The following is a 69,887-nucleotide window of genomic DNA, read 5'->3' on the forward strand; positions in this document are numbered from 1 at the left end:
ATTTTGTTTTAGTACAACATTTAGCTTATTATTTCAAATGACTGAAATTTGTGGAAAAATAAAAGAAATGCTTAAAAAATGTACACTTTAAAAAGAAAAACTCAGTTTTTTGGGGGGTTATATTTCTTTTGTTTAGTCTGGTTTTATATGCTTTTTCTCTCTATTCTTCATTTTTTTTACTTAAAAAATATAAAACACCCAAAAGGGTTGGGCTTTTGATTTTGTATTAAAAAACAACAAAAACATTTTCATCAGTTTAAACAAAATGTTTAAAAAGTGTTATATGGATGTCTTTGGAACCACATGACACACGCACAAATTGAAAATAAATAAACAATAAATCAATTCAATTTGCTGTAAGTTGAAAAAACAGGGATTTCACATAACATCACATCTAAACATCGAAGCTGATTTGTTTTTTTGTTTTTTTTTGTTGTTTTTTTTTTTTGTTGTTTTTTGTACTATCATAGAGTAATTGTTTTCTCAGGTTTGTCCTGCGTGTCCTGAACGCGGCACGACAACGCCCTCTCCCTGTGTGAACTGCAGGTTACAAGAATCCTATTGGCTAGTCCAGACGTCTACTCGCGGTTCGCTGTATTCCAGTAATCCCAACCCACTCGGGAGTCACTGGGCACGGTCCAACAGCACGGCAGGGACAGGGGCTGGATCGAGAAGATATCGTGGCTCTTTAATTATTTATCACGTCATTAAGGAGCAGGATTAATTGAATATATATCCGAAACATCAACGAAAACCAGTTCTCGTCACATCAGAGGTAATTTCGCTGTTATTTGTGTTCGGACGTCCTGCTAGCGATAGTTCGTTTAGGGCAGCTACTCCAGCTAACAGTGTTTTCCAAATATCGGTGGCCTGTCTGCGTGTGTGTGGTGGGTGGCTTCTAAGTGACTTTACAATGACTGTCGGCTGACTTTATCCCCTGTTATTATCATTAAAACTATTGTTAAGAAGTCAAGGGAAATGAAAAACCGTTCATATTTAGTTACCGTGTAGTTTAATATAATTACAGTGTGTGCGTTTTTAAAGATGCGTTTGCTGTTGCGGTATTCCCCATGCTTCTCACTTGCTAATGCTAATGATGCAAACTGTCCGTCCTGTGATGGTGCAGTTGGGCTGGTCTGTTAAACTGAATCAGCCACAAATTCACATAATAGTTTAAAAACGAATAAATGGATGACGGTTACAGCTTTTGATTGTTTTGCTGTGTATTTGGGACCCACAAATTTGAACTGTGTATGGTGATAATGTATATTTTGTAATTATGGGATTATGGTTTACAGATTGAGAAGTCAGTTTCTTAATCAGGTAGTCAGTGTGTTGCAGTATGGATTGGGCATTTGCCGCCTCTATCTTGTGTCTCTTGGTATAAAACAGGTCCATGTTCATTTTTAAACTAAACTGTGAACAGATAAAAAAACATGCACAGACAGGTAAAGAGATCCCCTATCTGGGAACATACAGCATGTTCTTACAAAACCCTGGGTGGGTATTTTATCATACTCTATCATACCCTACCCAGTAGCTGCTTAATATTACAGGCAACAGTTCCTACCATTTGTAACACCTAAAAGCAGGGATACAGGCAGCGCACAGTTAAGGTGCCAGTGAATCAGCAGGCGATCCTTCTTAAGTGTTAAAGTATCTGCACATGACAAGTGAGGCAAATGATCCCTTGTTGCATTTTATTTATTTATATCTATTTGTTCAAACCTAACAGAAAGCTGTCACCCTGTTATTTTCAACGTCTTCATCTTTTCAGTAGTAGTAATAAGAGTTATCTTCTGTATCCTCTTCGTACATTACTTTTATTAAATTCTGATGGATTTAATAAAAATAGATACATTATTGCATCATGTAGTCTAGTAGTTTTATGACTCAACATGGGACATACAAGCAGCAGACACCATAACAATCTGGAAAAATATGTTTCACCTACCCCTAACTGGGAGGACAATAGGTCCCCTGTTGGTATGTTTGCTTTGCAAATGGTCACTTGGTTGTTTCCGCTAGAAGCTAACCTACTGCTAGTTTGCATAGTTCTCTTTTTGGCTTGCTTGATTTAAGCTGTAGACAGTGTGTGTTTATTTGGCTTAAGTCAGAAGCTAGGAAGCAAAAATGTAAAAACAAATTATATGAAGTGAGCTGTACTCACTTCCAGTTGTTTTTTTAGATTAGCATTTTCATCCATAAAGAACTACAGGGAATAGGGAAGGAAGGAAGGAAATGCCTTGTGGTTGACATCCAAAAGCTACACACACACACACACACACACACACATACACACATACACAGAGGACTCAATGTCTTCTTTCCACTGAGGTCAGAGCACCGACAGTTCACACGGACATTCATTTGGTAACTTTCCCCGTTTTCACTTATTCTCCAACAAGCATCCGGTCTTCCCCTCTTCCCATTTAAATGTCGAACATAAGTAGCTGAAGCTTTAGCTCGTGTTTCAAAATGTCACCTCAGCTACATAGAGCCACTCAGTGCTTACTTCTTTGGTCACAGTGGTCACTGTATGACAGAGTAATGGCAGCTTTGCTGAGCGTAGGCTGAGAACAGGCAGACAACTGTTTCCCTGGATTTGGCAAAGGAAAATCTTATCAAAGGTTTTGATTGCCTTTTGTTCAAATAGTATGCATCTGTATGTACATATGAGCAGACATAAAAATGATAAGCTCATGCAATATAGTCCGCTACCTGGGGCAAAATGCTTACTGACAAAACATTGCAGCATATAAAAGGTTTATCAAACAAAGTTACATCTATTTAGGTAGGTGTGGTATTTTTCTAAGCTTTTTGTAATGTTTTGCTTGAGTAGTTGCTTTTTAGCTTAAAGCAGTGGTGGTTTGGTGTAATTTTGGCTTTGGCTCTCATTCATTTTTATTTTCGTCCTGGTCTCAGTTCTAGTGGGAACAACGATCCCTTTATATGATCTTTAAACGTCAGGATGTCTTTTGGTACATTTACAGGAGACAGATTAATAACTGTTACTCTTACTGTGAAAAGCATTTCTCATGTTCTGTTGGTGTGGGGAAAATATTGTTGGAATCTGGAAACTTGTAACTATAATAGTCTTATTATTACTTTGTGTCATATGAAATAAAAACAAGGTTTAATTATTAACTCCCCTGGGCAAAGGACAAGTGCACTAGCCAAGACGCATACAAACAAACCCTTGGGAGAAAACAAGCACCTAACTTTGCGTCTGTCAGTAACTGTTTGTATTATTTGTGACTTGTGAACTCCCTGAAGCACTAGACATGGGAAATGGGTGTTTGAAGTACACTTGGATATTTTCCATGGCTTTCCCCTAAACGTGGCTTTACACAGCTGCACAGTGTGGTGGTGTGGATAGAGGCGCAGGCTCAAATACAATGGCTTGTGTTTCACTGATTGTTCATTTCTTTGGTCCCGCTGTATTAAAAAGCAATGACAGCTCTGCTGACTGCAGGCTGGAACAGACGCAAAGATTGCCTCCACATTTGGCTAAAGATAATACTATCAGTCACAGGGCCTCATTGCTCTTTCCAGTCTGTATTTGTAAGGTCATTTGTGCAAATGAACAAGGGCAGAAATCACACAACCACAAAGTATCTCCCATTGCCTGAGGCAGATTAAAGTGTAATTCATCATAATATTTATGTATATAGACAATAAGAATTTTGTAATATTTTGAGGTGTTTCTGTCCAAGCACAGGTAATTCTGTCTCTGTCTTCTTTTTCAGTTTAGTTTTCAGTTTTTGTTCAGTTTTATTTTGTCTCCTGGCCTTGCTTGTAGCATCAATAAGAATCACATAGCAATAACAGTTTATCTTCATACTTTTCTCAGTTCTTGTGTTTTAGTTTGACACTAGAGTTAAAAGAGTCAGTTATGGTGGCCCTGAAAGATCAAACACACTGCAACTTAGAAAAACACCAGCAAATAGAAAATTGCTGCAAAATACACAAAAAAAAAGAATGGAAATTAGCCCAAAACATACTAATTCTGCTGTGAGGGAGAAAATGATGCAAGTTAATTTGTGTTTTATTTGCATGGTTTGCTATGACTGTTAGCTTATCTCCCCAAAAACACTTCCTTTGTGTTTTGTGAGGCTTTTTATGAGCTTTTCTATGTTTTTTTTCTCTTTCTGTTGTGTTTTAATCAGTTCTGTTTTGCTTGCTTTTGCAGCACTTTTCTTTTTTTGTGTGTTTTGCTACGTTGCAGTGCTTTTGACCTATCAAGGCCACTACAGTTAGTAGTATCAGTTAGTAATCGCCAAGTTCTAATAGGTCTCTGTGGACAAACATTTGTCATTTACTATAATCACAGATCACTTACAATCTACAGCTCGTCAGACGCCGCATGTAAATTCCCAGATGGGCTCTCATGTATACATAGATGTACTGATTCTTGCCATGGACATGCCAGTAACTGTGTTTATGGCGCAGTCCCTAAAGTACCAGTAACTGGAGTACATCTCTCCTGTACTTTGGATTCTTAGAAATGTTAGCTTCATTTGACAGTCAGTCCTGCCTGTGGTGTTTTGCGTGGGAGTATACCTGGACAATCTTCATGGCTTTTCAGAGCCTCTTTACGCAGCTGCATATACAGCCGGGAGCAAACTGTGGTGTGGAAAGAGGTGGCAAGCTTGAAGTCACGGTGTTGTCTTTGAGGTGAGTCTGCGCTTTCCTAAAATAGGGTTACTGCAGGCATACATATGAGGTTTAGGCTTAGTTTTTAAGTAACAACATCCTTGTGGTTTTTGTTGTTTGTGGTCACATTCATCACTGCTCCAAAGACAAGAGCCAGAGCTCAGCAGAGAGGTATTGATTTGTGTGCTGATGTGCATTTTTAGCTATCAGTTTCTTGGATGAGATTTCCCAGAATGTACAGACACCCCCCCAATGCCCTCACTTCCCATCAGTGCAGCCTGTTTAAAAAGAGAAATTGCTGTTGTTTTTGTCTTGTACCCTGAGGCTCAAAGAATTGTGTTGGGGCTTGTAAAACATTTCAACGTGGTGTGAAAATTTGGAAAAATAATCCTCAAAGAAAGGAGAATGCCCTCTCACGTGGGAAACCACAAAACATGGAATAAAACTGTTGTTTTGGTGCAAGCACAAAAATGTGTAATAGACTGACTCCACTCAGCTGTATTTATATTGAACAGTTCCTCTGAATTTCATGTGAAGTGCACTTTAATGGCAGGAAAAAAACAGAAGATTTTTGAACTGCTATAGCCAGCTCTGCAGAAAGTCCCATTAAATAAATCACATTAATACTGCTGGGTTTAGTGTGCTTTTTGAATGCAGAAGAAGCAGCTGCTTAGAAAGGAAAATGCAGTTGCTATGCATGCAGAAAGAGCTAGATCGATGACCGCGAGGTTTATTTATTCACGTGTCATGTCTAAATCACAGCCAACAAACAAACATGAAGATATCTGTAACTACTTTAGGAGTCAAAAGAAAAAAACTGATCTTTAAATCCACTGACTGCTGGTCTACTGTGTAGATTGATGTTTCAGTTAATGACTGCCATAGCCTATAGCTTTAACAAAGAACTGTAGTGTTAAGAAACAAACACAAGGCTTTCAAGATTTGAAGCAGATTATAAATTTGTTCTAATTTATTCCCTCTGCCAGGATAAATAGAATCTTTTTCTTATCTTATGTTGAATCTGTCCTTGACACAAAAGAGTTATGAAATCCAGTAGCTCTCGTACTCTTGTGGTATTTGCAAAGTTTGCAGTGGGCCACGTCATGAATTAATGAAACAGCCATCTAAAAATATATCCGCATGATGCTGCACGGTCATACTCAATGTCACTATGGAGTACTGATAGGATCACTTATTTGGCAACGAGGCTTAAGGTTTTAGCAGGAATTGTTTGCTCATCTATTTGAAACATGTCACGTTATTGCTGCAAAGGGCTTGGTTGTTTTTCAGAGGCGTGTTTTTGTCAAGCTAAAGAGACGTTTGAGGCCTGCCCCAGCCTGTCTCGAGGGAAACCAGATGAACTGCAAATGTCAGTGATGGTTCAAAACACAAGAACTGAGATTTATATGCGTACACAACCACATGCAGGTTCATCGGGGTTAAGACTCGATTATTCCGTCCCTGTGCACTGCGACACATTTTGTGTTAAATTATCTAACTTTAGAAGAAAATCAGGCACCCAATGTACACCATACATGAGTCACGACTTAAAGTTTATGTTTGCAAGTATTTTTATGTATTTAATCATATTTTAAAGAGGGTGCAAAAAATATTTTTGTTCTCACATGTTGTGAAATGATAAATGCCTGTCTCATTCTTCTTAAGCTGCTTCTGCCAGACAAACTGGCAGTTTTATCTAGCAGAATGAATAAGCTGTTTGCTGTAGAGCTATCTAGAATACCAATTTATGTACTTGCATATTTGATAGCAATCTACAATAAGCTTTGGTCAGTGGGTGGAAAGATTCATGTCTGATTAGCTGAGAAAAAGAAAATCGTCACTCAAAGACAAATTTAGAAGCAGCAGAATGTGTCGTACTCTGCAGCGCAGGCCTGTGTCTGCTCTGAGCCTGGTAGAGTGCAATGGGGATGTGAACATCACTCTTGATGACAGCACCGCTGTCAATTTTTCAATAGGGACTAGGAACGCTTGCCAGATCTATTAACAAAGCTACTAAGTTGGCAACAGTCCTGTAAGTTACAGGGAGGTCAGGGGTCAAACTGAAATGTAATGTATTACACAATTTAACAAAAAAATAAAAAAGTAGAATTCAAAATCCCAAAAAGTTGCAGAGTATTTGAGTGCAGCTGTGGTTTACCATAACAGCTGTGAACGATTTGTGTGGTTTTAGAGGGCAGCCAAACAGACGGTGAGCAGGCCGAGGTGGTACAGATTTTTGACTGGCAGTACCTGTGGAAGGAGTTTTGTTGACATTAGAATTGAATACACTCTGACATTCCATTTAGTGAAAATAAATGGTTGGCTTGATATTTCCCTGAAAAAGATAGCTCTGCGTTGTTGTACAAGTTATCTTCAGCTCGATCTACACTGCTGCCAGCTGCCTTTACATGCAAGTGTGTCTACTCAGCTTACATTACTTTCAATTAACCCAAAGTCCTGGTAGGAATAGTTAAATGTGTTCATCTATCATAGACTATATATAAAAGTTGGACATAGGTTGGAGTCTGTCTGTTTGTATAGAGATGAATGGAAAAATGACCCGTTGGCTCATTTTATCCATGATCTCAGTAAATACCTCCCCAGTGGTTTTATAGTCTCAGCCCGTAGTTTAAAGTTTTATTTAATACAACCTAAAGATCATTTATTAAATTGTTAGAATAAAAAAGGGGATAAAGTAGGGCGTACTTTAGGGTGGACCTGCTTTCTGATTCATAACTCACTTTGTGTGAGCACACATTGGCCCACAGTGGCTAAGTCGTAATGCCCACAAAGCTCAGCTCAAAGCCTCAAGACAGGACTAACTGGTAATGTTGCCATAGCTACATCAATCTTTTATATTGCACAATGATTTTAGTCAGTGGCTTTAATCTGTAGGGTCAAGCAATGCAAGATTATATGTAGAGCACCTGTTAAATGCACAAAAAGTTCCAGCTGCATGGCATACATGTTCTTGTCTTGTCTGACCCACAGCTGTGGGGCTGTATGGTGCTGTGGATAACGTGTGCAAAAGATCCTCATTTCGAAACCGGGAGGAGACACAGAGTCAGCCTTGGGGCGTTCAAAGCTAGTGTACTGGTAGTGCCGGTTCCAAGCCTGGGTAAGTGGGAGGTTTGTGTCAGGAAGGGCGTCAGGCATAAAGTCTGTGCCAAATCAAACATGCAGATACGTCCGGCAGCCAAAAGAACCTGCAATGCTGGTGCCACAGTTGTCTTTGTATCTAGTTTGCCTGTATCTTTCTGATTGTTCATAAGTCCGGTTGATAGGAGCAGTGTTAAATCAAAACCCTCCAAAACGGCTTAGAAAAAATAAAAAACTAGGACCTTTAAGAGGAGGACAAGTACAGGATAATCCAAATACCAGGAACAGGAGGATTTTCATAACCAGTGTGTGTGATGTGTGTGCTTAAACAGCTGCCACGGCGAAGTTTTTGGGTTTTTTTTTTTTTTTTCTCCTTACGGTTGACTTTTCTTGGCAGTTGTACATCTGGCTTTGGCAAGAAGTAACATAAGAATGGCAGCTTGCAGTGAGGTATTGCAAAAATTGAAGTCAGTTCAACACATTGGTCCCCAGGGAACCCAGCAGTGTCAGAAACAAACCTAAAGAACATTTCTTAAAAACACTGCATGCCAGAATATTTTCATGGAAAAAACATTATGTTTACATGACTTCAACCCGGACAGCTTCACAGTGTCCCCAAGTAACTCTCGGTCATTAGCATTATTTTTTTTCACAGCCAGGCTGTTATTTTCTTTTTTTAATAATATCTATGTTTTAACATGATACATGATACATTTATCGTTGTTTTGAACTCTGTCCTTCTGGGTTTTTCCACAGGCCTTCCTCTGTATAGGTTTTGCCTCTCAGGATGTTTTAACACGGTAGTGTAGTGAAGAGGACCATCACTTCATCAGGATCTGTAAGCGGACGCTTGGCCAGTAGATAAAAATGGCTCACTTAAGTCTCACTCCCACCTCAAAGCTTATTAGCAGTGGCTTTGTCTGGCTCCTGTGGATTGTCCTGGGGTTTTCGACTTCACACACTCATGCAGATACTGGTAAGAACTGAAACACGTGAAGGAAACCTTAACTTTAATAAATCGGATATTCTGCTCTGCTGAACTCATCTAATGTTGAAGGTTTCTTTAATTCTAAGAAGCCATTTAGAGTTAAACTGTGTGTCCTATAATCACTAAACCCTAATGGGATTTTTTTCCCCCCCCAGGCCTTACAGTACCTCAGCGGGTGACGCTGTCTCCTAACTGGTACACACAGGAACTCTCCATATCCTGGTTGGGAGGAGGCGCGACGACCTTTGACCTCATCATTCTAAGAACTGAATTCAATGAAACTGTCTTCTATGTAAGAGCACTTCATTTTCTACGAACTTGTTTTGTCATGGAATTTTAAAGCAATTGTAGTAATTATGAGTGTAGGAAGATTTGCTGTACTGGTAACATTGTTTTGAAAATCATCTTTGGTATTGTATAGTATTTTTTTTTTTTTTCAAAAGGGAATCGTCATCTTGTGCTGCATATTTTCCTGTAGTGATTGCTTTGATTTTACGTGAACTTTAGGTTTTGTGTGCACTAAGTAGGTGATTTCTTCTCTATGACGGTCGCAATATTTCACCAGTTACTTGTTTGAACTGTGCATTCTGTGTATGTTCTGTAGGAGACAGTCTCTCCGACAGTGAATAAGGTGAGTGGTCTGCACCAGTGGACGTGGACTTCAGTTAACCCCCTGGAGTGTACCTCCCTGTCAGTCAAAATCCGCTCAAGAGATGGGCACACTACAAGTGAATGGAGTCAGACTGAGACACTTCAAGGTCAGTGGCACGGATGTATATTATAGACCATCAGTAATTAGTTAAAACCTAAGTAATATTAATAATAATAATAATAATACATTTTATTTAAATAGCGCCTTTCAAAGCACCCAAGGACACTGTACAACAGATAAAAACTGGAAATATACACAATGATAAAAATAGAAGATAAAAGTTAAAACATACAGAAATTTAAGAATAGGCAATTTTAAACAGATGAGTTTTGAGGGTGGACTTAAAAAGAGAGAATGAACTAATATTTCTGAGGTCCGGGGGTAGGGAATTCCAAAGTTGTGATCAGACGAGCAGAGGGAACAGAGAGAGAAAGAGAAGATGAAGATCTAAGTACCCAGTTAGTATCCTGTTGGCATGTTCTCATTAAGGCCTCATTCTTTTAAAATGTATACCTCCTAAAATATTTGCCTTGTGCATATCAGTGTCTTTTTACACCTTACTACTCTCTTAACTCAATTTTTTTTTATTCTTTCTCGATCTGTTTTCTATTTCAGGAAATGATCACCCCAATAGTGAGCAGAGAGTTAAGGTATTTCCCCAGGACAAAGTTTTACCTGTGGGGGCCAACATCACCTTCTGTTGCATTTTGGATGAAGGGCTGGTCTTAGATAAGCTAAAGTACGACGGGAACACCACGAGCGTGACACGACTGAGCAGGCGGACCTATTCCACTACAGTGTTTAATCTGGTGGCCTCTCGCCAGTCAGGGAGCAACATGCTTTGTTTGCCAGAAGACAAGGAAAAACTGTATGGAGCCGTTGTGTTTGTTGGATGTAAGATAAACACGTTTGAAATATGTTTAGATCTAATCTGGGTTAATGTTTTGGGCATGGCAGAAAAATACATTCATTTATATCTTTTAATATTTACGACTCTAAAAATGTGACTGAGATTTTTTTTTTTTTTTTTTTTGCCCACATCCCCAGATCCACCACTGCCCATTGATTTTAAATGTGAGACTCATGACTTAAGATCAGCTGTGTGCCAGTGGGGTAAAGGACGAGACACTCACTTGTATGGCAGTCAACGAGGAACTCGCTACTTTGTGAACAACAGGTACGCAGTCTCACTCACAAAAGGGAACAGTAGAACTGTACAATCACTCATTCACAGAAAACATCTGCAGGTTCTAGAATACATGGACATTACAGGGAACCTTTACCTGTATTTTTCAAACAATCCTACATCCGTCCAAACCTGTCCAAACCGCATGTTGGATGTTTCTTTTTTGCCACCTAAAGCTTTTTATCCAGTGTGAGCACAAAAATGATTTGTCCAGTAGGTCACAGAAGCAAAAGGGTCCAACTGCAGTGCCTTAAACCTCTCTCCTCAGGCAAGAATAACGTATATAAAATGTACACGTGTGCTGCTCATCAACTGGCATTACCTGCATGATTATAGGCAGAACTTTTTCAGTGAAGAGCTGCGATGATGCTCTCCACAGTACCGTGCCAGCAGTTTTCTTCCAGATAAAAATGCTATGAACCCAGGATGGAAAGAAAACAGAAGATTGTTTTACAAAATTAGATGTGAAAGCCCTTTCAGCTTTTATGTCCAAGACTTTGCTTTTAGCCATCATCGGGTCACACTTAGTTTGTATTTGAACAATGTGTTTATATTATTTATGACAGTTCCTCTGCCTTTCTCTAAAAATCCTTTTTTTTTTTTTGTATGGAAAAAAAAAACTACTGGGAGAGGAAGACGAGAAATATAAAACACTTAGGCAAAGAGACCACTTGCCCCTGTGAGTCCATGTGATAGCAGATTGGCACACTTCCAAGCCTTTTACAGGAATAGCTTGAACGCTGGCCAAAATGTTTTTCATTCTGTGCCTTTTCTATATGTTAGAAAGACAATTTGAAGTGATTACATTTTATTGTGAATTGCTATACTTACAGCAAATCTAATTTTTTGTGCCTTTTTTTTTTTTTTTTTAGGGACTGCAGTGAGGTCAACCAAGATGTGGGACAGAAAGAAGCAACCTGTACTTTAGACACATGGGAGGGTAACTGGACACTGGTAGCTAAGAATCTTCTCGGTCAGTACAGCCTCACGGACACTGCTGAACTCAGTCACAGAGGTAGGTGGCTCAACTTTAGCTTCTCTCCATCACTGCACATACTCTTCTGGTAAAACAGACATATAGAAATCAAAAATATATAAAAAATACTTTTTTCCTTTTCTGATGTTGTTGAATCTTTCTTCCTCCTCAGTGTGTCCAGTGGCGCCAGATCTGCTGAGCGTCGTTGCCGATGCCTGGAATGCCTCTTTGTCGTGGCATTGGAAGTACGACAGTTATTCTTCCTTGGCACTTGTCTGCCAGGTTGAGATCACTGCAACAGAGGACGAAAAACTAATAAAGGTGAGAAGTCTGCGCTTGTGTATGTTGTGCAATATGTCAGACATCATCACTTTGATTCTTCTAGGACTGCATCCTACCACATTGCCCTCAAGAAATGCGAGGTCATGTAGGATGTTCTCTCATTCGTGCTTATAAAATCGAATGTCTGTTTCCAGCGTGTTTTCTCTGGTGTGGGTCTGAGGTCTGTGTTTCTGTCGGACCTGTATCCTGATGAGCACTACAGTGTTAAAGTCCGCTGCGGTGCCCAGCAGAATTTCTGGAAGTGGGGAAACTGGAGCAAACTGTCTTCCTTCAAAACTAAAACCTATGGTAAATTATTTATTTGTGGTGTTGCTTATTTTGGCAGAATTAGGGATGCAAGTGTTTATTATTTCCTAATTTTATCAATCAGTAATTTTTTAGTGATTAATTGTTGGGTGTCTGCCTGAATTAATTCAACTTTAAGGAAATCTAGGAAGTAAATTTGTTGCTAAATACTGGATATTTGAAGTCCTCATTTCTATAGGACTAGAGTCTCTGAAATGTAACATAACGTTTGTATGTTTTTGACTTTTCTCAGTTCCCGATACCCCAGATGCTTGGATATGGTTGAACACAGATAACACCGGGAAGGTTATTTGGAAGGTAATGTGTCTTTTTTTTTTGTTTTTTTTTTTTCATCTTTGACTTGAGCTGTTTTAGATTTACATGGTCATTTTAGACAATTTGCTTTATGCATGTATAATTGGAAAAAGCACAGATTCATCATGTTGACTACAGCTATAATGCACAGACAAGTAACATGTGCATTTTCATTCGTTATCCTGTTTCTTTGACACAGGTCACTGTTTAACGTACCATGAAATGTACCCCAATAAGAAGAAAGCGATTTAATATAATTTCTTTCCTGATCTCCTTTAGCCTCTAACACGAAGACAGAGCCACGGTAAACTGACACAATATGAAGTTTTCCTTTGGAGTCCTGAAGAAAATCGAGCACTTGCGCCGGCTGTAACCTTGCCACCGAATAATTGGTCCATGCCAGTCAACCTCACAGAAATCGCTTTCTTCAGCAATAACGGCAGCGTCGTAGCAAAAGTAACTGCAAGGAATGATGCGGGATCTTCTCCACCTGCAAGAGTACATTTGACAAGTATGTGAAAGTGGAGGGAGAGTGTGTGTGTGAGATGTTTATCTTATATTTCAACAGCACACTTGACCTAATGTGACATTGCTGGCAGCTTCTAAGGAGAACTTTCTGGTGTTTTAGCGTCTGCTTTCACTCGTATAACATGCGTCGTTGTTGAAACCCTAAAGTAGCACTCTGTTGTGTAGAAACAGTGAATAGATGTGGCTTCTACATTGCTAAGCTTGTTTTCATCCTTCCAGGTGTGGAACCCCTTGCTGCGCCCAGGATAGTTTATACAGACCAAGGTTTTCCCCTGTTCTGGGAAAACAATGCCAATGCCACCTGTGGATATGTGGTAGAGTGGCTTGATGCCTTCTGCCCACAAGACTGCCCTGTAGAGTGGATTAAGTTGCCTGCTGGAACCACTAATGTTTCCATTGAGTCAGGTATGCAACAACTGTCAGCCTGTGAAAACGGAGCATTGATTTCAGTGGATTTTAGCACTGTGCTGTATGTGTTTTGATTGTTGGTACAAACTTTGTTGTCTTTCTGTTAGTATTATTCTTGACTGTGTATAGTAATTTCAGGTCTTTTCAGACACGGAATAGATAATATTGCTGTTTTCTAGTTTTCAGAGATGAGCCATTTTTATACTAACGTTCCTCATAGCTCCATTCAAAACAGCCAATAGCATTGATAGGAGGCAAAATTACTGACAGTATTACTACAGTGTTACTACAGTATTATGTGTTGTATTATTATGTGTTGGCAATTATTAAAATCTAACTGTATGTAATTGCTCACCTGATTGAAGTGAATTACACATCAAGTGTTTGCTTGCAATCAATCTTGTCTCTGTGTCTCTTGCAGGATAATTTGTTAAACTTACTGCTCTTGTGCTAGATACACAACTCTCAAACTTTGTTACTGATGGATTCGGGAAGCTGCAACTATGTGATGAATTGTTAACTTGCTAATCTGACCTGTCACTGGTACTGTGACTGAAAGCATGTATCTCGTGGCAAAGGTTTGTTTAGGCATTCTCCAAAACACTGATATGTTTTAATGAGCTGGGAAACTCAAGATGTTGGAGGGACACCCGTGCAGTTGCAGTCTTGTGACTGCAAGTAGTCACTCTTGTGCTAAAAATGTTTGCGTAAAATGTGCTTGGCTCGAGGTTTATGGAAAAGTGGTCAGAGCGTGCATTCTGATATGGAGAGGTCACATTCAGATTAACAGGAGAGAGTACGCGTCAGAAAGAGGTTTAAGATATTAAGATGATTTTCAGCTTACAACAACCTCAGTGACCTCAAATAACTCCACTGAAAGGGGCTGTCGAATTTTAAATTGTGTTGCATAACGCACAATAATCTGTTTCTCTGTCATCAGCTACGTTCCAGCCAGGTGTGAGATACAACTTGTCCTTGTACAGCTGCTCCTCAGATGCCAGGGAACTGTTGAAGCGCTGGCAGGGATACACGCAGGAGCTGGGTAGGGATACCGCTGCACACTGAAAGCTTATCTTTAAAAAACAAGCAAACAAGCAAATAAACAAAAAAAATGGCGCTGTGTGTTTTAATCGCGGACAACTTTTCTCCTTCTCGCCATGCTCCTCCAACCTTTTCCCACCTTTTGTGGTTTCCACAGTCCCTTCTGTTGCTTTGACTCTGTCAGCCAGTCAGCAGAACGCTGATATTCTTCTCACCTGGAAAGAGATTCCACTGGTGAACAGAAGAGGCTTCCTCCTGGGCTACAATATTTACAACAGCACTGGTTACCAGTTCAAACTACTAGGTATATTTATGATTCTCCTCCTGTTTAACCAATAAAACTGTTACAGTACGATACTTTAAAAGGACAAAGATCATGAATAATTATGATTTTGCAGTTCATCACAATGTGTGCATTTTGCTTCTGGTTAATACTTTTCTTCTTCTTTTCTCTCCTTACTCGTTCATTACCCTTTGAACAGAGAATGTGTCTGATCCAGAAACGATGAGCTACACAGCAAAGGATTTCGCAAAGGGTTTCATTAAGGGGACCTTCAAATTTACTGTCAAGGCCTACACTGCAGCAGGGGAGAACACAGGCACCACTGCCACTGTAACAATAGAGCCCTACAGTACGTAAATATCTAGTTTTATTTATTATGTCAGTCTGTCAGCATTATTAAAGATTCTCATGTATGATGCATGCATCTATGTGTGTATGTATATATGTATCGATAGCGTAATTTGTACTTAGATGTAGGTAAATTGGTAGTGTAGCATTTCTAATACTCTTTGTCCTATCCTGACAGCTGATTGGCTCATCTTGGAGATCTTGACTTCTTTGGGGCTTGTAACTTTATTGCTGGCCATCGTCACTTTCACTTGCTACAAGAAAAGGAAGTGGTAAGACTGTTGTGCTGCTATTTTTGCTAGTCTTTCTCTCTTGTTTGCATGTATGCAAGAGATGATTTTATAATTCAAGGCAGCAATGCAGAGCATCTTTTTTTTTTTTTTTTTTTTATTATTATTCAGGCACTTGATATTCTAAATGTTAAAATTAAAATTCTGCTCCTACCAGGGTAAAGAAGGCATTCTATCCAGATATTCCAGAGCCCAAGCTTCCCAGTGATTGGCCCAGGACACGGGTACAGTATTAGCTTAATCCAGTATGATCCTTAGAAACTTCCTTGTGCTTCCTTTGTGATTACAAAAGCTCATTCCCTGTTTTTTATGTGTTATTTTTTTATGCTGTCTTGTGAAACTATATTTAACTGACTCTGTCTCTTTCAGGGTCCATTGGACGTGAAGCCATCTCCCCACAGCATGGTGTGTGTTGTAGAAACACCTGAGTATGATTGTATTAAAGATATGCTTGTTGCCATTCCTGAGGAAGATGAGGATGATGCAGGGCAGGGAATAGGAGATGAGTCAGTTGACACAGATGAACCAACGTCATTACGCTACTATAACCAAATGGTAGATGAGCGTCCCATAAGGCCACGTTTCCCAGACTCGTCTGCTTCTTCTATATCGTCTATGAGTTCAGCTCACACCGATGTGACATACACAGGGATCCAGACCTCAGGGTCTTCTTTGGTCCTCCAGCTGGATCCACAGGGTTCTTCCGAGTGCCACCAACCCCAGCTTGATCGGTTGGTCAGCTATGGAGGAGGAGGCTATCGACCTCAGATGCAACCTAGAGCCCCAAGTGATGACATGGATCTGCCTTCACCCGAGTCTTTCCTAGAGCCACAGGCTGCCTGTTCTGGCGGCTACAAGCCCCAGGGCTCCTGGCAGTTGGACTCCCCCGTGGATGCTGCAGAAATGGGCAGCCTGGCACCTTCACTGGGATCCCCTACCTCTGTTGCTTCCACTCAATTCCTTCTCCCGGATGGAGAGGAGAATACAGGGGAGAAACGACAGCTGTCGTCTTCAGCAGCATCCTGGCTCACAAACCTGCTGTCATCAACAAAACCATGAGATCATCTCTCTCTCAGTACTAGTCGCCAGGTCAGGGGGTTTAATGTGAAACTATTTTCATCATTACTGTTACCAGTGTCATGTATCGCAAGGCTAAGCCACATAGTCTAGCTAAGTATCCCTTCTGATGTAGCACTACATGATTGTTGCATTTCGACAGCAGCAGTTAATAAGTCATTTTCTGACGTTTATGCCAAACACGTAGAAATGTGTCTTGTTATTTTCTCGTCCTTGGATTATGAATATAAATCTGTATATTTATAAATCAAAACATTTCTATCATGGCAGCAAAACTCCTCAAATGATTTGTTCATACCTCTCCTCTTTCTACCATACTATATATGCACCCTCTGGAGACCCGGTGTCTGATCTGTGACTTTGTGTGATGGGCATTTCCAAATGGCATTTCCTGTGTTTAGTGTGCTTACCTTTCTTTCTTCCTTTCTTTCTTTTGGTGATGTAAGCTTTACTCACTTCTCACTACAGAGAAAAACTGAATGCAGCACAGCTTCAAACTTTATAATGGCACCTGAAAATACTTTATAAGTACCTTTTAGGAAAGGAGCAGTTTTAATTGTTCATGTCTTCTGCTGTTCCACCATTGGTTTAATCTTACCTGCTTTGAGACAGCTACAGGACTGAAGCTCAAGTCCTCTCACATGTGATTTACAGTTCACAAATAACTGTTGAAACAGGGGGATATCAGTGGAACTATGCACTTATTGATGAGAATCATCTTTAGTTTACACAGATGTGGGTGTGGTGCTTTGTATTATGGTCTGGAAATATATGGGTGATAAACCCATCGGATATACACTGTTATAAGCTAAAAACATGAATACAAAGTGATGTATTATAATGAACAAACACACGAATATGTAATGTTTTCTTGCCTTCTGTTTTGCCTTCATTACTAGTAGAGTTTGTTTTTTGTTTTTTGTTTTTTTTGGGGGGGGGGGTTTGCCGCGAAACGGATTTCACGGTCAGGCTGATACTTGTATTATCCTCCGAGATGATGATTGATATTATACATTTTCAACTGATGCGAGTTAGTTGGGTGGGTAATCAACGTTTTCAAAATTCAACGCTTCCAATGCTTTGCACCATCAAATTTCACACATTGTTAACAGCAACATTTATGAGTAATAAGGCAATGTCTTACGCTAGTGTGATTCAGAATTGACTGAAAGTGCACTGTATTTCAGTATCTGGATCCCACCCACACTTTAGTTTAATGTACAGGAGATGTCATTTGTCATCAGTTTTAGTGAGTGCTATGGCTTCTCGGTGTGTCGGTGTGGATTGCGAAGATTTCTTTGGTTTCTTTAGAGAGTTCTGCACAAGAACTTAATATCATTTTGGTAGGCTGTGTTTATGTGTTTACTGTCTTTTGGTCTGCAGTACATTTAAACAAATGTTTTATAATAATATATATATATGCCGCCTTTTAAATTCTATGGTTAGATAAAGGGACCAAAGGAGAGAAATGATAGATAATGACTAGAAATGCTCATTGAATACAAATGAGTATAGAAAGCTTATAATTTGACACAATAAGCAAGATGTATTGTTTTCTTTTCTTCTTTTAGAGTCAGGCCAGGGCTTGCCCGCACGGCAGATGTGGTCTGTTGTTTCTCAGTGCCTCCAGCCAACAAGCTTTAAGCAAACCTACTGTGACGTGAATCATGACGTAAACGAACTTTAACTCTGTCTTCACAGACGAACTGATAACAGGCAGGCAGTCAGTCCTCTTTGACTACTGAGAAAATTGTATCCCCCCTTTCTTTCTCTCAGAAAACTGCTCTGAATTTTGATTTATGAGGCGACAGCTTGCATCAGTACTGAATAAGCCACTTTCAGTATAGGAGATCATAATCTTCCAAGATTATTTTAAAGAGGGGATGTAACTGAGTATTTAAACATGGCTGCATATTCTGTTCCTTCGAAGCTTGCTTTTTTTTTTTTTTTTTTTAAACAAGCAGTGCTTCGAAGGTTATAAGTTACAGTGTGTTACAGGATTTATGTTGATTTTGATCAACAGACTGGCACCTTTTTATTGTCCTGGAAATCTTATTATTAATGCAACAAACTGTACATAAGTGTGATTTTCTGTTTTCCCCTTACTTTCTTGCAATACAAAATCTCCTGATGTTTTATATAAAATGGCATTATATTCCCTCTACTATTTAGTTAATGAGAGGAAAATTCAGAGTCAGATTTGAAATATATATTTGTTGTATATAAAGTGAATAAGAATTGTGATCCTGTTTTTTTTTTTTTTTTTTTTTTTTTTTTTTTAGCTTACTCCGCTTTGCATTGCTATCTTTCCATAGGAGATTCGCTTTGCCAGACAAAGTGTATGTAAGGCTAGAGATCGCTTCATTGCAGCTGCAGACGAGCAATTTTTCTTTAAAGTTTCCGCTGTTTTCTGAGGTTCATCTTCATTTTTAATGAGTGTTTACACTGTAGAATTTTTGAATATGTGCTTTGTATACCAGTGTAAACTTGCTGCTTTACACATCTTCCTCGTTGGCCTCGGATGTCTTTGTGAAATTGATGCATGCTATCTAAAATATCACAACAAAACAGTGGCTTGTAAACTTCTCGTTTATGTTGCCATATGGCTTGGAAACTAACACTTAGTGTTCTGCATGACAACAGGATTGAAAGTATTGTGCATTTAAAAAAAAAAGTACCTTATTTCAGGAAATTGTTCTTAAATTCGTGATATCTAGCAGATTATTTTATCCGTTCATTTTATTGAATGAAAACACTACATTTTGTCCGAGTGGAAAAAATAAATGTTAACACTACTAACACAAAATGGTATACTATTTGTTTCAATGCAATAAAATGACTTGTCTGGCTGTTAGTTTGTCGGCGTGGTTCTTTTTTTCCATATTTTTTTTAATAAACATTTTAACCATAATCAACGTGCCCAGTGTGCTATTATTAAGTCCCCATTACAAATTATTATTTTACTTTAATGTCTGATGATGGTTGTGTAGCTAAAAATACTTTTGTCCCTTTAGTATTAAGTAGCACAGGTTCTGGATCGGTTAGCAGTTATTAATTCTAGTTTTTAATTACACTTGCTTGTGAAATAAAAACTGATCCAGGGTAAGCTATACTGAGGCATTCTAATAACGCCAGCGGTAATGTTGATAGGGCGCCATGGCAACGGTGTACCAGTGGGATATGCTCCGCTGTTTTTTCTGACGTTATCCTGGGGCTAAAATGTCATAGTCTTAGTAGCGTTAGGTGGTGTGTTGTCTGAGCATAAATGTAAGAGCTGAAAAAGTACGATGTCGGATATATTGTGCCGGTGGCTGAACCAGGAGCTCCAGCTGTCAAAGGCTGTAGGTAAGTTTGTCCAACGAACTAGCTGCTAGCTTAATGAAGCTAAAGTTCGGTATAGATGTTGTTATTAGCTCCTGGACGCTAAAAAGACAAAGGGCTAGTCCATCTATAAAGTCAACAATCCAAGGGATATTATTTCAAAGTTAATACACAATACTCATCAACACGTTAACTCATTAAGCCAATAGTTTGTCTGGACTGCTCAAAATATATTATACCAGTCTTTGTTTGGGTAAACGACTAAATGTTCATCTCTACAGAGCCAAAGACCATTGCCAAAGATTTCGCCAGTGGTTACCTAATGGGGGAAGTTTTGCATAAATATCAGCTGCAAAACGATTTCAATATGTTTATGAAGAAAGAGTAAGTTGCCCCTTTTTCTGTCTCTTAGCTACAGGTGCTTAATTCTGCAGTTCATTTAAGGTGTTCATAATAAGTGTAAATCACACCTTTCGTTTTAGCACCTCTGTCTCCAAACTGAATAATTTTACCCGCCTTGAGCCTACTCTCCAATTACTTGGGATCTCCTTCGACATAAACACAGCCCAAGACCTAATTCAGGAGAAGCAGGGGGCTGCCACACGCCTCCTATACCAACTCTATGTCTCACTTGAGAAGAACAGGAAAGCAGAAATTAGTGGGACAATGATGGAAATTATGCAGCCAGCAGGATGTGCAAGCCTGCACAAAAAGGAGCATCAGATCTATTCTGACGTAAGAGGACTGTTTGTTGAGTTTTGTATGTGCTTATTAGAGGCTTTTTTCCTTTTGAAGCAGGTTTGTTTTGATCGGTAAGAAACATATTTAGAGTTTAAAAATGTTTTGCTTTTTACGAATAATGAAAAATGAAATCATGATTTGGGCCCTTAGGTGTATTTTCAAGTGTTTTTTCCTTTCACATAGCGACTGCGTCAGGTGGTGAAACGTGATACAGAATTGAAACTTCAGAAAATTTCCCAGCACTATGAGGAGAAATTCCAGCAGTTTGTGGTGACCCCTCCGATCGAGCAGAAGAGACAAGTCAAAGTCCAGGATGAGAAAAGACTGAAGAATATTGACAAGGTGCTGGAAGATTAAATAGAATATTAGCTTACTTAAATTGGTCTATAACTAAAACCCCTTTCCTTTCTTACATTATCTTATATTATGCTATTGCAATAAATAAAGTTTGAGATACTTACTACTCTGAACTGTGTATGTTGCAGTTGCAGGCATTTCATCAGAAGCACAAAGGCATGACTTTTAACCAGACCACTTATATGCAGGTGCCTAAGCCACCTCCATACATTTCACAACTCAGCCTAAAGAAGAGACAGCAGCAGCAGAAGCGCAAAGAACGGCAAGCACAGGTGTGATAGAGCTAAAAATGCTGTAATAATTTCCTAACCCATAGAGGAAATTTCATTTTTGGTCTGTTGTCTCTTGGGTGTTATTGTGTTTTGTTCACATAGATAGTCCAGACTGAAATAGTCCAGTTTGAGACAAACAGGAAGATGGTAATTACTGCTGGGTTATCATCAAGGTAAGAGAAAAGGAAAATATTTTATTTATGAACTAAGCATATTTTTAAATGTCTGTTTTAATGGACATTTGTTCCACTCTTAAATCTTTGCTACCATATAACTTTTTACATATGTTTTTTTCTTTCTTTCTATTTTTAGTGGTCAGTCCCCCATAGATTTTTCCCTTGGTAGCAGCAGTCAGGGCCGTGATTTGCTTGGACGTGGAAATAAGGTGATGTTACAGTCCAGCAACAGATACATACAAGAAATCCGAAAGAGGCTGGAGGAAAATGCTATAGCTTGCAAGGAGAGAGAGAAAAGACAAGACAGATTCCTGGTGGAGCAGCTCAAGGTCCATGAAGCTCAGGAGGTGAAACATCTCGCTTAGAAATATTAATAGCCTTTGTTAGATATACTTAAAAAATCCAGTGGTTCTCAAATGTTTTTCCATCCCTCCTATTTTCTTTGACCTCAAATAGTCTGTTATTTGACTGTCATTTGTCATTTTAACCCCCAAATCAGCTAATTAGCCTCCTCTTCCCCACCCTTCAGGAGGCACGACGAGAGGAGCAACTGGTGAAGCGACTGACACGTCAGACTCAGCAGGAGCAGCGTTTGGCAACCCAGCTACTTCAGATACGTATGCAGAAGGAGGTCATCCGAGAGAACCGCCTGTTCAGAGAACAGCAGTACCAGCAGCGGAGAGAGAGAGACTTCCAGGAAGCTCTGGACAGGGAGGCGGTGAGATAGGATGATATATGAGGAGGGATGTCTCACTGCTGTTGTTTTGTATTAGGCTTGGTCAGTAATAGTATCAATTGTCGAGTAGGGATAAAAATAAAAGGCCAGATTTACACAGGTTGTATTGCATCAATAGAATTTGTTATCTTGAAGAGAAACAGATGGACTTGAGAGGTATAGATAAAGGATATACTAAGAGTGTATGAATCATGTCCATTCAGTGGTCACAGATACACTACAGATGACAGATTTAGTGGAAAACAAATTAGTGATGTTCATGGTTCACTATGGTTTCAGTGTGAAAATATAGCTTTTTTATTAGCGTATAATTATTAGCAGTGGTATAGATTTACAGGTTAACTGTTATCACTTTATAACATTATAAGTTTAATTGTCAACAAATCCCAATAAAAGACAAAAAGCAGATATGATGAAACAGTATGGGGGTGGAGTACTGTGGCACAGACGAATAAACGATGAATACACAACAATGCTAAATACTTTAATTACTGTTTTTTTTTAATAGTTTTTATGGGATTTGATGACAGTGGCACGAACATAGAGTCACTTAACTAAATGTCAAATATTTTGTATGTTGTCACCATTTTGTGCTGGTTTTATCACTAATTTAATTTCTCAGGCAACATCAGAGGAGAATTTTGTGAAAACATTTTTCAAATTCAGCTGTTATTTACAGAAGAAATGTAGAAAATCATATAATTAAATGTACACAGAATCTCTTATAGGGTCTTTTTGTGCCTTTTTGTGCACTAGGCAGTAGTAGTGATAAATTCTCCTTTTTGTTATTTTTTGTCTTTGTCTTCAGAACTCTTTGTGAATAAAACTTAGTACTAAATTTTATGCAGTAAATGATGAAATGTAATATTTAGCATCTTCCCTAATTTCTTAAAAACACTGGTGATTAGCAGGAACCTTTATACCTTCTCCATTGATTCCCTCTTTCTGACTGGGGTCTCATATAGGCTCTGGCTCAGCAGGCTAAGTTGGATCGTGCAGAAGAGATCAAAAAGGAGCTTGAATTCTGTAACAGGATTGCTGTTGAGAGAATTCAAAGGAAATATAAGAAGCATTTTGAGAACTGCAGGGGCATTTTGGAGCAGATAATGGACTTGGCCACAAAGGTTGGAGAATATCGACTGCTCAATGGAAAGTACGTAACATAGTTGCTTTGTAAAGATGAAGTATAAATGCAGCAAATGGTGTTTGGTTTCAAAACAGACCTCTTGGTCATTTGATAAATGTGTGAAAATTCAAAAATGTGTTATGTATGTTTTCAGAGGGTACCACTAATAAGTTGCAGAAATATTTTTACATTGGCAACTTCATGATGTGAATAATTGGACTAAGGGTGAAAAGAGCACGTACTCTGCTCTATATACAGATTTAATTTGTTTAAATTAGAACACATTTTTTTCTGAAAAAGTAACTGAAATAATTTGGGCACTTTTTAAAATATAGATTATATTTTATTTTAGTTTCTTTTTACTCAAAAACAAAATAGAAAATATTTTAGGAAAGTACTGACAAACTGAAATCTGACTGAAAGTTGTTTTTAATGTTAATGCTAAAGCACTGCACAGTATGGTGCAAATGCTGATGTGAGTTCAAACCTGTGAAAAAATACCAATATTGGAAACTGTCATTGTACAACTGACCAGTGGTCAAATAAAATCGGGCCATGTAAATGTCCAGACTGTCTTTTCTCATGCTCATCATGCCCCATATTTGCTTTTTTTGATCTATCCGTCTATCTGCAATGCTGTATGTATGTTATACTAGGTTTTACATGTCTCATGTCCTGTGTCAGCGCTCCTACTCATGACCAGATTAAGCATCCCTGCAGAGTTTATTTACAGCATTTTCCACCTCAGTGAACATTGATTGACTAAATGAATACATTTAGACAACATTAAGAAACGTATTACGGTTGAATTAAGAGACTGGAGATTGTTCAGATTTATAGTCCATATCCAACCTCAGAATTCAAGCTTTGCCTCCTGTCATTTTCTGCTATGATGTCCAGTCGGATTCCAGAGAAGCTGATGAGAGAGTGGAAGGAATTGCTGTTCAGTGGTCTTCCACTTTATGAGCCAGTAAAGGACCGCCAGCCAGGGTTTGGGTTCCGTGAACCACTAGACACTATAGAGCTTCAGAAGCAGGAGATACTCAACAACCAGGACTATGATGAATACACTGTGAGTTTGAAATATGAATGCAGTGTTTCAAACATATTTTGTATGCACATTTGCCTGCCCTTAGCTAACTTTTGTTGACGAGGTAACTTTATTTAGAATAAAAAGTGGCATTGATTGAGCGATTGAGCTACATTTTTGACATTGAAGAAGTGTGTATCTATATTCAAGTACCCGATGCTGTCTGAATGCCTAAGGTCCTCTTTGTCTTTGACATACGTTTGTCAGAATATGATGGGTGAGTGGGGATGGCCAGAGGAAGCTGTGGAAGTGAAATTACCCGTGACCAACAATGATATTCTTGGGTACATTGTCCAACGACTGAGGAACGTTGTTGATCCACCCATCACTGAACCATCATCATCCCTATTTCCACACTTTATCCTTAAGGCCTGTGTCCTTGGAAAGTTTTGCTCTGGCAAGACCACCTGCCTGTCCAAGATTGCTGAAGGCATGATATAAGAAATGCATATACAAACACAAAGTTAATCTCCACTTAAATCTTTACTTATATTATACTTGTATTATAAATGGATATTGGATATAATTGCATGGTTAGTTGTCACTGTATGTATTGTTTCTGCTTCAGCACATGGCATCTACGTCTTATCGACTGATACTTTGATTGAAGAGGCACTGAATGCTCACAAGAACGGAGAGAAGGTTAGTTAGAGACAGTAAAATGAGTACTGTAACTTTAGTAGCATCCATTGTTATTATAAATAGACTTTAAAAGATTTTTCACGGCAAACATTTCAGTTATTTCTGCTGTCATTTCAAACAATTATTTTGGACAAAATTAACAGGGCACAGCGCAGCAGCGTGAGGAAGACAATGAGCAACCTCTCGCAAACACATCAGTGAAATCTGGTGGGTTACTGAAGGTCTAATGATTTTATTCTACTCTGTTTTGTATTATACACAATGGTGTGTTTCTTTGCTTAGTACACAAAGCTGTTATCATCACTTCTTTTTTCATCTTTTTCCAGATCTTGAAAACCAAGAAGAAAATAGAGCTGGTAATGCAACAGTAAGTGCTGTTTGTGTACTGTATGTGTTGTATTTATCATCTTTGAATTTACTTATCATTTTTCTATTTACTTATACTACGTAACAGCCTGTATCCATTTTATAACACCAATCTGCCTGAGGGAAATTGTTTTTGATCTTTGTTGTTAAAAAAAAACAAATATATATTTGGAAAATCGAATGATTTGGAATTTGGGTAAAAGCTTTTCTTACTTTTCCAGCTTTCGAAGCGAGCCATACAAGGAGCTGCTGTGGAAAAAGAGCTGAGGAAAGGGAACACTATCCCTAATGAGCTGTTAGTGGACATTATAGTAGAGGCGATCAGGTGAGAAATGTTGAGGCCATTGTCTTAATTTTACCAGTAAATGTCATGTTGGTAATAGAAATCCAAATATTCATATACTAAATGAACAACAAATCATGCTCTACATAGTGAAATAATTATTGTGTCTGCATTAGTCAGCTTCCATCTCAGTCAGGTTGGATTCTGGATGGATTCCCATTTGACATCGCTCAGGCACATCTTCTAGAGAAAGCCCTTGGTGGAGATGTATCCTTAGAAAAGGAAGTTGTAAATAGCAGCAAGAACCTTGCTAAAGATCCCAATCCACCAAAACCTCCACCACCCCCTGCACCTGTGCTGGACCTGGTTTTGCTCCTGGATATCCCTGATGAGCATGCAATCAGTCGTGGATACACTAAAATGGGTTTGATAAACTCTTAGGAGCTTAAAAATGTATATTAAGATTCACCCAAATATTAACTGTTAGGCTGTGTTTACATGAAACAAGTTAAATCTTAGTGTAATGTTTATGTTGTGCAGATCTGGACGATGCTCCTAGAACCTCCCAGCATGCAGACAAGAATGTGTATCTGGCACAGATTGGACACAGGTACAAAAGAAGAAAATAGGAAGAAAATAGGAAGCTTAATTTGAAGGAATAACCTTTGTTCTGTGTCTGTTAATATCCAACATGATTTCTTCCCTTCAGGATAACAGCTTTTCAGGATACCTTGCCAAAACTGGAGAAATGGTTTGGCGAAAAGCAAAACATTTTGGTCCGTGTTGATGCAGATGTAGACGTTCAGGAGCTTTACAGTAGGGTGGAGTCTATCCTGCATCAAGCTATGTTGAAAACACAGGGAGGTGAGTGGTTGGAGTTTTGTAATTCAGCTCAATTTAGTGAACTTGGATTGTCATCGTCCTTGCCTATGCTTCCAGGATTAGCTACAGTACTTTTATTTATATAGTAAACTAAGTGTTGTAGATCACTTCTTCATAGCATTTACTTTCAAAATTATGACATATTCTCTTATCAGCTTTTTCCAGTCCTCCTGTTGAAAATGCCGTACTAGACAGTGCAAAAGCTCCCAAGTTGTCCTCTTCAAGTGTACCTTCAGGTGTAGACCAGCCTACAGCTCTCACTGAAGAAACTATTGAGCCCACAGAGTCCTGCTCCAGCCTTAAAGAGGAAGAGGTCCAAAGTCTCAGAGGTGACTTGCTCAGTATTCTGCTAATTTAAACAATTATGTGTGTCTTTTCACTGACTTGTTTTAGGTCATTTGATATTTTTGACAAATAAGTATATTAGGGTGGTTTGGCACTAATTTGTGATTATTTACATATTTTTTCTTGCTTTCTCAAAAGGGCCCAGTAGGAGTGCATCACTATCCTCAGTGTGCAGTGTTAGCTGTCAAGGAGCCCCCAAAAACTCACCTAAGTCTAAGTCTTTCTGCCCCCGATCATCTGTCCAGCTCTATGTGGATGAGCCACTTCCTCCAGTATGATACGACCCTGTATACATTTGTTGTCTTCCCTGAAAGATTTAGTTTTGTTAGTTAGCGGATATGACTCCCTGGAGGTAACTATAGGGAGGCTTTATTACACAATTTAGTCCATGAGCAGTTTCAGAGTTAATGAGATTTATTAGATGAAATTCGTTGCTATATATCTTCTGCTGCATTAAAGAGTATTTTGTTTGGTTTTGTCTTTTTTTACTCTGTCCTCTCATACTTCCATTTGATCCTGTCTAGGAGATCCCAGAGTACCTGTGCTCATACTGGGACACATTGTGCGATTCTTATGTAGACGGTGTAAAGACGGTGATGCAAGAGCTGCGCTTGCAACGCTCTGTTATCAACCATCACCTGTTTAATATCAGGTATTCTGCCAAGCCTTTGTTTAAACCTATAGGTCAGAAATGTTTTACAAATAAAAGATGAATTTTCATTGAAAACAATCATTTATGAAAACGGGTGCTATATTAATTTATTAATGTGCATTCTTTGGTTTTTGGTGTCTGCAGAGAGCATTACAAACATTATTTGGGGCGCCCAGACTTAAAGCAGGAGTTAGTGTCTCAATGGCAGAAGAACTTCAACAGCATACCCGATGATATGAAAGAAGATGAGGATACCAAAGAAGAGCTACATCTGAGATTGGATGTAAGACTTTACAATACAAAACAAAACAAATATTCCTAAAATCATGAAATTTGTATTAAAAACCAATGAAATAAACTTAAAATAAAAAAAACATATATTTATGATTTAATGATTTGCGGGCATACAGGAGCTACGTGAACGTTTGTGGGACATTACTGACAAGCGTAAGGAGCAGGATGAGCAAGAGAGGGCTTCTCTCATGAGTGATGGTTGGTTGGAGGAGCACATTGTTGTTCTCGTCAACCACCACTCTATACTTACGCAGGTAACATTGTAGTTTTTGTTTTGGCTATGTCTCTTACATAAAATGTTTCTTAAATATCACCATAATCTTTGATTGTTAATGCTGTGTAGGTGGAGTTGAACCGCTTCCAGGAGACGCTCTGTATTCTCAGGGTCTACTATTTAAGCATGTGTGGACAGATGCTTCCCAAACCACTCTCAACTTTTTTTTATGTTCCTTTAATGGAAAACACAGAAAATAAGGATCAGGATGAGAGGCAAGACGGATATTATTATTAGCCGCTCAGACATATTAATACATATTAATTAGTGAAATGATAGGATGCTAAATATTTACACATAATGAGCACAGAAAGTTTTTGTTTCATCAGTAGTGAACCACCAGGATCAAGTTTGTGCAATCTGGATGAAGGAGAGGACAAGAAGAAGTTACATTTGTAAGGGAGAAGCACACTTGCACTGGTTTTCATTGTTTGTTGTTCAGTCATAGAAACACTTCCCTGTTTTGTTTTGTTTTTTTCTTTAGTACTCCACTCACCAGACATCCTGGAGCCTCTGGAAGGGTCTCCAAGACAAAAGGCCAAGATCAGCCAGAACCTGTTCAAGTCAGATTTCCTGTCTCTCTTTATGTGCCCTTTATTTTTCAGCGTACACACACACACACACACACACACACACACACACACACACACACATAGACACATCTTGCTAATGTTAATGGATTTTAGATGCGGTTTGTGAATTTGTACCTTAACTTACATAAAAATGTTGATGTTATTGACCATTTCACTTTAAAAAAATTTTTTTAAAATATAATAGCCACCACACGAAAAACTGATATCTGGCTATGAGGAAGCACTCACAGCTATCAGCAATCTGGTAATGGTCTATGTATATTCCTAAAAAAAATTCATGGAGGTATTTTTATGGAAGTATATACTTGATTTCTGAATGGAATGGATTATATATTTCTATAGGTGTCAGGAGAAACAGACCGGTCGGAGATAAAAGAGCAGGACGAGAAACTACCAGAGAAAGAAAAGGAGAAAGCCTCCACAAGTGAAAATAAAACCAACAAACAAAAGGAGTCATCCAAAAAAGGCATGTCTCATGTAGATTATTAATAAAGTCATAGTGGTGCCCACACAACTTTCACTGTTCATTTTGTTGCTCCAGATCAGTCATCCCTACCACAGACACCCAGCCAGGCAACAGCCGAGGAGAGAAACTCAGAGAAGTCTTATAATCCTAAAGTTAGAGAAAAATTGCACGGAGAATATTCAGCTGCAGTAACTCATGAGGGTATACACACACACACACACACACACACACACACACACACACACACACACACACACACACACACACACACACACACACACACACACACACACTAAGTGGTTTCTATCTCTGCCTCTTATATCCATATATATGGTTGTTTGTGTGCATGTGCCTGCTTTCTAGAGGATGCGGTAAAGGCCCGCATTGCACTGGTGAAAGCTCATGGTCTGGTGATGGTACAGTCTCTGCAAAGCACAGTAGAAGAGATTTTTGGCAACATGGAGAAGTGGCTACACGAACGCTATCTTGCAGAAATGAAGAGGTATGGTACAGTGTGAGCATCAGCTTGAAAGTCTTCAGATCTAGTAACCTATCAGTGTAATTGCATTATCTAAGCCTCACAATTTGCAAAGGGTATCACCACACGTTTGCCCCTTGATGTAATTTTTATTTATTGTGCGACAAATGATTTTAGTATGTCATTGTTACCATAATGCTATACATGTATGTCAATAGGTGCTTTTGCCACTAAGATAAATGTTATACTAATGGTCAACTTTTTATACACTATTTTTGAATCAGAGAGATTTTCTGTCATAAATGGCATAAAAGAAATTCTTCATATTTTATGAGTCTTTCTTCTTTTCTTTAGCATTGACCAATTAACAGAAGTGGTTCACCACCATATAGAGACTGGTGCTAAGTTGAAGAATGAGCTGGTGTTGGTAAGTAATGACTTCTTTCTTATATATGTATATGTATATATATATATATATATATATATATATATATATATATCACATTTTAATAAATTATTCCAGAAGAATCTGACACTTCCATCATTTTCCATATTCTATTCATCAGGAGTGTTCTGACTTCTATCTGAATGGAGACTGCCGTGTGGTTGCTAGCCCACTTCCCCCTCCCCGTCCACCTCCTTTGGAGAAACCCATGAGGTCCACCCCAACCATAGCTCAGCTAGAGTTACTGTACCAGCAGCTATACAGCATTTCTCCATCAGGTGCAAATTGGAGAGACAAGCTCTGGTGTGGAGCAATTAATTCTACAGTAATGTCTGTCAGTTAATCCATTATTTACTTCTCCTCCCTGCTGACTTTAAGGCTTCATGTCTATGTCTGGGTTCTTCAGTTTGCTCAAAGATATCATAACTACTAACATGGGCAAAGACACCTTGCCTGAGCCCTGGATGGACAAAAGTGAATCGCAGGTACAGAAACTTTTAGAGTTGAGTAATAATATGTGACAGTGTGGTTTAAAGACTGCAAAACATTTCTGCCTCATGTTGTTCTGTCATATTATGCAGATTTTGCAAACAGTGTTACTGTCTGTTCTGTTCCCAGTTGATGGAGATTGTGTCTTCATTGACGGACAGCTATGAGCTGGTAGACTGGCGTCGGTTTCTGCTCAGTGCTGCTCTTCCTTGGCCATTTCCTTTGTTAAGTCAGCTGCTGGATGTGCTACAACAGTTCAAGGCAACAGATACTGGTGACACAGGCTATATAAATGAGGAGAACTACTTGAGAGTAAGTCCATTTGTTGCTTTGTTAACTGTAACATTTTAACAGATTTTTTAAAAATCACATTAAATCATTCTACTCTAGATAAAGCTACCCTCACACTTTCTATGACCCTTCTTGTTCCGTGATCAGGCCTTGGTTTGAGTTATAATATCACATTTAGACTGTATTATGTATTTGGTAGAGTATAAAATGAAATACATACCTCCCTAAAAGGAAGTGATTAAGTAGCTTTCCTGCCTCTTTGTCATCAGACAGAGTTGTGGTTCTCCACTGAAAGTGTCCAGACTGTTCCCGAGGACCCCTCTGAGCCTGTACCTTATGTGCGTCTGGCCAACCTTCGCAAGGTGACTTCCTATCAAGCCTAAAAACTTGGTTGGGTTGTTTCACTGCCACAGTGGTAAATTTAGATGGGCGTAGTGCACAATCAACATAAATGAAAAAAATAAAGACAAAAAAACCCCACAAAGTGTAAAAACATCAAAGGTGCTATAGAGCATTTTCCAGCTTTTGAAATGTTACAATAAAAAATGCCATTTTGTTCATTTCCATATTGTAAAAATCATTAACCTACAACACAAAAGGGAGTGGATCCAGTCATTCTGATCATTTTCTAATTCTCCATCATCTTTTTTCAGGTTAAATGAGCTGCAGTTAATAAATGAATTAACTGTAAAATGTGGTCTTTTTTCTTTCCTCAGTTCTTTTTCCACATGTTTGCAGACCACTCCTTCTCGCCCTCTCGATTGGATTATGTGTCCATGCTGAAGTACTTTGCTGCAGACCCCAACCCCACACAGGGCTTCATCCGAGCACTTAGCGTGGTCCTTGGTCAAAAACGCACGCATTTCTCACTGAGCCATCTTGTCAAAGTGAGTATGTAAAAGGAAAAGTATCATGCAAAATCACTGCATTGCATTTCACATTATCATTGTGGGTTGTGTATTCAGTCTATGCCCATCATAGAAGAGAATGCAGACCTCTCCTCCTCTGAACTTGACTACAAGGAAGAAGGGGCTCTCAGTGCATCAAGCATTTTGGAGGATGAGCAGGAAGTGTCGATCCCTGCTCTCCTTTCTGTCATCTGCCACAAAATCACTAAGATGGAAGACAAAAGCCACGTTCCCTCCGGCAGCCCGAATCAGAAGGAGCACACTGCGGTATGGATGCCTATGAGAGCTAAAACTGAGCATTTAGTAAATTTAATAAATAAAAATTACAACTAAAATAAATGAAGGATTAGATTAATTTGGAAAATGAATAAATGTAGAAAAATAGGTGAGGTCTTATCTCAGCAAGGCTTTGTAATTTTTGTAAGTCTTACAAGATCACACACTTGTTACCTTCCAGGCACTATGTTTAGTCTTTTAATGGTACTATGATTGAGGTGCTGTCAAAATAAGATGGACCCCTGAAGAAAATCTCCAGTATAACAAACTGTTAGTTGTTGTATGTGTGTAATAGCAGAACTGAAGAACAGATGCATTTCCAAGGACAGGATTAGGAGCCATTAGGAGCAATGATAACAAAGCGTATCATGACCATGAGCATAAATATTAACCATAACACTAAGCACTTCTCTAATGATAATACTATTACTGTCTGCTGGCCTGCAGAACCTGGTGGAAGTATTCAGAGAGCTGGGATATGATCCTGAGGACCATGTCCCTTTTTCCATTCTCTCTCAGCATCCTTCTGTTCTGTCGCTGATGGAGAGTTGTACACACCACCAGCTTGTGGTAAGTTTCTACTTACTGACTTACCAGTATTGATCATAGTTTGTTTTTTTACTCTGACCCATGGCTTCAGTGAGAGTCCAACATTGCATAACCTTTGTCCTCTCCTACACTGAGTCATGTGTAGAAGTCATGCCTACTTTTCCTATTTTTCGCTTAGCAAGTTGCACCTTGACCAAATGACCAAATGCTTTTGATTACCATCAACAAGCTTCTGACATAATTCTGGCTGGATATTTGACAACTTTTCTTGGCAGAAACTTCATCTGCCCTGGAAAAAGAACACTTTAAAGAAATCATTAAATGCCCAAAATGATGATGGCTGTAAACTCAACTGTATATTTAACATAATGTGCAAATGTATTCTCACTGAGTATTCTCTCACTGTCCTTCAGAACATCCATGGAGTATTACTGGACAGTCAGCATGGAGGAGAGACTAACAGCTCAACACTTTCATAAAGGATAAGATAAAGACATAATTCTGGCCGCACTGTGAAGAACTCTAACTTGGGAAATGCACATGTGGATGCTTTTGAAGTGTTCTAATTACTTTAATGTTTAAAATGCTATGTTAATAGGTGTGCATCCATACACTGGTGTTGTACTACATATTTGAGATGGGAACAATAACATATGGTGGTGGATTGAACTTTCATGACTGAGGTGCTTCTTTTTTAATGAACTCTGTGCATTGTCCAGGATAATTCAGATGTCAAGCCTGACTTGTCCGTCACTTCCTACTGTGGCACCAACAACCCTATCATAGTTCATTCAGGATGTATATGTTATGGTAGCAGCTTTTCACTTTTTTCATAAACGGAGAAGTATGAATAAATGATATTTCAACAAATAATGTAGATTGTTAGACAATTTGTTTTACTAAAGGCAAAAAAACATGTTATTATACCAATACTATGTTCTAATAATAGGACCTCTCTTTGTAAAAGGATGATTTTGCCAAGCATGAGGCATTTCTTGGTTTTATGGTGATAATCCAGTTTGTTCTGCTGATATCTTCTGGAAATTTGTCCACTTGTCTTGATCATTACTCAGTTTAATAAGCTGCCTGGCTCATTAAATTGAACTTTTCCATAAGAAACTGTTTTAGCAGGAAGGTTTTTATTATCTGTTTCTAATGAAGGAGAATAATTTTGTTACCACATAATACAAACAGCACGGGTAATGTATTTTGGACTTTTTTGCTTCTGGCTATCTCAGTCCTTTAGTCTGCCAAGATCCTGTTTGTCTGATTGGTGAGTAATGGCGTGTCCATCCATCCCTTTTCTTCCACAAATCCAATTCAGGCTGAAGCTTTTCCCAGCTGCCACAGAGCAAGGCTTTTGGTACACCCTGTACAGGTCATCAGTCTGTTGCAGGGCTAACACATAGAGACATATTCACACCTACAGGCAATTTAAAATTACCAATTAATCTGACTCCATGCATGTCTTTGGACTGTGAGAGGAAGACAGAGTGCTTACACAGAGACAGGGAGAACATACACACTCCATACAGAAAGGCTTCAGGCTGGATTTAAACCCAGGACCTTCTTGCTGTAAGGTTAACTACCGTGCCACCAGAGTACACACACCAATATTTTGTTAAAAAATTGCATTAGAGTATATTATATATAAGTTCATACACGATTAGGTAAACCTTACGTTGATATAAAAACAGTGAAAGCACTGTTTTTTCCAAACAACAAACAAGATTTTTACTGAGCAGGTATTACACAAATTTTAGACGACTTGTTTACAAAAATGACAGGAGACACTGCTGATAAAGTCTCAGGGATCTTAAAAATAAAACAAAAATGTATGCCCATTTAGTCTCTGTTAGACTTTCTTTGAGCATTCTTGAGTTAATGGTACTGTAAAAAATAGAAAGTCATTATAGCTTCCCCTCTCTTTGTCTCAGGGACAACTTTAATGACCTCTCAAACTTCAGGAGGTTCCTGTCCATCCGGTATGAAAGGCTGCTGGAGAGAGCAGGAGATAATAACTTTTCTTCAAGAGGAACACTGTGATATTACTGACCTTGATGCTTGTAACCCCTGTTCCTTCATCCTGGAACACAAACCCAGTACATCAGGGTTATTGTCATCCATTCAACCTTTACATTACCTCAGTAATATATCATAACAGTATATAGGTACTCTCCCAATAGCTCAATATAAATAAATCAGAGGCTCAAAAGGTTTTGTGACTTTTTATATGGTTTCTTGATTCTCTCCAGGTGTCCATTATATAACTTTCTATCCTGGCACTCTGAAGGGTCAGGATCCATCCAGTATCCTACATTCCAGTGATCAGTTCCCAACTTTCTGACCACTCAAACATCTGGGCTCAGGCAATGAACCTTTTTTATTCTTTACTGACTTCTACAATAAAGGTAATATCTGCACATCATCCCTGAACACTTAGTTGTCAGTAGCACTTTAGAAATACTAATATTATAATATCTAAGCATCTGATTTCAATTATACTTACTCTGTAGTAGTACTTTTAACTTACCTCAATTATCTCTTGATTTACTGAGATTTCTTTGTTATCTAAGATCAAAAACTGTTTCCATTAGCAGACAGTCTAAATACTGTGCTGGTGGGAGGTCTTTTTCGTCCTTTCACTAATAACCAATTAGGACAGCTTTTAGTGTCCTTTCAGTGCTTTGTTGCCTTTTCTCTTTGTTGTCTAGCAGTTAGTTAAATTGCATTCATTTAAACAAGGAATATATAAGAAAATTAGAAAGCTGCTTAAGATTGTAGATGAACAAAGCAGAATCCTGGAATTTCAAAGTGCAGAGAAGAAAAACAAAATATAATAGTGATCAGAGTACATGGAACAAACATTAGTAATATATGTCCAAAATAATGTAATAAAAAAACCCTTCTACGTTATCTTAAATTGTATGTTTTTCATTGCTGATTTAAGATGGAATTTCTGTATTTTGTACATTTTTACAGCAATTATTATGAAACCAAGCCAAATTTACTACAGGTCACCTGCAGTGATAAAGAAACCAGCAAACATATAATGATTTTTAAACAGTAAAATTGTACAACAGAGGGAGTGGAAGTTAAACAATGATTAAAACATTGGAGAAGTTTAATCTCTGAAATCTAAATGTATGTATTTATTTTTCTTTAACTTATTAGAGGTCAAAAGATTAAGCTAGTTTGGACCTTTCTGCCGGCTCATGGTCTGTGAGAGAAAGGATGGACAGCGAGGCAGAAAACAGCAGTCTCTGTGCATGAATCTGTTGTTGACTTTTAAGCAATCGTGAAGTTCAAATCTGGGATGTTTTTGTGTTAGAGCCCCACCTAGTGACGTGAGGTGAAGACTGCACTGAGAGTGAGCCACCGCTAGCAACTCATTAACAGAAATCTTATAACCACGTGTTGTTAAAATTATGTCTTTTAGGAGGTTTCTGCCATATCATTATTAACGTTATTGCTGTTAGGAATACCTGTAACATTTTTCGTTCTCTGTTAATAAGCATGAAGTTTCTTTTACGTCATAAGGATTATTTTGCTACTTTGTTTTTACTCTGGTATATTTCAGAGAGATATTATTATTGGCGTTATGAACAATTGGCCATGGCTTGGATACTTATCAGTAAAGAATAGAAGTTTCGTCCTCCAGGGTAAAGGCATCCAAAGTGTAGAACAGCACAAAAAATATAAAGAGCTTTATTAAATTTGCAGCGTTTGATTTGGTGTTGATTAGTTATTTATTTATTAAGCTGCATTACACATTGTTTTTTATTTTGTGTTTGTTGAAAAAAATGGTAAAAAATAAAGGTAAAAATGAAGCAACACCCACTGGACACTTCATTAATTACACTTTGCTAGTACTAGATTGGACCCCCTTTTGAGACGACTTTAGCTTTGTGGCATGGTGCATTAACCTGCTGGAAGAAGTCATTATAAGGTGGGTGCACTTTAGGCATAAAAGGATAGACGTGGTAAGCAACAATACTCAGATAGGCTGTGGTGCTTGGATGATGCTTAATTTGTTTTAAGGGGCCCAAAGTGTACCAAGAAAATATCCCCCACACTGTGACACAACCAGTACCAGCCTGAACTGATGATACAAGTCAGACTGGAACCATGCTTTCATGCTGTTCATACCAAATTCTGACACTACCATCTGAATGCCATTAAGAAATAAAGGTTCATCAGACCAGGCAACGTATTTTAAACCACTTTTCATCCAATTTTGGAGGGCCTTGGTGAATTTCAGCCTCAGTTTCCTGCTGTTATCTGAGAGCAGTGGCAGCTGCAGTGGTCCTCAGATGCTGTGGCCCATTTGCTTCAAGGTTCAGTATGTTACCTTGGTTTTAATGAGTGATTATATAAAATGAAAAATAGGACCATTGTGCACAATGGATACTCCTTTAAAGTATTTTAATTGTGGTGCTCTATTTTCTCCCATAGTGAGTTTGGTTTGGACTTTTTTTAATTTTTATTTAATGCCATGTTTTGTCCATCAGCCGCCACGGGGGCGCAATTAAATTTTTAGAAGGCACTATTCTTATAATCGACGAATCCAATTGGCTCAACTTTTACAGTTTGATTGGTCAGTCTTGACAGCGTGGGCGTGGTTAGGTGTCAATGTTTTTGTGGCTCGCTCCGTGTATGTAACCGCACCAAGGACTCTGCAATGTGATTTCCTGACATTGATTTGTTTTCGTATCATTTAACACGCCGTCTTCACCGCATGATGTACCAGCTTTCGACGTGGGGGATCACTAGAAGGTGAAAGACGGAAGTAACCGAGGAAAAAGCCGGAATGGCAGGCGCCTTTGGCTTTAAAGGCTGCCAGAAAATTCGAGGACCTCAGATTAGAAATCTGCTTGAGGCGAAGGACTTCTTTCTCTTCGACTGCGACGGGGTCATATGGCACGGAGAGAACGCGATAACGGGCGCCGCGAAGGTGGTGAGCTCGCTGATCCGGCGCGGCAAAAACGTGGTGTTCGTCACCAACAATTGCACCAGGCCGCGGGAGAATTATGTGCACAAGTTCTACCGGCTGGGCTTTACCGACGTGATGCTGGAGCAGATCTTTAGCTCGTCGTACTGCTCGGCTCTCTACTTGAGAGACGTCGTCAAGGTCCCTGGCCAGGTGTTTGTCATCGGCTGCGACGGACTGCGCAGAGAGCTGCAAGAGGCAGGCATCCCCTGCGTGGAGGAGGCGGATGATCCGGACGCCACCATCTACGACTGCGCCCTGGCTCCGGACGTCAAGGCAGTGCTGGTTGGACATGATGACAAACTGACTTTTCTGAAACTGGCCAAAGCCTCCTGCTACCTGAAGGACCCGGAGTGTCTGTTCCTGGCCACCGACAACGACCCCTGGCACCCTCTGTCAGGTGGAAGGATACTACCAGGTATAATGGGGATGAGGTTTAATTACCACATAGTGTTGCTCATTCACGTCACGTTAAGATATTCGTTTTTCTGCCAGACATGGATAGATTGCTAAAATGGCTTAGCGGTCAAGGGACCAGGATGTCAAGAGGTCAGAGGGCCCTAAAATTACTTATTCTGCAAAAATAGCTGGGCTTGTGCATCACAGGTTTCTTTTCACATGTTCATTAGCATGAATACGCAGTGTCAGGACAGGTCTGCAGAGAACAAATGGCTAAAACAACAAGAGCTCCGGCTTGTTGCGTTATTTAAACTTTTTTTGTTCACTGCACCACTCTTCAGGGGCCCACCACTGCACAGATACACACAGAATGCACCTGGAAGCTTCACTGCAGTATAACTAACCCACAACCTGAGGCACAGCTACCTCCTGGCCTCAGGCTTGTATCAGTTCATCATAACTAGTTTGCAGAGTTTTAAGATAAGGTAGTAATTGAGTTACCCAGAGACCATAGGGTAAAAGATGCTGGTTCAACTCAAGCTCAGGGCTCTGGTGCATGTCATCAGTCCTCTCTGCCCTCATTTCCTCCTGATATGTTTAAGATTTAAAAAAAAAAAAAAAAAAAAGCCCCAAAAAACATGTGAGAGCAGTTGTCAGTTTAGCTCACTCAGTAATCCATTTTAGATTCCACAAATCTGAAGGGTGATTTTTTTTTTTTTCTTTCTCCAAAACAAGTGGCCCTCTGGAAAATATTTATGGCTTGTACCTACTGACTGAGCAGCTTATATGAGATTCGCAGAACTATTAATAGCATGCAGCTGGAAATGAAAGTGGTTGGTGGTGATTCAGTCATCTTTACTCCGCCTCTCCCCCTGCAGGTTCTGGCTCCCTCACAGCAGCCTTGGAGGTGGCCTCAGGACGCAAGGCCACTGTGATCGGAAAGCCCAGCCGCTTCATGTTCGAATGCATCTCCAGTCAGTTCAGAGGGGTGGATCCCGCCCAGTGCCTGATGGTCGGGGACCGCCTCGAGACGGACATGCTGTTCGGGTCCAACTGCGGCCTCGACACCATGCTCACTCTCACTGGTGTGTCTCAGATTGAGGAGGCCCAGGAGTACAGGAATAGTGACCAAACCACCAACCACAGCTTGGTGCCCGACTACGTGGTGGACACCATTGCTGATTTCTTACCGGCTTTTGAGGAACTGGACGAACAGAGCAACTGAAGAGTCTGTCTCCTGTACAGAGCACAGATTGCTTCAAGTGCAATGTTGAGTCTTTAGTTTATTAATAAATAAGAAGGCGCTGTTTATGTTGTGACCAAGACTGATTTAGGGCAAATCATTTCCATAATCACAGTAATCCAGTGCATACCTCAGTGTTTCTTCAAGTGTTGTGCTCATTTTGTGACTTGACAGTTTCTGTAGCTTTACGTGTTTATAATAATCTATGAATATACTGCAGTTTTGTGTTCACACAGATCATACCGTGTTTGATATTGAGTTTTAAACATCCAGAGGTATTTTTGTAAAGCAATGAATTGTTCTGAATTCATGTGTTTAGAAGCTGGCTGTTTAAAGTTTGTTGCCAAACAGGAGACATGTACTTACTAATGCTGAATTATCTTCAAGTGTGCTTGCCTAGGTGTCACTTCTAATTATAATCACAAGAAGATAAAAAAAAACAACTAACAGTGTGAGCTTTTCTCAGCTCTGGTAGAGACTAAGCTGACAATCTGCCAGGCAGACAGGTAAAGTGTTCATTCACTTCCGGCCTTTCTGTCATTTCTGTGCTACTTGTGCCAATATTCATCGGAGTAAACGGCTGAAACTCATAGCTAGAAAGCCAATAATGGTTGCCTATCATACTGCACTGTTGTGAACTTTCAGTGTTATTAATGTTTACTATATAGAGCATGCCAGCAATGGTAACAATAAATACCTTAAATTAATTTTTTCTTGAAAAGAGTGGTGGCCTGTTACTAGAATTCCCTTTATGTCTGCTTGTTTAGAATCTGCACAATCAAATTCCAACAATAAAATAATCCAACATTATTTTAATCATTTAAATCCAGCCGTTCACATGAACTCAATGTACTTTCATGCAGCATGGTTGCCTCAACTACCTCACCAGCCTTTTAGCTCCAAAAACCATCAGTTCAAGTGCAGCGAGAGACATGGAAAGTCCAACTTCCTTCTGTATACTAGAGCCTCCTGCTTGGATTTTAGTCAGCATGTAAAATTAGATAAATTGGACGAATAAAAAAGATGAGTTGATGATTTTGTTTTTAAACTAAAATTGATTAAAAACAAATCTTTGAGAAAAATATGCAATGCCAGGTGAATAAAGACAAACCAAGGAGCTAGTGTGCCTTTGCAGCGTGTTTTACAGTGAACATCTGTTTGTATGGAGTTCATATACACTTAAACTACTAATAATCAACATATATACATTTTAACAGGATCCATGTAATATTTTATTCTACATGTGGCATCGGGTTCTCTTGTGCTGAGGAACAGGATTAAAGACATACTGATCTTCAACATATAAGGACTTTGGCTGCAGTGATGGCGTCACTTCATGTCACTCTGGTCCACCGCGCTGTGGCAAAGAAATGATATAGAATACAAATAAACACAAATACCAGCCAAAATATATACTTAAATACTCAAAACTTTCAGATTCTACTTGCAGTTTCTATAGCTAGTTATGCACCAGCAACAAGTTACAGTAAGTTTTCCTAAGTTCTCAATCAGTCCATACACTTAACCTTTGTACTTTTGAATCCTACTGCTATGAGTTTATGATCAGTCAAAGGTGGGTCATATACTGTTGCCAACTTTGCTTGACATTTAACATTTTTCCGTCTCTTTTGTTATTCCACTCTGCTCAATTTTAAAGAACCAAGTAGTTCTGTGTAAAAACTCTGGGTACAGTTAAGATAGCCTCACCTGGATGTAATCCATCTCATCTGCTGTTAACGGTCTCCTGCGGTACCTTGCAGGAAGTAGCTGAATAGAGGCCAGTGTGTCTGGCGTGCCTGGGATTGGTGTTAAAGGTGCATGCGGTCTTGATAACTGAGGCGATGCTGCAGCTGAAGTGGGAGCATTATGTTGAGGAAGGTTTAGTGCTAATGTTTTCAATGCCTCCTGGGCTTGAGGACGAAAAGAAAAAGAGTAACGTAATGAAATAATCACCAGGGAAGGCATTGTTAACGATTATATTTCTGATAAATGTGAACCTAAAAGAACACGTTCTTTCAGCTGGGAAAAACAAAGGCTCACCATTAGGTCTGGGCAGGCCTTGTCTGTTGGGGAATTTGATCAGGGGAGTATGAGGCCGTATTGCCTGAGAAAACAAAATCAAACAGCAGTCAGTTAAAGGGTAGGCATCCTGACATGACAACAAATTGACAGTAGTTTTTTTTGTCTCCCACACGTGCTAAAACAGAGTGAATGAGCTTTAAAACAAACACAGCTGCTAGAAAAATATGATGAACAACACTAGGGTGAATTAAATTTTTTATTTATGTATGGTATGACTTGTGACAGTATTTTTGTAAAATCAGGCGCTCAACGTTAAGTTAATGTAGCCTTCTAACAGCAGTTGATAGGAATATACCACAAAACATACAACAGAGCAAACATTATACAAAATACAAGTGCATCTAACACAGTGGTTCCCAAAGTGTTTTTTTGCTGGGCCCCCCTTTGTTTTACAAGAAAAATGTTTGCGCCCCCCCCCACAAACATATCCTCCAACCATACACACCCATATTTTGTTTTCAAACTCCATTGCGGTTTATTTCACACCTCAATCAATTAGTAAACAAATAGGCAAATACAAGTAATCTGCAATAAATTACAGGTAGTAATAAAATAATCTCCAAACTCTTACGCTACGTCCACACCTACACTGGTATTTTTGAAAATGCAGCTGTTTCTATGCGTTTGGACCTATTCGTCCACAAGTAAACGGTGCTTCGAATCACCGAAAATCTCTGTTTTCAGTGATTCGAAAATCTCCGCCTCTGCCTATGGTGTGATTATTTTACGTGTGGTTGTTTTTTTCCTGTGTAATAATATTCAACATTGCTATCAATACATTTCTCAAAAAATTCCTCTCTGTGCAAAATGGGTTCAAAAACATAAACAACTTTGAGATACTGTTAGTCCGTGATTTGAACCAGGGAAACAAATCGTGGCAGGATCGCTCTAACTTTACTGTATAAAGAGTTAATATCTCCAAAATGTCAGGAGTAGTTATTTATTACAAGAAGTGTTTGTGAACTAAAAATCAAGAATGTGGGATACTGTTTGTCCGTGATTTGAAGAGCCCAGCACGTGCTCCCAACGCAAGGGAAACTAATTCTGTCGCAGAGACCTACCTCGGCACTTGTGCAGGTGAAGCCAAAGGCAGGGCTCTTGGAATGAAGTTGGAATGAAGTTGGTTTGGAAACATATTTGGCGATGCTTCATCTCCTGCTTTGCATTTGTGTTGGAGCCCCATCAAAAACCTGTCAATTATGCTAGCAGTGTCCAAGCGTTCTTTTTTTCTTTTCATACCGCGCCCCCCCCTGCAATGGCTCAGCGCCCCCCTCAGGAGGCAGGCCCCACACTTTGGGAACCTCTGATCTAACAGATCAACCCATTAAAGTAGTGTAGTGTATCAGTATGCCCATCTTTTAAGTGCTTTTTGGTACAAACAACAGTCTATAGTGACAGAGTCTCAGTTGTTTGTTATAATCAGACAAATTAGCATTACAGTAACAATGACAATAATAATAACAATAAATGGATATATTATAAATGTAAATAATATAATAATCAAATACTTTGTTAAGATACCTTCACAGGAAATCATTATGGATTCTGCCTATAGTTTTGTCTTCAACAAGTCAAATATAACGAAACTGTGTTGAGGTCAAATGACTGACTTGTCCACAGCAGTTTATTTTGCGACATGGTTTGGTTATCTGTGCACTTGTACTGTGAACTGCTGTCCAGTCAACAACAGCATAAAGCTGATTTTCTGCCTCATGGCACTGGATTTCATGATTGAGTGCCACTGAGTCTCAGTACCTGTGTTTCATGTGTCTCTTCTCTTTAGTGTTATCTGGCCTTTCTGTTCTCCACAGTGGCAAATGATTTGGACTTTGGAGTAAACCCTCTGTACAGGCTCTAGATGTTGGATGTTGTGAAGAGGTTTTTCCTCACCGTTAACAAATCATCCACCTCGTCCATACAAGTCAAGACCTTACTCATGTTGCTAACAGTTTATTGTGCCGAATCATTGACTTAGTCTAGATTTGTTTTGTTTCTGCAGATGGTAAGGGTGGCCTGCTTCCCTTGCACTGAGAGCTCCTTTGACAGCAAGTTGCAGGTTCACAACAACAACTTTGAAACTTTTTAAGTTTCACACATGAACTCAACTCTGAACTTTTTTAATTTATGAATAAATTAAAAAGGTATAGTCCACACTTGTCCAAGAAACAGCTTTTGAATGAACTGCGCAGTTACTTATGATTGTTATATATGTTATATAACTATAACTCCAATCTGTGAAAGATATTTCCTGACATCGGGAGTTAGGCATTTTAGCGGCCTAACTGCAGCTAAAATGCAGTAATTCTGATCCGCATTAGTTATGAAAGAACAGACAAGCAGTCATCACAAACGTACTGTTACAAACATTTATTCGGTACAAAGAGCATAAATTTAGTGGCTAAATGCAAATTAAAAATTTGTAGAGACTATTTCTGTTTTTCTGACATCACAGATCGCTCATATCCTCCAGTAATTGAAAAACGATTAAAATTAGTCTATTAGTAGGAAATAAGCACTGCTGGTACAGTTCCTTAATACTCTGCTGGGCTACTGTGGTACAAAGATCTGTCTTTAACCGACATATAGGCCTCCCTGTGAACCGTTTTATGCTATACTCAGCCATAGCAAGACTGACAACTAAAACAACTAATATTACACCTACCTTAAGTTTTAATTAATTGATTAAAAGGCCGCTCTCACAACGTGACTAAACGATATTGATGTGTCCTGTGCGGTTTATGAACAAGGGCACTAACAAGGGTATGACGGGTCTTTGCCACCTCAAGAGGCCGCACGATATAAAGTAGTTTACTGTTCGGAACAGCGGGAAAAGCAGCGTTTTACTTTATAAGCTCTAAATCAGGAGGCAACACAAACAAACCCGGAGAAATTAACATTTAAGTAGTTAACATTACCTGAACAACTCGAGCGACGGGAGCTGCCATTTTGGAGCTGACTTTACTCCCCATGACGACCTCTCGGGTTTACTTCCGGTTTGAAGCTGCAGAAAGAAAGAAAAACACGCAAAAACACCACATGATGGCGCTATCGACGGCGAGCCCGTAAGACAGAAAGGGTTCAGCGAATGACATTATAACAACGGTGCAGGAGGTAATGTGAAAGTCATAGTAGACAAATAGCAATACATGTTTGTGGGAAGAGTGTTTAATTTTTAGGTAAGATTTGGTCGTTAACATACATTTTGAGTGGAAGGTTGAAGTGCATTAGCGATAAATGCACTGTTATCATGCTACACCTTACCTCTAGCTGTGTCTTTAACCCTCTGTCTATGATAGCAGGTGGCCGGTAGATGTGTTGTCAGCGACTGTCCTGTTAGGTCAGGCCATGTTACAGTCTTCGTTAGCCGTCTCCTGTAAAAAAACATGAAAAACTGTATCACTAAAAACCTCCAGCCCGCTCTAAAGTAAAATTATCCGATTTCTGATAAGGCCCAGAACACCATTACTGTTGTCAAAGCGACAAAATTGATTGAATATTGTCGTATGATAAGGGAAATGTCAACACAAGGCTCCTGTTAGGTAACGGCAAAAATATCTATCTTTAATTTCACACTCCCTTGAAGAAAACGGATAACCTCGTCACGTGGGCTGTGCTCGCTCAATCACAAGCGAGATAAGGAACAGAGCTCTTTTATTTGTGAAAATATGTCACCAGGAGCAATATCGCTTTTTCCTTCGTGCCGCGTTGCACATACTGTAGTATTTGTAGTATAATATCTATATAAAAGCCAGATTACACAGCAATTAGGTTATTAATATTGCTGTTCCTTAATAGTTGGTGCTCATAAGAGAGGAAAACCCAGCACATATTGGGTATCTGACTTTTTCCCCCTCTCTTCTCATAGTTTATATGTCTCAGCAGTTCTCTTAGTAAAACGTATTAACATCTTTCATTACAGGCCTTCTGGAAAACAATGTGCAAATGCTTTTAAAACCACAGGCATCTGGTTTAGAATGCAGACACTGTCAGATCCTATTTTCCAATTAAGCTTTGTCAAATTAATTAATGGGAAAGATGAGAACAGTTTAATGATGGGTAATAAACACCATGTCCAACCATGAGACCAAGAAGTTTCCAGTCCTTTCTGGTATGTTCTAAAGTCATCTTGTGCTTACTGTAGACATATACTCAGGTGTTATGTTGGTAAACATTAACTATGCTTTGAGTAACAGGCCTACAGTTAATCAGAGAGTTCAACTGAGTTCACTGTTTATTCTCATTGCAGGAATAAACCATAGATAGCATAAATCTCACTAATTTTAGCCTTATTATTTAATGACAGGTCTTATAGCATTGAACAATGACTCTGTTATAACACTTTTAACTCTGCTTTGCAGATTATTTGTGGATGCATAGACACAAGTAGTAGACACAGAATATATGTGTACACCGCCCATCATCAGAAAGAAACTGAGAAGAAACAAACGATTTGTATTTTATCTTTTTTATTAGATATTAAACTAAGTGGTCCAGGGTCGGAGAAACCAAACTGGTCACTTTTACTGGGTTTACTGGGTCAGCTCCCACTTTTGAGACGCTGTGGCCCCAGTTTTACAGTCTAAAGATACACATAACAGTGCTAATGTCATGACAACTGACACTATGTTTGTTAGATGAAGCACTGTATATAGATACTATGGACTGCTGCACATCAGTAGCTCTGTACACAGCTGTCGGCTGCTGAGTCTGAAACAGACTGACTCAGTGGGTTTTTGATTTGTCGAACAGCTGTTCGAGTTCTTCTTTAGAGGTTGCCTCTTTCTGCTGCATCAGATCAGCATGGCCCTTGGTAACACCCCAAGAATCAGGGACAGACATGGAGGGACACTGGGGACGACCGGAGGCTGGCTTCAGGTTCTCCCAGTAATCACGTCGGGCTCTAAAAGTCAACAGACATAAAAAAAACAAGAGTGATTACTGGTAGTAAACAGCGAATATGTCATATTTCACAAAGTATTTTTAAGTATTAGAATTAATAGTTGCTTCTGTTCTGACCTGGCTCTAACCCAAGGCTTGGTGTGCATTTCCAGACCAGCACCCCAGGAGCCATGTTTCTCTGATGCACTTGGAAGGAAGCCTCTCTCAGGTGCCAGTTCCTCTGCTATAGCCCTAATGTGATAAGCCTCAAAGCCACAGCAGCCACCGATGAAGCGAATGCCAGCATTGTAAGCTTCTCTGGCATACTTGTGCATGTCCCAGCGAGTCAGAATCCTGGGCTCCAGGCCTGAAAGAGAAAAAAAACATTTTTTTATGCACATTTAAATTACAGTTTTGTAGTTTGTGGTGAAAGTTTGCTGTTCTGTGTTGGCTGGCTGAACTTTCTGCAATGCAGTGTAGCATATTCACCAGCAGAGGGCATATATAAGGACAGTGCGTATCCAGAACAGTTGGAATGGCAGATTTATAATACAAGACAGTATCTCGTTACCGAAGGGGAACTCTGGCAGGTCGATAAATCCCTGGCAGTTGCAGTCAGGAGTGTGGTATGCCAGCGGCTGAACCATGTAGTGAGCCTTCAGACCAGCCTTCTCCACTCCCACCTTCATCTGCTTCACGGTCTCCACACAGGTCATGGGGTCAAAGTGACAGTTGACTCCCACAATCTGGGCACCTGTAGAACAAAATACACCACATGCAGTAACATGAACTGTGTGTGAGAGTGTAAGAAAATACATGGCTGACACCTAATCAACTGTGGTTTGCAGTTGTGGGTATAAGGTCTTTGAATGTATTTGTGTTTAGTGGGAACATTTTTGTGCATGTTACTGAATAAAATAACTATTGGCCACTGTTTTGGCCTGTACAGGCTCATCCCAGAAAAAAAAGGAAATCCTAACAGAAGAAAACCAATTACAGGTATCATATGCCATTTTTATTCCTTATAAATTAGTTACACTATGGTGGCACAGATGCTGAAGTTTTGTTCATTTTTACTGTCCAATAAATTGCTGTCAGGCCAATAGTCACTCACTCTTGTAGTAGAAATACACCAAGTGACCTCACATGAATGTAAAGGTATATAAACCTCAGTTGATAAGAAGTCTTGAACTTTTTAGTGTCTGATAAGGCTCACAGGGAGACAGTCTGTAATTCTTTTCTGCTGAAACAACATAAAAATTGACAAAGATAACTGTACTCACCGGCTTTGACCAGCCTGACTGCACACTCTCCAGGTGAGACACCGTGCATGTCCCCCTTTGGTCCAATACACAGAGAAGCAGCCACAGGCTTCCCTGTCTCCTTCATCACCTCCACAGCCCACACGGCCTCTTCAACATGCTCAAAGTACTAAAGGACAAAAGCATTAAGCTCAAACAAAACTTCTCTCAGCAAGTAAGAAACACTCAAAACTGGTTCAATGGCAGTTTTACACCTTTGGAATCCTCCAGAAAAAGTTTTTAAAAAATGCCAAAGCGTTCGGTGTAGCTACCTCAGCAATCAGGAAGTCCACATTTTTCTTGATGAACACATCCAACTGTTTTCTGAAGATGGCCTTCACATCTGCCTTGCTCTTGCAGCTCAGGTAAGATGGAGTTTGGGACACTCCTCCAGCAACAAGAGCATCACCCTCATTGGCAACCTCACGGGCTAAATCACAGGCAGCCTCATTGATCTGAGCTCCCTGTAGAATGAAGCAAAAAAAAAAAAAAACCCAACTAATAATCAAAGAGACTCTTCAAATACACATTTAAAATATTTTTGTTTTGATAAAGAATGAAACTTGCTGTAATTTCCCTTTTAACTTACAGTCAGTTTGAGGTTGTTGCCTCTGTTCTCAAGTTTGTCATCACTGGCGTAGAATGTAAAGGTCTGCATAACGTTGGACCCGGCTCTCAGGAACTCTCTGTGCAGCTGTCGCACTGAAAATCATCAAGTGGTTGCATCATAGGACAAACGCTGTGCCAAAGCAATCTAAAATGTAACATACACTGCCAGGTATTTACAGGCAGACCCAGCAATGGATAATGGAAATCCCATTTTAAGATGTAACGGAGTGGCAGTTTTGGTACAGCAGTATGTTCTTACCTGCATCAGGGTACTGTACAGAAGCTTCAGGCGTCCATGGTCCGGCCTTTACGTACCCCCTCTTCTCCAGAGCAAACACAAATCCTCCATCACCAATCACCACCTCACCAGCATTGAGACGTTCAAGGATGCCCTGTGGAAACAGAGGGATCCACGGAGAAGCTTAACCTGTGCTCAGTGGATCATTTTGCAAATATTACTGTGGAGCCAGTAAAGCCAAAGAAATTGCAAACTGTATATTTTAAAGAAACTTGTAATCGATATTAGCTTATACACAGTTAAATCAATTGTCTGGCCTTGTGGATTGCAGATTCCTACATCCTGTACCACATCTGTCTTCCCACGCTGAAAGTTTGTTTTTAAAGGTTTGTTCCTTTAAAAAGCTCAAAAAAATCCTGTAAGAGTTGCAAAAATCAAAATCAAATAATATTTTGAAGTAAGTCTTGTTATTTTTAATCTACAGGAAAAAGTCAAAACCTAGGATAATATCAAAGGAGACTGCAAGTGAACTGAGCAAACACATTGAGTGTTCCTAATATAAGATGAATGCTTAATGAAGAAAATGTTTTTTTATAATCCACATTTTATGAAATCTTATTTTTAAATGGCAAAAAATCCAAACTATCTCATTAACTATGTGCTACTTTGCATAAATCCCTGCTACAGATTGAATAAACACCTAACTGTGTTAGGTGCACACATCTTTAGTCTAGCAATAGAAGCAAAATCGGCTAAAATATTAAAACTGACCAGTGGATAATATAAATATAAACATGCTTGCAGTGTGACACTCTAAGATTTTTTTAAGCTACCATTATTCCGTATACAAATTAAAAATGGAATAAATAAAATGAGCTTCATTGGTCTTTCTGTATGCCTAATAGCATCAAGAAGGTTCAGTGGTCTGAGAAATGACCTGATGTTCTACACAGAATACACACCACTCAAAAAGACTACCATAAACATGCAGTATGATACCCCAGCCTCACAACCTTTCACCCACATTTAACTTACAGCGTGAGATGGGAGCAGAAATCTCAGACAGAAATACTAACCCCACCGTGGGTCATTATGATTGCTATAATAATTTCACAAAACTAACTTTTCACAGCATAACCCTACCTCTGGACAAAAAAGCCTGCACATACCTTTTTTGCTGGTGCCATAATTTCACAGCTGTGTGGACCCCTGACTGCTCAGACCTCGAGATGCTGAAGTGACAGTAGAGTGGGGCAGAGGGCCAGATTAAATCTCTCTGAAGAAGGGGAGTGTTCTAAGTAAGAGCTGCTCTGATTGGCAAGGGAAAGGTTATGCAACTCTTTGAATGAGAGTATTGTGAATGTGCGATACTAGTTTGGTCCGGATTAGATGGTTCTTGGTGTTGTTGTTGGATTCCCTCCCAGTTTTTGGCCTTTTGTTTTCAACCTGATAGCAGGCAGGCATTAAAAGAAAAACAAAAAAAACAGTCAAACACTAGATCACTTCACATATGTCTGCATGGGTGAAATTTGTAACAGACATTTTTGAGTAGTTTGATTTGTTGCAGCAGTCCAAGCACATGCTTCACAAAAACAACACGAAGCCATAAAGTGAAGTAAAAAACTCAGGCCTATTGTTTTGGGGGTTTTACAGTTTAACACTCTACAGTCGGAGCACTGCTGTTACAAGTGCTTTTCATCGTCTAACTGAACTGACTGGAGGGAAAGGTGCATTGATTTTCTTTATAATCTCATCCTCATACTGTGGACTTGGACTTCTGCACCTCCAGCACATGCCTCATTTCCTTGCTGGTGGTGGCTTCTTTGTGCTGAAGCAGTTCAGCATCACCCTTGGTCACACCCCAGCCTTCTGGTGTGGACATGGATGCGGATTTGGGGCAACCGGATGCAGGCAAGATCTTCTCCCAGTATTCACGACAGGACCTAGAAAAAAAGGGCAGGTTAGGAGACAGACACTAAAGAATTTTATTGCTACAATTGTATGAATCTGTCTAATCGTTTAAAATCCTTTACCTGGCTCTGACCCAAGGCTTGGTGTGCATCTCCAGACCACTACCCCACATTCCATGTTTCTCTGATCCAGCGGGTATTATGCCTCTTTCAGGGGCCAGTTCCTGTGCCAAAGCCCTGATGTGATAGGGCTCAAAACCACAGCAGCCACCAATGAATCGGATGCCAGCCTTGTATGCCTCCCTGGCATACTTATGCATGTCCCAGCGGGTTAGGATTCTGGGTTCTAGGGCTGAGAGGATAGGGGATAAGAGGATATGAAATGATGGCCACTGCAAGATAGCCTGCTTTTTTCTTTTTTAAATATGCACAAAAAATATTTTACCGAAGGGGAACTCTGGCAGATCAATGAATCCCTGGCAGTTGCAGTCAGGAGTGTGGAATGCCAGCGGCTGAACCATGTAGTGAGCCTTCAGACCAGCCTTCTCCACTCCCTCTTTCATCAACTTCACGGTCTCCAATCAGAATCAGAATCAGAAACTTTATTGTCATTGTCATGAGAACAACGAAATTAAGAATGGTCCCCGATCATTGCATCATCCCTAGCAATATCAAAATATAAATAAAACAATAAAATTCAATAAATAAAATAGATAGAATACTTAAAATACTAATAAGATATAACAGTAAAACATTCACATACATTCCCACACACATGCTTCAGACCGTGCATAGATTAACACAAGAGTGGCGTGATGGACATTTTTTTGTAGTATTCAGATGTGTTATTGCAGTTGGATAACAGCTGTGTTTGAGTCTATTAGTCCTTGCTCTGATTGCTCTGTACCGTCTGCCTGAGGGCAACAGTTCGAACAGGGAGTGGCCAGGATGTGAGGTGTCTTTTATGATGTTTTGGGCCTTTTTAAAACAGTGGGCGTTGTGTAGAACTTCCAGTGTGGGGAGAGGGCAGCCAGTGATCTTTTGGGCGGTGTTAATGATCCCTTGGAGTGCTTTCCTCTGAGCCCCTGTGCAGCTAGTGTACCAGATGAAATCTAATTTGTCTGAGTAGAAGAGAACAGAGTGTGCTGGAGTTTTCTGCCCCATTTCAGCAGGAGCAGATAAACAGGGAGCCAAGGTCGTAGCTTAGGCGCTGTGTGAGAGAAAGCATGTGAATGTTTAGGCTTTGTATGATAAGGTGGAGGCACCAGAGGCTATAAAAGTTTGAGCAATGCTCCACCATTTTGAGATTTTGAGGCTGTCTGCATCAGTGTCCATCTCCCACGCGTGTGTTCATTAAAATCATCGTTTGACTCAACCCGGCCGGACCAGTGTTGTTATTGTGGTTTTTTCTCTTGTCTCCATCCCCAATATTTTGAACCTTAACAGCCATGACCTCCACGCAGGTCATGGGGTCAAAGTGGCAGTTGACTCCCACAATCTGGGCACCTGCAAAACAAGGGGGGGATTTGATTATTTTTGCCTTTAAGTAAAAGGAAGAAAAAGAAAACATATGACTATAAATTTGCGTACCAGCCTTCACCAGCCTGACTGCACACTCTCCAGGTGAGACACCATGCATGTCTCCCTTTGGTCCAATGCACAGAGAAGCAGCTACAGGCTTTCATTTTTCAGGCTACATTTTTAAAAATAATGACAAAGAACACACAAAGATGGTTCCATATATAATGTACTGTGGTTGAGAAATTAGTTATCTCTGTGTGCAATGACAATTTTATGAATCTGTAAGTATTGCTGTTTAAGTACAAAGGTGTAAAGATAAAAAGCAATTTTTAGCTTGAGATTCTCCAGCACTGAGTGCTCCAGTCTGGATATTTCACAGACCACATGCTCACACATGCATGAAACATGCACTGGCAACATTTCCTTTACAGCACCACAGTCCACTAACCAGCTCTGCATATTGCACTTGGTGTGTAAAACAACACACAGTGGAGCATAGTGTGCAGAGGGTTTATTTTACCTTCTTCACAGGTGCCATGTTCCCCGTTCTAGCTGCAGCACAAAGCACTTTGTAACAGCGAACCCCTCTTTAGGCCTGAAGAGTGCCTGAGATCCCTGCGTCGCTCTTTTTATACTGTTGCAGGTCCAGGACGACTTTAAGTTTGAACCAAATTCATGCCAAATTGCCCCATGTTTGTTTGGAAATTGCATAACAAAGTCAACAATTAACTGGGTTGAGTAAAACAGGGAAAGAGAATGAAAGGGAAATCTGCCTGTGTAATGATTGTAGCAGCAGGCTAAACCTTCACATTAACTCACTCCCGTTTGTCCCAAGCATTTTTTTTTGTTCATGTTTTTATTTTTCTATTTTTTTGCTTTTATTTTCCGCAGACCGCAGAGATTGCCTTATCACGTAAGCTCGAGAGCATATGCCTATACTTCTGCTTTTGACATTTTTCTCAGGGTTTACCTTGAGCATGCAAATGCATTTACGTGTTTGCAACCTCATGTGTTTGTGTGAGTGTGCACATGTTTGTAACAGCATGCATTTGTGTCCTCAAAGACCTAGCTTTGGGATGTCACAAATTTAGTCTGTCCTGGTTTTTGGAAGCTTCACACATTTGAACATTTGTTAGTGCCGAGACTCACAAAATATAGTACTGTAAATGTTTGCAGCTCAAGCCCCAGTGCAGTGCTCATGTAGGCATGCATGCATGCATGTATAGAACTAGAACAACTAGTTTATGAAACAGTTTATTTCCACACAGTGAGTGGGGAAATATTTTGATAATCATTGTCTAGAGATTCGATGACTTCTGGCACTTTAACAATAATAATGTAGTTATTTTTTCTGTTTTAGATCATGCAGCTAAATAGGGAAATAACAGATTAATTGTATTTCGAATGATAATAGATTAGGTTGCTTTGATCGTGCTGTCTGGAATGGAAAAAAGCTGATATATATATACAGAAAATTTTTAGAGGTAATACAATTTTTTCCAAATAATACATTTTGCTGGATTTGGGGGGTAATGTGTACTAAATGATGCACAAAGTTGTATTGAGCCTGTGGGCATATTTTGGTAGAAGCTGCAAATAAATGTATGCATACCTCCCTGTTAATCATCAGACTGAAGCTCATTTCTTCTCTAAGTCATCTTATTTTGGGGGTTTAAAATGGCTATATTTAGAAAAAGCTTACCACAAGATGTAGAAGTTTGACTTGCAAACATGACACCTAAATGAACCCTCTGAACTACTTCTCTCAGACACAAGACTTTAGGTACACTTTTATTGAACCTTAGTTCAGTTCACGTGTTTGTATATTTGTGTCTAAGGGCAAAAATAATTTCAGTGCACTGCTGAGATACCGATTCAGGCAGCAGGTCTCCCAGGTGAAACCTTTAAATTTCTAGCTACACGTGCACCAGAGAAAGTGCTGCTTACCGTGCCCACTGACTATGTAGCGTAATATTTCAAGGACACATGAAGCTTGGAATAATTACAAAATGTTTTGCATTCATCTGATTTTTTACATCTTATTTTTCTTTTCACCTCCTCCTTATTAATTAAGGGGCTCCTGCTCTCCTCTCTTTGTTCATTTTTGATCCCATCCAAGAACAACAGCTACATCAAGCTTTACTAGTGATCTAAATTTGTAATGAATATCTATGATATCCAATTTCTTCTGAATTATTCCAGGTATCCCAGTCGGAGTATTGAACACTGACCAGCAGGTGAACAGACTAACATTGTCCTCTCGTAAACACAACTAGTTCTTTCAGGCTGAGGCTGAAACTGAGGCCATTCATGGAGTTTCTGTAACAGAAAGCTGATGGTGAAAGAGGGACCAGGGACTGATTGGTGAGTAGAGGGGAGGAACTCTTGACAGTTGGCTTGAGCTGGATGGGTTCAGAGGTGAGGAGTGGAGGTGAGTCTGAAGTGAGGCAAAAAAGTTCATATTTGATGTATGAGAGCTGACGAAGCGATCGAACGGGCTTGGCTCATACTGATAAAACTGTGGTTAACTATTGACTCCTGACAAACTGATAACGTCTTGAATTTGTCACATGCTACTTTGGTCAGGTGGCCACACAAATATAAAAGAGAAAAGCTGACACAACACGGGAAAATGTTACTCTTAAGATGAGCGTTTGTTTTTGGAATGGTAACTGCAATATTGTAAGTTATGTTATTGATTATTATTGATAATCTTGTTCTCCTTTTTTTGGTCTACAAGTCATAGCACATTGATTATTTTCCTGCCAGTATTATCTGTGTTGTTTCACTATCTTGTAACTGGTTATTGAGGGACACCCTGCCTGTGCTGCTGTAACCCCCTGTTTACCTCCTCCCCTTCCTCTGGTCCAATCACAATTCAAGCTGAAGAAGACATTCAGCTGAAATTGTATTGAGGCAGTCAACGCCTGGGAGTGCATTGTGTGACCGAATAATCTCACTCATGTATTTGTAGTTTTTTTTCTTCTTATTTTGTAATTATGTTTAATAAATTTGTAAGAGATTGCATTGTGTTTAGTCATTAATGATTCTCATTCTACAATTTAACTCCACTTTTAGACACAAGAGGGCAGAAGGGTGCTCTTTTCTTGGTAACAGCGATTGCCCAGTACTATATAAGAGGTTCTGATACAAGACACAAGAGGTCACTCAGTGTTTGCTCCATTTTAGAAAGATGTGAATGTTATATTTTCCAGCTGAAAACTCTCAGGACAATTTGGACTTAAATGACAGTGTTTGTAAAACAGGAATTTTAAGGAATCCTGAAACTCTACATGTCACGTCTGTGTGTATTTCTTATGGGAAAATGGTGACAGAATTCAAGGGACACCTTGACACTCAAGACAACTGTCTATTTTCCCACCTGCTGATTATTAAAGGACCATGGGGAAGACTAAATTCATGATCCCTCCTATGCATAAGTCATACGATTATAATGTCACCTGAGGTGCCATTTCTGCCAGTGTGGCAAACAGGTGCTGTCCCACATGCAGGTTTCGTAATACTGCATTGAATGTTCAGGCTATTTTGCTGCAAAAAGCAAAGTATGAGATCTAAATGGTAATGCATGTTGATAATTACGACGCTGTTATGAGGAGCTGTTTACTTTTCTTCTTTTTTTTCTTTTTTTTAAATCAAAACCAATATTTAATGGTTGTAATGGTTTTACATGGTTAATTAAATTCCAACAGCTTCAGAATGACGTCTCCATTTTAATTTTCACTACAGTAAATTTAAGTCATCATACAATTTATGTTTTCATGTTAAAACACCCTAAAATATTATTAAAACACAATTTCTGGAGAAAAACATCAGTTATCACACAAAAGTCATCTCTATCTATCTATCTATCTATCTATCTATCTATCTATCTATCTATCTATCTATCTATCTATCTATCTATCTATCTATCTATCTATCTATCTATCTATCTATCTACAGGGTGGGCCATTTATATGGATACACCGTAATAAAATGGGAATGGTTGGTGATATTAAAGTCCTGTTTGTGGCACATTAGTATATGTGAGGGGACAAACTCCTCAAAATGGGTGGTGACCATGGTGGCCATTTAGAAGTCGGCCATCTTGGATGCAACTTTTGTTTTTTCAATAGGAAGAGGGCCATGTGACACATCAAACTTATTGGTAATGTCACAAGAAAAACAATGGTGTGCTTGGTTTCAACGTAACTTTATTCTTTCATGAGTTATTTACAAGTTTCTCTTTGTTCACAGCCATTGACATGTCAAAGAGGTTAACACGTGAGGAGCGGATCGAAATTGTGTTGAAATCTGGTGAACGCAGTAACCGGGTCATTGCAGCAGATTTAAATGCAAGACACCTAGGTGGACAGTCCTGATCCTGAAGGACACCCAGAAGAGACTGGTCCCATCCAACGACCGACAATAACCCGCCTCAGTACCACCTGTCAGGCATCATAGCGGCTTAGATGAACAGGCATATGACACAATAAATGAGTGGTGCACAGAAAGGGATTGGGAAGAATACCAGAGGCGGAAAACACCAGCTACTGGTAAACCGAGCAGTCAGCCGAGACTGCAAGACTAGGCTGACCAACCTGTGCACTGCCTGGATTGACTACAAGAAGGCCTATGACTCAATGCCCCACACCTGGAATGCCTAGAACTATACAAGATCAAAAGGACCCTAAGACCCTTCATCAGGAACTCAATGGGAATGTGGCGTACAACACTAGAGGCCAACTTCAAGCCCATAGCACAAGTCAGTATCAAATGCGGGATCTACCAAGGAGATGCTCTGTCCACACTGCTGTTCTGCATAGGGCTGAACCCCCTCATTGAGATCATTAACAAGACTGGAGTCTAGGATGAGGCAGCGACCATCCAGGAATACATAGGAAGATGGTCCCAACCGACAGCGTGCTCAGTGAATACCTCAGGCAGCAGAAACCCAAGACATCCGTAGTGATAGATGTAGCGGTTCCAAATGACAGCAACATCAGGAAGAAGGAACACGAGAAGCTTGAGGAATACCAAGGACTCAGAAAAGAGCTGGAGAAGATGTGGAGGGTGAAGGTAACAGTGGTCCCAGTGGTAACTGGACACTCGGTGCGGTGACTCCCAAACTAGGCAACATCTGTGATCTCTGTCCAGAAGAGCGCAGTCCTAGAAACAGCTAAGATACTGCACAGGACCCTCAAGCTCCCAGGTCTCTGGTAGAGGACTCGAGCTTGAAGGATAGACTGCCTGCAGGGCCGAGAGGGATATATGTTGTTTGTATTTATTTTATTTGTTAAGGATTAATTATCATTTCTTAACTGTTAAATGTGTCATTCAAAATTCTGTATAAACACTTAACAGGGAATTCTTGGCCCTGTGATTTCATGAAGTATGAACTGCCTGTATGGGTTAAAGTAAAGACAGAGTGAGCGTACAGTTCACTGTAATATAGCTGTTGCAGGGCTTTTCATTATCTTCTTCTTTTTATTACCCCTTAGTGTGTACTCTCTCTGTGTCTCTAGGTTTACGGTAACTTATCTTTGCCATAGTGCCATAGAATGACAGCAGGAATCGCTCAAAAATAATGAGCACTGGGAAATATGTCATAAAATTATTAGCTGAGAAAAACAATAAATTCTGGCTTAGTATAGCTTGAATATTATTGTCTGTATGGATTTTAGTATGGAAGAAACAGTTAAAGGATAATGAAAAACAATGCAAACGATTAGCCCTGTTTGTGCATTTCTTATTTGTTTTCTAGCAACCGCAGATGTGGTGTTCAAACACAATTCACGAAGTCACTTGCATCCAGGAGCTGTATTTATTTTGGCAAAGCAGACAGCAGAGTGCAGCACTGTTAGGTTTGAATGCTCAATGGGATTTTGCGACTGGAGATACTGCAATGTTTCACTTCTGTCCTTGTGACTGTGGGACGTTTGGTTTGCTGAGATGAGTAAAACTTGGATAAGCAGCAAGTCAAAAATTTGAAAAAGAAAAATCTCCTCAAAATGACCAAATAAGATGATTTAGTTTATGCACTGGTGTTCAAATGTATGAGTCAGACACAGATTGAATGTCTGTTTTTGTTTTTAGATAAAATGAGAATGTAATTATCCATCAGGGTAAAATGAGTCTTTGGCCGCAGCGGGGACATGAGAGCGTTTTCTTCTCTGCAAAGTCGTCATCACTTCTTTTCTGTTTTTACATGAGCCAAAATCTTGTGTCACCTCTATGTCATATTTTATTTATGTCTTTGTGTCTGACCTCATTTCCAACATCAAACTGTATGCTGCTGGGAAACACCGCTAAACAAAACTGAATGATGTGTTCTCCTTTTTTCTAAATGCCAGGTCGTTGACCACACTGTCGCCTGCTGTATGTTTATGTTTACCTCACCAAACCTTCAATTAACTGGATTTTTTCCTAAAGGACTGGCTGGATGAAAAAACCCCAAAAACGTTAGTCTTTTTGCTACAGTTACATTTTTGTTTACAGTATTTAAGATCTCATTGTTACTATGAAAGTAAAGCTTCACTTGTAAGATCAGCTGATCAAGGGGAAATGAGTGTTAACATGTTGTTCCCTTAGTCTGTAAGTCTGACATGTTACAGCCTGAAAATATATCGCATCATCTCTTGAAGCCCCAGAGAGTCCTACGGGGTAAGTTATTCCCCTCTAAAGTCTGAAGATATATGCAACATGCCATGTAAAAAGTAACGTTGTCATATGACTATAAAAGCAGAAGTTTGGGGAGTTTGCTGCACTGAAAAATTAAGTCTTGTTTTAATGCAATGCCACAATTTTCCCAGGAGTGCATGACCCTTTAAATTCACCCTAATGTCAGACCATGCAGTGCTCTGAGAAACGGCTAAACATCAAATACCTGCATCTCAGACTCCACGGGCCTCAGTTATCATGTTAATTATTACATTTTACGACTTTTCAAAGTTGCAGTCCTTGCAGTTATTGAGTCAGCCATAAACTCCTCTGCACACCAAAGTATTCTATAGTCAAATGTAAAGCCATCTGTCTGACAGCTGGACTGAAAGTGGATCATGCAACAAGACAGTGATTGCAAACACAGGAGCAAATCAACAACAGAATCACTGAACAAAAAAAGAAAAAGAATCAAGGTGTTGCAATCACAAAGGGCAGACTTCAACCTGATTGAAGTGCTGTGGCATAAACTTAAGAGAGCTGCGCATCAACGAATGCCCGGAGACCTCAATGAACTGAAACAACGTTGCAAAGAAGAGTGGGGGAACATTCCTCGACAGTAATGCAAGAGGCAGATAAAATCATTGAGAAATGTTTTGCATGTTCTGCAGTCCTGTGACTGCAGACAGTCCTGTGAAAGCTTTCTTTTTCATATGACTGTATTCACAATTTAATGACAGATAATGTAATACATTCAGTACCAATGTGCATGAGGATTTACTACAAATGCTCGCTTGTATTTGGTATATTTACTGGTATATTTGCAAATAATTATAATTAACATGCATAATTAACTTATAAAGGAATCCTAGGAATTTGTTTTTACAAAACCTTTCAAGTCGTTTCCACTATAACACAATATAAATCATGAAGTTGTGGATTAATAGATAAAAATTTAGTAGTTTTGTGCCATTTTACAACCTTAAATGAGATGAGAAATTGTCAGATTTAGGATGAAGGATAGACAAACACTGTCCTCAGTGGGGTAAACAAATAAAACATGTGCAAAGCAGGTTATACTTATGCAATTTCATAATAACCAGCTACTGTGGTGGTCCTGGATTTTTGACTCAGTTTTGTGTAATTTCCAGTTGATTCCTATTGTTTGTTAGTATCTTCTGTTTATCTTCTGTTTGTTTCGTGTCTTTAAGATTCTTGGTCTTCATTTTTTGTTACGCTGTATTCTGTTTGGTGTTTTCACTTGTGATTTATCTTGGATTCCTTTCTCCTCCTCCTTTACTTAAGTCTAGCATCCCTCATATTCCCTAATATTGTGTTGTAAGAGTCTTTGTCTCTGTTGTTGTGAGTTGAGGTGTTCCTCTGTAATGTTGCTTTCTGTTTTGATTTGATAGGCATTTGTATCTTGTTTTAACTTTCCCAGGTCTGTGTGTAGTTTCCCGGATGTCTCCACTTTGCCCCAATTACCCTTTGTCTTTTGTCAGATTTGAGCCAGTTTACCCTTGCGTTGTGTGTTTTGCTGTTGGCCCCGTGCCATTTTGGACCGTCCTGAATTCAACCTCAGTAAAAGTTGATTTTTTTTTGTTACCTCCGTCTGTTTCCAGCAATTGGGTCCAGCTTCCTGCTACACATCATGGCAGCAACATGAACAAAACCTGTATCCACATAAAGTCAGCTTCTTATAAGAAACTTAAAAACCACCAGTTATGTCTAGATTTTTCAGATTCTAGCAAGATTTACGCATTGATAGTTTTAGAAAGTGTGCAGCTATATATTAAAAGCCCTACTGCAATTAACACAAATATACCAGGCAGCCGTGATTTTCACACACACCCACATACAAATCTGTAAACACATGCACCAGGAATGGCATCATCATAACTTCCTCCCCACAGTCACTAACCATCAAACCCACTCATCTTTCCCAGTGTCTCCCAAGTCCTGTCTGCATTTCCCATGGAGTTACCCAGCAGCTAAGAACGTCTTCCTATGTCATGACCACACGTCTCTATTTACAGACTTATCTGCCTCCCACAGTGTTCTCACCAAGATGAGACACACAAACAGCACTGGTGTGGAAAGAGGAAGTTCTGAAGGCAGGGCAACCCAAATGATACAGTGGCTCGGCTGCAGCGCAGAACTGTGGCACTGTGTGAGTGAGGAGACAAACTGTAAAGTGTGAGTCTGTGAAGAGTGCCACGAGGGCGGCAGCTCTTAAAAAAAAAAGAAAAAGCTCCCACTGCATCACTCCAGAGACTAAATGAAAGCTGGAGTTAGCAGGCCTGGAAGAGGAGTTTCTTGGCTTTATTTTTTTATTAGGTTTTGTGTATGGCTTGTTCAAAATGTATGCAACAGGAATGCAGCGGAAAACAGTGTGGTCGTCACAAACACCCAAAATATAGAAAGAAAACCCAAACAGTATATATCATAGTGACACATGTAATACTAGAACATACAAACTGGACTGTGTCAAGACTGTATGTCGTCTTTTCTTACTAAAATGAGAAGCTTTAGAGCTTTTGTCTTATACTGAATAAGAAGGGTGTATGACAAATAAGACAAAAAACGCAATCCCGTGAAATTAAAAAAGATTTAAGTTGAAGTCAGTGTTATCAAACAGTGTAAAGTGGCTTGAAGCTTGAGACTACAGCAGTCACCTTAAGGCGCTTCCTATCATAAGTTGAACTTAACAACACTGGGGAGGAATAGCTCCTCTGTAACAGACAGCAAATTCAAGCAAAACTACTCTGAAGGAGAGGCAGCAATCTGCTGTAACCAGCTTGCAGCTGGGGGGAAAGAAAAGGCAGAAAAGAGGAGAACAACGAGCCCGCTGAATGCATAAACTACAGGAGAGAGCAGGCAAAACTTAATAAAGATCAGTGATGGTATTTAAACTACATGTGCAGTGCACTGTGGGAGGTCGCACGCTGTAAAAAAACCCTAACAACAACCCAACAAACAAACCAAAAAAATCCAACAGGAACAAAAGAAAAGAAAATGTTCTGGTAATTTTCTGTTACTATGTGCAACTTTCCTTAAATGTTTCCTTAAATGGTAAATGATAACATTCATTGTATAAAACATACAGAGAAATTAAAACTGAAACTACATTTTCTTTCTCTTTTCTCTTTCGTTTATTTATTTTTATTTTAATTGTGATTTTAATTGTGCCTGTTGCAGCAGTGGTTCAGTGTTCACAGCTATACAGTATGTAGGCCATAATAATGATGATGATGATGATGCGCCTTTCTGATGAGCAACAGACTTACAGTCAAACATGCATATGTATTTTAAACATCATTAGACACACCAGAAATCAGTACAGGGATCTGAGAAAAATTGGCTATGACAGCATGAGGCTGTTTTTACAAACACACTTATAAAGGAATTTAACTTTCAGTACACAACACTATCGGTGCACAACACACAGTCCTTTAAAAACACCCTGCAGTGCATTTGTTCCTTTTATAATTTTCACAGAGTGAAGGTCTTCCTCAAGTTTTAGCAGTTTGATTATACCTCACTGTCATAACATGTTTAAGAGTGGCTCGTGGCTCTAGGTCAAACTACTCTCAACATGCAGAGGGAAGCTTTTAAGGCTGTTCTGGTGCCTTAAATGTCTGGTAGTCAAGGCTATCTTAAGTTATACGTTGATGCCAACCTGATCCAATCAATGCAAAACCATTCACAAGCATCATCTGTTGAAGTTCTCAGTCTTCCAGTTCAGTCATGTTAAGTCTAAAGTACTCAAATCAAAGGCAACTAAACTTCTTTCAGGTTGTTGAAGATGTTTAGTCTCTTATCTGAACGGCATCTTCAACTCAGAAAAAGCTTGAAGAAAACATATACAAGAACCTAAAAGGAGTCCAGCGGCCATCAGCTCAAGCGCTTTAAACCATTTATAAACATTCAAATCACAAACCCTTACTCCTTAAAGATTTTGGTAACAATGTTATGCATTTAAAGAAATATTTGATAAAATGATTAAAACAGTTATCGTGGTCTCATAAAAGCCAGTTTAAAACCTTTTGTTTTTCTGTTTTTTTGTTTACACAGTGTTTTATTAAACTAAACCAACAGCTCCTGGTTTTAGCTCCATATTTGGCAAACTGGTTTCAGGATGATATCTTGTTGCTGAACTGTTGCGTTAAAGTCAAAATCCAAATCACAAGTCATCACAAGCAAAATGTTTATCTGTTGTCAGCTTTTTAAGGAGAACTTCTTATTCTCATGTACAGCTCCATATAGTTTCCCTTTTTAATAATTCCTTATTTTTTTTCACACTCAGCCTCAGTGCTGCCACCCAGCTTATCCTCTCATCATGTCTTAAACCACTTTAGCAGCTCTCTTTCTTTCTTCTTATTGGCCCCTCCTCATAAAGAAAAGCTTTGAACAGCTGCTGCTGTAATCACAGCCAGAGCTGTGTGTCTGCGAGGCCAATATTAGGTATATCGCTCTGTTTTTGTAACATCATACAGAGGCAACACCAAAAAAAGGCGTTTGGCTCACATGGATAACTCAAACGTATGTTGACCTCAACATAAAAAGCATGAAAGGCGCACTTTTTCATAATGATAATATTTATCCAGGACTATTTCATTGGTCAGACTGAACATAAATAATCAAATATCCCAGTAAAATAACATTATGTAAAATGATATCTCACCTAAATATACGCAATATATGATATGTCTACACTTATGTGTTTTTAGCAGTACCCATTAAGATTTAAAAAACTGAATTTCATTGCACAGACAAAAAAGGAGTTCGTAGATCGTTCTCGACGCGTTTAATTGAAGAGCTGAGAATAAGAACATCCAGGAAATAGTCATTTTTTTTCTAATCATCGCTACAACTTTTCGTCTACTTTCTCTGTGGCACACGGCGGGGGTGGGGGATGGGAGCGAGAGGGGGAGGCGAGAGAGGGGCGTAAACTGGGGGGGAGAAAGGATGGCGTCAGATGGTAGCGGGGCGGGTTTGTGGGAGGGAGAAGGAGAGAGTCCCGAAGAAAGGAGTGAATGAGTGCTTGGAAAGCTGGGCTGCCCCGGGAAACGAAGCAGTGTTTCAAAACTTCTCCGCTTTTCGACTTCGGTAAGTAGAAGAGTTTGTAGCAATGACACAGCTTTTGGCCGGCAGATGTGAATCTCACTGCTGAAAATACCATTAAAGCACAGCTGTAAATCAATCGCTGCTCAGCCTAACGTTCATGTGTCAGCTGATTTCTTTCGTCGGAAAGCTTTTCATTGATTATTCGCAGCTGTACGTTTTTGGAGTTCGCATGCTTCGCTGAGTTGTAATACACAGGCATGTTGCTACTTTAAGACTTCTTGGAGGATTGTGCGTTAAGACCGCATTTATTCACAGAGTGAGCTATCTGCACTTGCAGCTGGCTCCGTGTTCTGATGCAGCATGTGGCAGCGGTTGAAAACGTCAATATTTTAATGGTTTTCACCTCTTTATCTGTATTTCGCACATGTCCGCACAGCAGCCCTTTGTCCCCTTCCCTTTCCACCACAACCCCGTGTCCTTGAAGTGCGGTGCAGGGTGGAGGTCCATCTTTGGAAAGCCACCCAGGGAGTAATATTCTCTCTGCCTGACACACTGTTGCACTGTGAGGGGAAGTGGTGCTACATCATAAACCAAACAAATCAAGAAACATCTGCAGTGTTTACTCAAGCTGACATCAAGAACAAACTTTAGCAATAATAATGACAAAAGGGAGTTATGACTAACTTTCAGTGAGGACTTCTCATTGTGACTCATCCAATGATCAGTACTGCATTTTTTGCACTTACACGTGCAATGTTCAACAAATTCCAGTGACCTTTTAAAAGATTATGTAGTTCTGCCGTAATTTCCTTCAGTGTGATTGCTCTAGCCTGCCCTCTTTTCCTATGAGTGAGTTTTGACAAGCGCAAACTTGTTAGGTGTCATTGAATGGAGCAATGTGCTGATGATAGCCAAGGGAGATGTCTTTTTCTTTGCTTTTTTTTCCCCGGTGAAAATACAAGCTGTGCTTCTAGTGAATGCAGGAAATATCGTAAGTCATATTTATTTATTGAGGTTTTTATCAGGCTGTGATAAAACTAGTTTTTAACATAAGCATACGTGTTGAGTCAGGGTCACGATTGACAGACTTCTAATTATTGTAGATAAAACCATTATTATATCCAGTTACGCCACACAGTTCTTCACATTGTTGCTGTCCTTTAGATTTTGCTTCCTTCTTGGAGACTCCTGTTCTCTACTGAGTGTGATTGTAAACTGTCCTTCATGCATTCTTTGATATGTAAACCTTTAGAGGCAGCCACAGCTGGATACTCAAGTTATTTATGGAACTCTTTTCATAGACTAACATAGTTGTGTTGTGTGGCCTTTTTTGTTTTTACCTCCTTGTAATTATTGTTTTCGTCCGTGTGTTTTGATACATTTCTCATTGCTAACTGAATGTAAATCTCAGAGTGTGAATGCAGTGAGAGGAAATGTCACATACATATACAAACAAGGATTTGAAGGGATTTTAGTATTTAAATCCTTTCCAAATGGATATATTAGTGTTTATAGTAGTTTTATAGAATACAAATCTAATTAACATGCCAAAGCTCTTATGATCTTTTAAGGAAAGGAAAAAATAGAAAAGAAAGGAATAGATTGTGTGTACGTCAATCATCCTTTCAGAAACAAACTGGAGAGCGGGACGGCTGAAGGGGTAGAGCTAGTCCGCGTCATGCATGTCTTTGTGTAAGTGAAATGTGAGGGTCACTTACTGACTTTGTGCATCACAAACTGTGAGGCTACAACAGAGTTTGCATGGGGAGTGAGAGGCCGGGGTGTTGCACAGATTGAATAGGTTAGGGGCCATGGCGACCTGTTTTTGAGAGTGAAGAAGTGCATTCTGGGCCAACGGTGGCATGTCTTGGAGAGGTAGAGTGAGTAAGGGGGGGAATGGTGTCGGCATGGCTTTGTGTTGCCTTTGTTGAGTTGAAGTCTACCAGATGAAGACTGCTGATTTTTCTTCTGTTTTTTTGGCACATCCACACACACACATGCGCACAAATGAGCCTGGCTGATACTTTTCTGTGGGGAAGTCATGTGTTTTTTTTGATGCGATTATAGCCAGGTTGAGTGAGCACAGGCTGGGACCGTTTATGATTGTGTATTTGTGTTTGTTTGTCAGTGAAGTGGGATCTATTGTTATGGCATGATGTTGGAGGGCTTCTCGCTGTTGACTTATTGTTTACATTTTTGGGCCCCTCTATTGTCATCGAAACCTTAGGTCCAGTGGTTGTATATGAAAGTTAGAACTGCTGGCGTTTGTTCATCAGCAGTAATAGTCTTCTGCAGCTTGAAATGTTTTATTGTGTTTAATCTGGGCCTGCAAAATAAATCTAACTCACTCTGGAGCGCTAAACATGCATTTGATGGTGGCCATCACTCAGTGGCAGACGTTATGAGACACAAATTGTGGTAAATGCCTATCCATGGGAAACATTTTCTCCTCCTGCAGCTCTTTCATTCCGCTCTTTATGGAGGGCAGCAAAAGCAGCAGCTCACATGGTTATGGTTAGCAAGAGAGAATTCTTGATGAGAACAGCTCTTGTTTCATAATATCTGGGACAATTGAGCAAGTAAACCAAAGAAATCAAACTTATCTTGCACTTATTGTCTTTTATGCTTGGTATGCCTTGTGTGACTCACTCTTGGGTGCTCTCAGCTCTCTTGTTGAAGCACTCACTGCAGTAAGGTGGATGGTTAATCCCCTGAGGCTATAAGTTTAGGTGTGGCAATCAAAGGACTAGGTAAAACGTATTAATTCTGTTTGCAACATCTCTTATTTTTCATTCTTAATTTTTTGTTTAAACAGCTGACATTTGCGATGGTAAACATGGTCTTGGTTTCACAAGTTTGTTGGAGGTGAAGAGAGCGTGGCGTTGATGTGTTTTTGTTCAGCAGATAAAAATGAGCACTGATAAAAGTTTACAAGTCTACACTGAAGGCCACAAGTGATGATGAGTCTTGATGAAGCACCAAGAAGCTTTTATTAATAATGTACTGGAATTAATTGGAAAATAAAGACATGCGGTTAATATATTTTTTCCGGCGTGGGTGGTGGATGCGTTGCTCCATTCTCACTTGCGTCATATGGAGCTCAGCTGCTTGCATTCTTTTATGGTAGAAGGACACGTTTGATCCCGCCCAACTCTGACTGGCATCAAACTGCTTTAGTATCATATTTATTTTTCATTTTCCTAATTTGTGATGATGCAGACAGAAAGTTTTATCATTTGAGTGTGCTTGCTGTTCACATATTGTATGAGCCCTTGTGTTGCCCTAAAGATAGTGAGTCAGCCTTTTATGAGGCCCTTACTTCCAGAGGAGCAGCGCAGAGCAGAGCTCGACTTAGGGCTTATGGTTTAGGTTATGAAAAATTTGCTACTGGGGGATCTCTATCCAAATTAACGGGGGGGTCATCTGCTATGGGCGGCTGATCTACCAGCTCAAACATGCTTTTCTAAACAGGCTCATCACAGAAAAACAATAGCATTTTCATTGTCTCTCACATCTTCAATGAATGGACTTTGTTTCCCATTTTAATGGCTGTGTCTATCCTCCCTTTACCAAATAATCTGGGTCAGCATGCTTTAGATCTCTTAACCACCCACCTTCAGTCCTCATTCACTTTTCACCCTTCAGAACAGACTACAGTGGCCTGCACTCATTACCTCAGCACCTTGGCATGATACCAGCACTGTTGCTGATATCTCAGACCAATTAACTCCTCAGCGGCTTCCTCTAACGGCTAGCTGACTGACCCACATATGTATCTGCTGCTTTATCTGGGGCTTGGAGTCAAACGGACATTTCGTTTCATTAGTAGAAACTTTACTGGGCATACAAACTGCTTGAACAACAGGTTTCATGTCTAACCTGTGGTCCACATGGCTGGCTGTTGGCCCACAGACTGCATTTTTTGTAAATTCCATGAGAGAAAGTTTGTCTCGTAGCAGCAAGGAGACTGTTCATGTTGGCTTGTTGAATGAAGTATTAGAAGGCTGTGTGTAAGTTGGCTCGGGGCCCTCTCTACATGCTTGTAATGCTGTGCAGCAGGCTTGGTTTGTGTCAGGACAGGAGAGCAGCGTGGGATAAAGCAGGTCGAGATCAGATCCAGAACCACATTACCGCTGAACATCTTTCATCCTGTTGCATATCTACCGTAACATCAAACTCTGCATCAGGGAGGATTCATGAAAGAGTCTCCACGGTCTGTCGGTGTTGGGGATGATGCATATGAGAGCGACTCCACAAGCACAGAGAGAACTGCAGTAACAAAGATCTGCCTGTTTCAAGATATGTATCTATCAAAAGCAACAGGGAAGCAAAGGCCTCTCACCCACAGCGCCTTGATCACCGGGTTATGAATAAGTCATATTTCTGAGTGTCTGATGTGCCGTTAAGTGTAAAATACTCCTCCCCAGTGCTCATATAAACACACAGAAAATCTTGACCTTGCTGAGGAAGTGCTGTTCAAGCGCTTTCCCAGAACAACCACCAAACAAGCGGAAAGTATTCATCAATTTCAGGATGTAGTGACCTTTATGCTCTCTCAACAATACTGCAGTAAGCACTCTTATGCACAGAATGTGCATATATATGCATGCATACATCCACAGACTCAGGCAAATGCCTATCAACAAGTTGGTACTAATAATAATAATAATAATAATAATAATAATAATAGTGGATTGCATTTATATAGCGGTTGTATTAGTATTGATCAGCCAAGCTTGGTAACCCCGGAAAGAAATGGGCTTTTTGTAGATGTTTTTCTTTGACTTTGTCAGACAAATTAATCTGCAAGTAATGAGTTACTTGCAGATTAATTTGTATGCGCTCTACAATTTTGAGTTAAATACAAGCATAGATAATACTTCAAAATACTTGGGCCTAATAAAAGTGTAACATTAACTTTTTAAGGCTTAATTCTGACAGCGCTCTTTGAGACTAGAGAGCGGAAGACGAGCTGTGAGTGAAGAGGTTTCCTGTAGTAGCTGAGAGAGATCACACGGTGCCTGCTGACTGCCTCGACGAGGTATGTTTTGTAGGCTCCATCTCTGTACAGAGCTGCTAATTTGTGGGCATTGTAGTCTTAACAGAGAGCACCATGCTCAGGCTGGATGGGTTATAATCAGCTGCAAACAGACGGCTCAAACTCCAGAGGAACTAAAAGTGTAGACTGTGTAGCCAAAAACAAAAGCTCATGCAAACAAATGTACGCACATGATTATGTGCGCTTGAAAGAGCCACATTAACACGCATTGATTTTCTCACAATGCACACGCACTTAAAAACACCATTTCTGTATTGTAATGATTTCTATAAATAGAGCTAAAAAGTTGCCTGTGCGGTGAGTGCTGTTGTGTGATATGACTGCCAAATGGTAACGGTGATAACAATAAGGAGCCATTGTGTGTGTGAAGAGGCCTGGAACAATCTCAAGGACTGTAATAGAATAGGGCACTCCCTAAACCATCCTCAAACACATAAACACACTTCAAATACCTGCTTATATTGTTCTCGGTCTTTTCTTTACAGCTACAATTCCCTGAAATTCGGATTCACAGCTCATTCAGACACACTGTGTTTAGATGGGTAGTTTGACAGGTCATCCTCACAATGCATGAGTGAATCTCTAAAACGTTTGCACAGACACTGATGCTTCCTGTTTATTTCTGCCATTTCCTTATGGGGCTGAAAACGACCAGTGATGTTGGCGGATCTTCTTCATCTCTACTCAGCCCAGTTGTAATTGAAATGCACTCCCTCTGTTTAACCTCCCTCTGGGTAATTATTTGTAGACAGTGTACTTTAGCTGGAATTTTGTGTGATCTCTAATTAGTGTGTGAGATAGTAGTAAGAGAATAAAGTTCAAGTGTCCTGAAGCACTAAAATTCTGCTCAAGCGCAAGCAGACGAGATGAGATTTAACTAGGAATCTTTAAGACGGCTTCACCGTCCAAGTAAAATCAAAGCAGACTTGTGCACAAACTACAAACACATCCTGCCATGACTTTCAAACACAACAGGGGACTGCAGACATGACTGAATCCCCCTGAACTGAATCACGGCTTAACCGTTCCAAATCTCATACCTGCTACTCAAATGTCGTCATGCTTCGACTTTGTTGTTATGATCTGGTTAATCCTGACTTCACGTGATTCGGTGTAGGGGTAACAGATAATACTTGGTCTGGAAATTCCTGAAGTGTTTTGCCTTGAAATGACTTGGATCGTGACAGATGTGGTGTAATGATTTATCGCCTTTAATTGAGGCTGGAGGGTTGATTATGTGATTCCTGGTGCTGTACTTGGAGTATTCCTGGCAGGTCACCAGAGTGACTTATAGCTCTTAATTAATTTTTTTTGTGCTGAACTTTTCATCACTGGCAAAATGACACATTCAGCAAGAATTAGAGCAATAACATTGACTCTTATTAGTTAAACAAGCCTCTCCTCCCT

At 39.6% G+C, this 69,887-nt stretch overlaps 7 protein-coding genes across 9 annotated transcripts in view; 4 read left to right on the top strand and 3 right to left on the bottom strand.

Moving 5' to 3' along the window:
• Window positions 1-600: 600 nt before the first annotated feature.
• On the top strand, window positions 601-19,323 carry lifra (LIF receptor subunit alpha a). Its single transcript, XM_004547083.6, has 18 exons — window positions 601-775; window positions 8,512-8,731; window positions 8,899-9,035; window positions 9,348-9,501; window positions 10,011-10,289; window positions 10,443-10,572; window positions 11,454-11,596; window positions 11,730-11,878; window positions 12,034-12,187; window positions 12,438-12,502; window positions 12,779-13,010; window positions 13,247-13,432; window positions 14,376-14,477; window positions 14,634-14,780; window positions 14,959-15,108; window positions 15,286-15,379; window positions 15,555-15,621; window positions 15,767-19,323. Exons 2-18 carry the CDS (start codon window positions 8,623-8,625, stop codon window positions 16,454-16,456), a joined length of 2,988 nt encoding a protein of 995 aa, XP_004547140.2. The 5' UTR covers window positions 601-775; window positions 8,512-8,622; the 3' UTR covers window positions 16,457-19,323.
• A 294-nt stretch (window positions 19,324-19,617) lies between these two features.
• Window positions 19,618-33,645, top strand: spef2 (sperm flagellar 2). 3 transcript variants are annotated; one of them, XM_012918085.3, is made up of 39 exons: window positions 19,618-19,819; window positions 20,077-20,179; window positions 20,278-20,530; window positions 20,720-20,878; window positions 21,022-21,165; window positions 21,268-21,338; window positions 21,478-21,688; window positions 21,871-22,059; window positions 23,043-23,230; window positions 24,104-24,275; window positions 24,501-24,723; window positions 24,862-24,935; window positions 25,079-25,142; window positions 25,262-25,302; window positions 25,523-25,626; window positions 25,761-26,008; window positions 26,125-26,194; window positions 26,294-26,448; window positions 26,622-26,795; window positions 26,950-27,083; window positions 27,336-27,463; window positions 27,608-27,746; window positions 27,874-28,011; window positions 28,101-28,246; window positions 28,361-28,426; window positions 28,516-28,594; window positions 28,809-28,868; window positions 28,967-29,090; window positions 29,166-29,291; window positions 29,454-29,592; window positions 29,923-29,995; window positions 30,135-30,291; window positions 30,392-30,498; window positions 30,632-30,814; window positions 31,063-31,155; window positions 31,510-31,680; window positions 31,759-31,968; window positions 32,425-32,547; window positions 32,940-33,645. In XM_012918085.3, exons 1-39 carry the CDS (start codon window positions 19,762-19,764, stop codon window positions 33,003-33,005), a joined length of 5,163 nt encoding a protein of 1,720 aa, XP_012773539.2. In that variant the 5' UTR covers window positions 19,618-19,761; the 3' UTR covers window positions 33,006-33,645. The 3 variants fall into 3 exon arrangements, with proteins under 3 accessions (XP_012773539.2, XP_076747099.1, XP_014269941.2); XM_076890984.1 differs by having other exon boundaries at window positions 28,364-28,426; XM_014414455.3 differs by lacking the exon at window positions 28,809-28,868.
• Window positions 33,646-37,128: 3,483 nt separating this feature from the next.
• On the top strand, window positions 37,129-39,968 carry pdxp (pyridoxal (pyridoxine, vitamin B6) phosphatase). The gene is made up of 2 exons (XM_004547081.4): window positions 37,129-37,934; window positions 38,794-39,968. The coding sequence occupies exons 1-2, from the start codon at window positions 37,337-37,339 to the stop codon at window positions 39,138-39,140; spliced, it is 945 nt and encodes a 314-aa protein (XP_004547138.1). The 5' UTR covers window positions 37,129-37,336; the 3' UTR covers window positions 39,141-39,968.
• Window positions 39,969-40,277: 309 nt separating this feature from the next.
• Window positions 40,278-44,800, bottom strand: kgd4 (alpha-ketoglutarate dehydrogenase subunit 4). Its single transcript, XM_004547082.5, has 5 exons — window positions 44,502-44,800; window positions 44,156-44,241; window positions 41,199-41,262; window positions 40,866-41,068; window positions 40,278-40,515 (listed from the first exon to the last, which is right to left on the bottom strand). The coding sequence occupies exons 2-5, from the start codon at window positions 44,207-44,209 to the stop codon at window positions 40,498-40,500; spliced, it is 339 nt and encodes a 112-aa protein (XP_004547139.1). The 5' UTR covers window positions 44,210-44,241; window positions 44,502-44,800; the 3' UTR covers window positions 40,278-40,497.
• Window positions 44,801-45,689: 889 nt separating this feature from the next.
• LOC101464577 (betaine--homocysteine S-methyltransferase 1) lies at window positions 45,690-49,575 on the bottom strand. Its single transcript, XM_024804553.2, has 8 exons — window positions 49,436-49,575; window positions 48,288-48,420; window positions 48,009-48,121; window positions 47,692-47,883; window positions 47,402-47,549; window positions 46,690-46,872; window positions 46,257-46,485; window positions 45,690-46,140 (listed from the first exon to the last, which is right to left on the bottom strand). Exons 1-8 carry the CDS (start codon window positions 49,451-49,453, stop codon window positions 45,963-45,965), a joined length of 1,194 nt encoding a protein of 397 aa, XP_024660321.2. The 5' UTR covers window positions 49,454-49,575; the 3' UTR covers window positions 45,690-45,962.
• A 145-nt stretch (window positions 49,576-49,720) lies between these two features.
• On the bottom strand, window positions 49,721-51,857 carry LOC112435685 (betaine--homocysteine S-methyltransferase 1-like; the record flags this gene model as incomplete). The annotated part of the gene is made up of 5 exons (XM_024804554.2): window positions 49,721-50,209; window positions 50,300-50,528; window positions 50,622-50,751; window positions 51,630-51,682; window positions 51,767-51,857. Coding segments are annotated over 5 exons (690 nt in total), but the record flags the coding sequence as incomplete, so codon positions are not given.
• An 11,482-nt stretch (window positions 51,858-63,339) lies between these two features.
• The window catches only part of LOC101487725 (LHFPL tetraspan subfamily member 2a protein), a 12,559-nt gene continuing 6,011 nt past the window's right edge, over window positions 63,340-69,887 (top strand). Inside the window, exon 1 of the mRNA XM_004547074.5 lies at window positions 63,340-63,463. The gene's annotated coding sequence lies outside the window, so the exon portion shown is untranslated. The remainder of the gene's footprint in view (window positions 63,464-69,887) is intronic.

This window comes from Maylandia zebra, linkage group LG12 (assembly GCF_041146795.1).
Source record: "Maylandia zebra isolate NMK-2024a linkage group LG12, Mzebra_GT3a, whole genome shotgun sequence".
NCBI classification, from domain to species: Eukaryota; Metazoa; Chordata; class Actinopteri; order Cichliformes; family Cichlidae; genus Maylandia; species Maylandia zebra.

Coding starts and splice junctions, on each gene's coding strand:
- LOC101464577 (XM_024804553.2), bottom strand. Junction 47,884..48,008: donor GCAACAACCTCAAACTGACT/GTAAGTTAAAAG, acceptor TTCATTCTACAG/GGAGCTCAGATCAATGAGGC. Junction 46,486..46,689: donor CCTGCCAGAGTTCCCCTTCG/GTAACGAGATAC, acceptor TTTCTCTTTCAG/GCCTGGAGCCCAGGATTCTG.
- pdxp (XM_004547081.4), top strand. CDS start 37,337: ATGGCAGGCGCCTTTGGCTTTAAAGGCTGCCAGAAAATTCGAGGACCT. Junction 37,935..38,793: donor AGGTGGAAGGATACTACCAG/GTATAATGGGGA, acceptor CTCCCCCTGCAG/GTTCTGGCTCCCTCACAGCA.
- lifra (XM_004547083.6), top strand. CDS start 8,623: ATGGCTCACTTAAGTCTCACTCCCACCTCAAAGCTTATTAGCAGTGGC. Junction 11,597..11,729: donor TGCTGAACTCAGTCACAGAG/GTAGGTGGCTCA, acceptor CTTCCTCCTCAG/TGTGTCCAGTGGCGCCAGAT. Junction 13,011..13,246: donor TGCAAGAGTACATTTGACAA/GTATGTGAAAGT, acceptor TCATCCTTCCAG/GTGTGGAACCCCTTGCTGCG.
- kgd4 (XM_004547082.5), bottom strand. CDS start 44,209: ATGGGGAGTAAAGTCAGCTCCAAAATGGCAGCTCCCGTCGCTCGAGTT. Junction 41,263..44,155: donor CCGTCGCTCGAGTTGTTCAG/GTAATGTTAACT, acceptor TTGTTTTCTCAG/GCAATACGGCCTCATACTCC. Junction 41,069..41,198: donor AGGCCTGCCCAGACCTAATG/GTGAGCCTTTGT, acceptor TTCGTCCTCAAG/CCCAGGAGGCATTGAAAACA.
- spef2 (XM_012918085.3), top strand. CDS start 19,762: ATGTCGGATATATTGTGCCGGTGGCTGAACCAGGAGCTCCAGCTGTCA. Junction 26,449..26,621: donor TATGTTGAAAACACAGGGAG/GTGAGTGGTTGG, acceptor TTCTCTTATCAG/CTTTTTCCAGTCCTCCTGTT. Junction 28,869..28,966: donor TCACAGCTATCAGCAATCTG/GTAATGGTCTAT, acceptor ATATTTCTATAG/GTGTCAGGAGAAACAGACCG.